At 45.3% G+C, this 71,744-nt stretch overlaps 2 protein-coding genes across 2 annotated transcripts; one reads left to right on the forward strand and one right to left on the reverse strand.

Annotated features, from left to right (window-relative positions):
* The first annotated feature begins 31,316 nt into the window (after positions 1-31,316).
* On the forward strand, positions 31,317-33,388 carry COMTD1 (catechol-O-methyltransferase domain containing 1). Its single transcript, XM_004383196.2, has 7 exons — positions 31,317-31,449; positions 31,638-31,765; positions 32,016-32,121; positions 32,212-32,330; positions 32,407-32,461; positions 32,789-32,922; positions 33,142-33,388. Exons 1-7 carry the CDS (start codon positions 31,317-31,319, stop codon positions 33,292-33,294), a joined length of 828 nt encoding a protein of 275 aa, XP_004383253.2. The 3' UTR covers positions 33,295-33,388.
* Positions 33,389-36,288: 2,900 nt separating this feature from the next.
* Positions 36,289-48,656, reverse strand: VDAC2 (voltage dependent anion channel 2). The gene is made up of 10 exons (XM_004383197.2): positions 48,527-48,656; positions 48,271-48,319; positions 47,173-47,241; positions 46,382-46,431; positions 43,041-43,193; positions 42,890-42,942; positions 42,200-42,427; positions 41,111-41,261; positions 38,434-38,491; positions 36,289-36,851 (listed from the first exon to the last, which is right to left on the reverse strand). The coding sequence occupies exons 2-10, from the start codon at positions 48,299-48,301 to the stop codon at positions 36,760-36,762; spliced, it is 885 nt and encodes a 294-aa protein (XP_004383254.1). The 5' UTR covers positions 48,302-48,319; positions 48,527-48,656; the 3' UTR covers positions 36,289-36,759.
* Between the last annotated feature and the right edge of the window lie 23,088 nt (positions 48,657-71,744).

The raw sequence follows: 71,744 nt of genomic DNA on the forward strand, positions 1-71,744 counted from the left end.
CAGAAGGGGCCTTGCCGCAGAATTAGTGGTGACAGCAGAAACATGCTGCTAGGAATGCAGCTAAGAGAGCTGAACAAAGCTGCTACGCGGTTATGAGCTGGGTCAGTTAGCACTGGGGGGACCAAAGGCAGAGAAGCCTGCACAGCTCAGAGAGGGTGTGCAGGGCCAAGAGGCCTGTCCTGCAGGGGCTGAAAGGAGGCTCGGACAGCTGAGTCGGGGCATGCAGGACCAAGAGGCCGGTCCTGAGGAGGCCAAGAAGGGGCCTGTCCTGAGAGGACTGAAAGGAGGCCCGCATGGTTAAGAGGGCGTGTGCACAGCTGAGAGGAGATTTGTCCTGAGGGGGCTGAGAGGGGGCATGTAGGGCCAAGAGGTCTTTCCTGAGAGGGTTGAAAGGAGGCCCGCATGGTTGAGAGAGCATGTGCATGGCTGAGAGGAGGCCTGACTTAATGGGGCCAAAAGGAAGCCTGTCCTGAGGGGGCTGAGAAGAGGCGTGCACGGCAGAGAAGGGCCTACTTGCTTACATGGCTGAGACAAGCTGAGAGAGCTGCTCTGCACTGAAGAAGGGAGGGTAGGGATGTGCTTTTCACTTCAGGGGAGCCACCCAGATTTTGCCTACATGCTTCCTGATCCTAATCCTGAGTTGTAGCCTGTTGACCCTGATCCTGAGTTGTACCATTACTTCCTTAATAAACCACTTAACTGTAAGTACGATCTGTGAGTTCTGTGTGGCCATTGCAATGAATTACAGAACCCAGAAGAGAAGTAGAGAGTGCCATGGGAGGGACAGCTGGTGTCAGAATTGGTAAAAAGGTTGGAGAGTAGAGGTGTGTCTGACTCCACCTCATAGGAATCAGCTTTGGGCTGATCCTGGTCTCTAGACAAGTTCTGATGTTACTTCAACTGCAACACAGTTGTCCAAGATGGCTGCTCAGACTCCAGCCATCTTGTCCACGTTGTAAACAGCGGAAAGGAAGAAGGAAGGAAAAACGGCCAACCCTGTCCCGTATAAGGACATTTCCCAGAAGAACCACACAACATTTCTACTTACACCTCACAGTCCAGAACTTAGTCACATAGTCATACCTAGCTGCGGTAGAGTCTGAAATAATACAGTCTTTATTCTGGACAGCCATGTGCCCAGAAATTTGAATAACAACAACAAGGATTCTATTACCAAAGGCTAAGGATATTGGGGTGTGCACTGAAGTGTACAGTCTATTCCATCTCCATGCTTCACAACTCATGTAAATAGATACAGCAAGGGTCACAGGCCACCCATTCTATAAATAGTACTGCAGGAAGAGATCATATTTACCTCATAGGATTATGATGAGGAGTCTCGAAATTAGACTCCTGGTGTCTGGACCAGGGTGGTCAATAAAAGTCTCCCCCCACGGTCTGAAGATTTGGCCCCACTTGGCCTCAGTAGTGTATCTGAGAAGGAAGGGCTTGAAACTTGTGCTTCTGGGGAAAATCCCTGAGGTACAGGGAGATCTGAGCCGAGGACACGGCCTCCACCCAAGGCCAGAGTCCTGGTGGTGCCATGCCCAGCCTCAGAGCCAGAGAGGAGCTCAGATGGGGAAGTCAGCAGAGGAAGATGACCAGGCACCCAGGCAGGCAAGACGAGGGAGGAGGAGCCCTTCAAAATACAGACCTCAGGCAGCACTGTCAGCAGCGACCAAAATAGTGGGAGTGGAAATGATGATGATGATGATGACGCTCACAGAAGCAAACACTGACAGCGCTTAGAACACTCAGCCACACACTCAGCATTGCAAGCATCGTCTCGTTTAATCCTCACACCTGTGGCACATGTACTTGTTTCCCACCCAAAAGCTATTTCCCCTTCTTCTTCCCTGATAACAAGCCCTGGTTTTGTACCAGGAGATCCCTCAAAGTCTGGAAGTCGAGCCCAGTCCCTGATTAATGAGATACAAAGAGATGCTTATGAGGTGGTAGAAAAATTTGAAAACAAACAGTGGTGATGGTCACACACATGTGATGAACATACTGAATGTCACTGAAATGTACGTATCACAAATGTCGAAATGGCAAATGTTTTGTGATATATATTTTTACCACAATAAAAAAAAAGAGGCTTGTGTTGCTGAACCCTAAAAGGTGACTTTTGTCTGGCACGCTCAGACCTGCCAGTAATCTGGACAGCAGCCTTTGAGAAAGAGAAAGTAATTTCATTGCAATGTGCAGAGCAAAGAGCCAGGAGGAAGTTCCTCAGAGCCGACTCCCCGAACTATGGGGAAGCAGAGCTTATCTGTGATTTGGGAAGCAAGATGGCGGCCTCACAGATGTACTAGGGAGGGAAAATTCTAGAAGGAATAGTTAGGGCGGCTAGGAAACAGGAGGTGACGGGGTTCTTGTCTGACCTCTCGCTTCGGAATGGGGTGCAGGTGATGATTTTCCTTCTGATTCGTTCCACCTGTTGCTGCATCGTCTGTTGAAGTCAATTAATAGCCACAGCTGGCCCTTCTGCGCATGCAGGGCGGGCCATATCTGGCAGTCTTTTCTGACTGATGGCAGGTTACGCTAGTGGAGGGGGCCTGACCCCTGATAAGAAATACCCTGCCCTGGTCTGACCCATTTCCTGCCCTCGAGAGTGATTTTCTGAATGGAGGGTTGGAGCCACAGCAGTTGTTTTGCAGCCATGAGGCTGAAAGAAATGACTTCCCAGAGGCCAGGAGGGTTGAGCCAGCAGTTGGATTAGTGTCAACAGCTGCCTCCCTTCAGATTATGTGAGAAAAAGTATGCCTCCAACTGTTACTTGCAGATAAGTGATATACCCTACTGGCCCCAGACTATCTGGAGGGACAGGTACTTCCTTAAAAATATAATGAAAATCATGGGTATCTCTCAGAAAAATGTACATGCACATATCACACACTACAATTCACATAGTTTTGTGGGGTCTATAGACATCTTCAAGGAGTCCTGGTGGCACAATGGTTAAAGCGCTTGGCTGCTAACTGAAATGTTGATGGTTTAAACCCACCCAGCAGCTCTGTGGGAGAAAGATCTGGTGATCTGCTCCTATAAAGATTACAACCTAGAAAACCCCAGTTTTACTCTGTCACATGGGGTTGCTAAGAGTCGAAATCAACTAGATGGCACCTAACAACAATAGACATCTTCAAGGACCCCTGGTGGCGCAATGATGAAGTGCTCAGCTGCTAATTTAAAGATCGGCAGTTGGAATCCACCAGTGGCTCTGTAAACCTGGCAATTTGCTCCTGTAAAGATTACAACCTAGAAAACCCCATGTGCAGTTCTACTCTGAAACACATGGGGTCACTGTGAGTTGGAATTGACTCTATGGCAACTTTTTTTATACGTATAGACATGTTCATCCTCTTTTATAGACCCTCGAAAGCAAGGTCAGCAAAGTACCTCCCTCAGCCCAAATCCTGCCTCCTGCCTCTCTTCTTTGTTTTCTTTAATGGATTTATTGAGATATAATTCACGTACAATTCACCTATTTAAAGTGTAAAATTCAGTAGCTTTTAGTATATTCACAGAGCTGTGCAACCTTCCCCACAATCAATTTTAGAACATTTCATTACTCCAAAAAGAAACACCACACCCCTTCGCCTTCACCCCCAACCTCCCCAGCTCCCCCAGCCCTATGGATTTGCCCGTTCTGAACATTTCATATAAATAGAAACATGTGGTCTCTTGTGACTGGTTTCTTTCCATAATGTTTTCAAGCTTCATCCATGTTATAGCATGTCTTAGTCATTTAGTGCTGCTATAACAGAAATACCACAAGAGGATGGCTTTAACAAAGAGAAGTTTATTCTCTCACAGTCCAGTAGGCTACACATCCAAATTCAGTGTGTCAGCTCCAGGGGAAGGCTTTCTCTTCTCTGTCAGCTGTGGAGGAAGCTCCTTGTTATCAGTCTTCCCTTGATCTGGGAGCCTCTCAGCACAGGAACCTCAGGTGCAAAGGACGCGCTCTGCTCCTGACGCTGCCTTCTTGGTGGTACGAGGTTCCCATGTGCCTCTGCTCGCTTCCCTCTTTTATATCTCAAAAGAGATTGGCTTAAGACACTATCTAATCTTGTAGACCTCATCAGTATAACTGCTGCTAATCCACCTTATTACATCATAGTGATAGAGTTTACCACACATAAGGAAATCACATTAGATTACAGAACGGTACACAATCATACAATACTGGGAATCATGACCCAGCCACATCGACAGCCAAGTCGACACAATTCACTCCATGACAGCATGTATCAGTACTTCATTTATTTTTATTGCCAAATGATATTTCATTGGATGGGTACACCACATTTTACTTATCCAGTCATCAGTTGTAGGGCATTTGGGTTCTTTCCACTTGTCTTAGTTATCTAGTGCTGCTATAACAGAAATACCCCAGGTGGATGGCTTTAACAAACAGAAGTTTATTTTCTCACAGTTCAGTAGGCTAGAAGTCCAAATTCAGGGTGCCAGCTCCAGGGAAAGGCTTTCTTTCTCTGTTGGCTCTGGAGGAAGGTCCTTGTCATCAATCTTCCCCTGGTCTAGGGGCTTCTCAGCAAAGGGATCCTGGGTCCAAAGGACACACTCTGCTCCTGGCACTACTTTCTTGGTAGTATGAGGTCTCCCTTGTCTCTCTGCTCACTTCTCTTATGTCTCAAAAGAGATTGATTTAAGACACAACCTAACCTTGTAGATTGAGTCCTGCCTCATTAACATAACTGCCTCTAATCCTTCCTCATCGACATCATAGAGGTAGGATTTACAACACGTAGGAAAATCACATCAGATGACAAAATGATGGACAATCACACAATACTGGGAATCATGGCCTAGCCAAGTTGACATACATTTTTGAGGGACACAATTCAGTCTATGACACCACTTTTAGGGCATTATGAATAATGCTGCTATGAACATTAGCGTATAAGTTTTGAGTAGAGATATGTTTTCATTTCTAAATAAGGTTTTACCAAAAACAATCACACTCATTCATTTACGTACTGTCTATGGTGGCTTTCATGCTGCAAAAGTGTTGTTGTGTGCCATGGAGTCGATTCTGACTCATAGCAACCATAAAGGACAGAGCAGGTCTTTTCTCCCACAAAGTTGCTGGTGGGTTTGAACTGCTGACCTTTCAGTTAGCAGCCAAGCTCTTAACCATTGTGTCACCAGACTACAACAGTTGTTGCTGTTATTATGTACCATTGAGTCAGTTCTGATTTATAGTGACCCTATGTACAACAGAATGAAACACTGCCCGGTTCTGCACCATCTTCATCTATGTTTGAGCCCATCGTTGCAGCCACTCGTTGAGGGTCTTCCTCTTTTTTGCTGACCCTCTACTTTACCAAGCATGATTTCCTTCTCCAGGGACTGATCCCTTCTGATAACATGTCCCAAGTACATGGGATGAAGTCTCACCATCCTTGCTGTAAGTAGCATTCTGGCTGTACTTCTTCCAAGGCAGACTTGTTCGTTCTTCTGGCAGTCCATGGTATATTCAGTATTCTTCACCAATACCATAATTCAAAGGCATCAGTTCTTCTTTGGTCTTCCTTATTCATTGCCCAGCTTTTGTATGCACATGAGACAACTGGGAATACCATGGCTTGGGTCAGGCGCACCTCAAAGTGCCATCGTTGGGTTTTGCCATTTTAAAGAGGTCTTTTGCAGCAGATTTGCCCAATGCAATGAGCCTTTTGATTTCTTGACTGCTGCTTCCGTGGGTGTTGATTGTGGATCCAAGTAAAATGAAATCATTGACAACTTCAACATTTTCTCCATTTATCATGATGTTGCTTATTGGTCCAGTTGTAAGGATCTTTGTATTCTTTATGTTGAGGTGTAATCCATACTGAAGGCTGTAGTCTTTGATCATCATCAGTAAGTACTTCAAGTCCTCTTCACTTTTAGCAAGCAAAGTTGTGTCATCTGCATATCACAGGCTGTTAATGAGTCTTCTTACAACAGTAGAGCTGAGTAATTGCAACATGGATCACGGGGTCTGCAAAGCCTAAGATATTTATTATCTGTCCCTTTGCAGAAAGTTTGCCAAGCCCTGATCTATAGATCTGACTTTTTAAACAATGTATGTGCATTGTTTTGATAAAATAAAAAATGGAATTCTACATAATGCCCCTCCATAATGCAGGGTCTGGGGATGCCTGCCCAGGCTCAAGCGGTGGGCAGTCACATTTCTGGGCAATCCAAGAACCTGGTAGTTTTATAGGCACCACTGCCTGGGACACTGGGAGAGGAGCTGTTGGTGGGGTGGGGTTTACTCTGAGTATAGCAGAGAGACACTCAAGGATCATCAATCCAGCTCTAAGGAGGGGGAAAAGGAGGAGAGAAACCCATTAAAGGGAATACATCACCCTCCCCATCACTCCAGCCCCAACAAATCTAAATCAACTTGCCAAGCCTCGCATGCCTTCCATCAGCCTGTCCCAAGCAATATTTCTGGAATACTTTTCTTCCAAGGCAGAGTGCTCCAACAAGCACATGCCACTGGCATGAGCACACACGTGTGGGCAGGAGGCGCTAGCCAGGCACACTGATGTCATATGTTGGCACACAGTACGCTGTGCACAGGTACAGCATGGGCGAGCTGATGATATGCACACGTGTCAACATAGACCCATTCCAGAGTCACGTGTTCGTTCTGTTCTTCACTGCGACCCATGCTGAGCTCCTTCTTTGTGCAGCCTCGGGGATGGTGAAGACCCACAGACCGAGGAGAGGGAGGCACTGCTCCCAGGGAGCTCCCAGCATAGTGCAATCAGAGGACCAAACTCCATAGGGCAACTGCTCAGATGGAGATGTGGGCAGACGGAAGAATAGCCAGCTTTGTTCCTGGAACTCAAGGCAGGTTTTACCGAGGGGCTGACATCTGTCTAGGTCATGAAGGTGGAGGCGCAGAACGTGGGTGAGGGTATTCCCAGCAGAGGGAACAATATGACTGGAATGTAAGAGGTTGTGGAGAGAGAAGTGGGAGGCGATACAGCTGGACCTTTAAGCAGATGAGAAGGATCTGTGTGTGAGGCTGAGGAACCTGAACTTTATCTGAGGGCCACAGCATACCGTGGAACATTTTTAGGCAAAGGTATGACAACATTAGACCTGTGATTTAGAAAAGTCCCTTTAGAGACATTGCTCCATTGGCTTCCAACTCTAGTATATACATGGGAATAGAATTGCTGGGTCAGAAGATATGCAGATATTAAACTTTACCAGATAATGCCAAAATGTTTCCAGTTCACACTCACACCAGCAGTGGATAAGAGTTCCTGTGGCTCCACATTCTTGCGGATACTTGGTAATATTAGTAATTTTTGCCAATCTAGTAGGTATAAAAGAATTTGCATTCTTTTGTTACTAGTAAGGTTGAACTTCTTTTCATATTTTTAGTAGCTATTCATATTTCTTCTGTAAAATGCCTGTTTGTTGTTGTTTGCCGTCAAGTCGATTTCAACTCATAGCGACCCTATGGGACAAAGTAGAACTGCCCCATGGGGTTTCCAGGGAATGGCTGGTGGATTCAAACTGCTGACCTTTTGGTTAGCAGCTGAGCTCTTAACCAATGCGCCATCAGGGCTCCTGTTTATGACTGCCCTTTTTTTGTTTTGGGGTTATCTTTTTCTTGTTGATTTGTTTTTTCATTTCTAATATCGTTTTGTGCCTTCTCTCTTTATTCCTTGCTCAGTTTTGCCAAATGTTAGTTGATTTTAGTCAGTGAGTCACTGACTTCAATATAGTGTATCTGTGTTCTTTCTTTCATTAAGTTCTGCTCTTCCTTCTACCATATTTGAGTTTATTCTGATGTACAATTTCTAAATTCTTAAGTTGGATGCTTAATTCACTGATTATCAGCATTCATTCTTGCATCATTCTTGCTCATATATGCATTTAAGGCTATAACTACCACTCAGTACTGTTTTAGCTGTATCCCAAAGTTTTGATTTCTGGTCCCTTTGCTTTTGTTCGATTTTACATATTTTTAAATTAAAATATTTTTTGACTCATGAGTTATTTAGAAGTGTATTTTTAAATGCCCAACTGTATGGGGAGGGTGGTTTATTATCATTATTGATTTCTAAATTAATTTCATTGTGGTCTAAAAATGTGGTTTGTATAACGCTGATGACTTGGAAGTTATCATTTCTTCATGGCCTAATACGTGACCATTTTTTACAAATGTCCTTCAAAACAACATTATTCTTCAATTGTTGGGTACAATGTTCTATATAATTTTGTTGTTCATATCTTCTATATTCTTACTGATATTTTTGCCAGTTTGATTTATCAATCACTGGTAGATATATTTCTAAATAACCTACTTTGATATTGTTCTTCCCAAAAGGTAGGAACACACTTGGCATTTCTCAAGCTGAAAGAAGTGAAGAAAAAATTTAAGCCTCGAGTTGCAATAGTGAAGGATTCTGTGGACAAAATAATAAATGATGCGGAAAGCATCAAAAGAAGCTGGAAGGAATACACATGGTCACTGTACCAAAAATGTCAACATTCAATCATTTCAGGAGGTAGCATATAATCAAGAACCAATGGTACTGAAGGAAGAAGTCCAAGCTGCACTGAAGACATTGGCAAAAAAAAAAACTAGGCTCCAGGAATTCACAGAATAAGAATTGAGATGTTTCAACAAATGGATGCAACGCTGGAAGTGCTCACTCATCTATATCAAGAAATTTCGAAGACAGCTACCTGGCCAACCGACAGGAAGAGATCCATATTTATGCCTATTCCAAAGAAAGATGATTCAACCAAATGTGGAAATTGTTGAACAGTATTATTAATATCACATGCAAGTAAAATTTTGCTGAATATCATTCAAAAGCGCTTGCAGCAGTACATCAACAGAGAACTGCCGGAAATTCAAGCCAGATTCAGAAGAGGACATGGAATGAGGGATAGCATTGCTGATGTCAGATGGATCATGGCTGAAAGCAGAGACTACCAGAAAGATGGTTACCTGTGTTTTATTGACTATGCAAAGGCATTCAACTGTGTGCATCATAACAAATTATGGATAATACTGGGAAGAATGGGAACACTTAATTGTGCTCGTGAGGAACCTGTACATAGATCAAGAGGCAGTCGTTCCAACAGGACAAGAAGATAGTGACTGCGTGGTTTAAAATCAGGAAAGGTGTCCGTCGGGGTTATATCCTTTCACCATGCCTAGTCAATCTGTATGCTGAGCAAATAATCCGAGAAGCTGGACTATATGCAGCAGAGCGGGGCATCAGGTTTGGAGGAAGACTCATTAACAACCTACGATATGCAAATGATACAACCTTGTTTGCTGAAAGTGAAGAGGACTTGAAGCACTTACTGATGAAGATCAAAGACTACAGCCTTCAGTATGGATTACGCCTCAACATAAAGAAACAAAGATCCTTACAACTGGACCAATAAGCAACATTATGATAAATGGAGAAAATATTGAAGTTGTCAATGATTTCATTTTACTTGGATCCACAATCAACACCCATGGAAGCAGCAGTCAAGAAATCAAAAGGCTCATTGCATTGGGCAAATCTGCTGCAAAAGACCTCTTTAAAGTGTTAAAAATCAAAGATGTCTCTTTACGGATTAAGGTGTGCCTGATCCAAGCCATGACGTTTTCAATCGCCTCATATGCATACGAAAGCTGGGCAATGAATAAGGAAGACAAAAGAAGAATTGACGCCTTCGAATTGTGGTGTTGGTGAAGAATATTGAATATACCATGGGCTGCCAAAAGAACAAACAAGTCTGTCTGGAAGAAGTACAGCCAGAATGCTCCTTAGAAGCAAGGATGGAGAGACTGCGTCTCACATACTTTGGACACATTATCAGGAGGGATCAGTCCCTGGAGGAGGACATCATGCTTGGTAAAGTACAGGGTCAGTGAAAAGAGAAAGGCCCTCGACAAGACGGATTGACACAGTGGCTACAATAATGGGCTCAAACATAACAATGATTGTGAAGATGGCACAGGACCAGGCAGTGTTTCATTTTGTTGTACACGGGTTGCTATGAGTTGGAACCAACTCGTTGGCACCTAACAACAACTTTGACAGTGGCTTTGCCCCACTTTTCCCCATGGTTCTGGCAATTTTTGCTTTATACATTTCAAAGCTATATTATGAAGTATCCATAAATTTAGAACTATTATTTCCTCCTGGTGAATTGAAACTTTATATGTGATCCTCTAGAGCCCTGGTGGCGCAGTGGTTAAGAGCTTGGCTTCTAACTAAAAGGTCGGCAGTTCGAATCCACCAGCCACTCCTGTTCCTTAGAAACCCTATGGGGCAGTTCTCCTCTGTCATGTAGGGTTGCTATGAGTTGGAATCGACTCAATGGCAACAGGATTGGTTTTTGGTTTTATATCTCTAATGATACCTTTTTGCCTTAAAATCTATTTTATCTGTTATTTATATAACTATATGGGCTTCTTTTGGAGCCCTGGTGGCACAGTGGTTAAGAACTCGGCTGTTAACCAAATGTCAGCAGTTCGAATCCACCAGCCGCTCCATGGAAACCATCTGGGGCAGTTCTGCTCTGTCCTATAGGGTTGCTATGAGTCAGAATCGACTTGATGGCAATGGGTATTTTCTTCTGGTATTTTCCTGCTATTCTATGTACAATTTTTTTTGTCTGCCCTTGTGTTTTAAAATTATCTCACGTAAGCAACATTTGACTATCCTTTTTTAATCAAGACCGAAGGTCTATGCCTTTTAACTGTAGAGTTTAGTCTATTTATAATTTCAGAGATTATAAACATATTTGGCTCTATTTCTGTTATCTTATTTTGTGTTTTTTTCTTTGTTCTGTTTTCTAAGGACTTCTTTTCTTCTTTCATGTGTTCTTTTGGATTGACTGAGGGGTTTTTCACTCAGTCCATTTTTTTTCCCCACCTATAAGTTTGGAAGACAGGCATTTTATCTGTTTTTGTTTTGTTTTTTTATTGGTGACCCTTGACATTTTGAAACGATTACATAACTTAACAGAATCTTAAGTTGATAAATATCTTTACCCTTCTCCTGAACAATGCAAGGCACTTAGAATGCTTTAATTCCATTTATGAAAGGCTCAGTCTTTTGACTCTATCATTTGTTTAACTCCATGGAATAGACATTGTTAACACCGATTTGGACATTCAATGTTTATCTAGATTTATACGTTTTTACTATTTTCTCAATTCATCATTTCTTCTTGTATTTCAGACTTTCTTCTGAGGAGGCGGGTTATGGCGGAGGAGGGAGAGCTCAGGTATTTTGTGCCTTCTTGTCCTTCAGTCTAAGGCCATTCCTGCCCCTGCCTGCCCCACTAATCCAGGGTGTACCAGAGGAACCTCAGGAAGGGCTCCCCACACACAATAACTCCCAGTGTGTGGTAGCCCAGTTCTCAGAGTCTGGAGCAGCTGCTTTCTCTCTGCTAACCCCGCCTGTGGCTCCCCAATTATCTGCCTTCTGAAGGATCTTTTTAAATCTTCTCTCTTGCCCCACCCCACCTGATTCTGTTGGTTAAGGAGAAGGTGACAAATGCATTTCTGGTATTGTTGTTAGCCTGAGGGGGCCACTTCCCATGAAGGGAAAAATCCAGTTGTCTGATCACCTGGAGTTACCTAATCTGGGGCACTCAGGGGCAGACTGACACACATACAAACGCACACAGCTCCCTTTTCTCCATGAAGCCTCTGATCCCCAGGAGGCTGGACAATGTTTCCCCAAAGGTCCAGGGGGGTTGAGGCAGGAGTGCCTGTTCATTGAGCATCTGCTACAGCTCAGCACTAACCCCTCTATTCTTACAATTCTCCAGCAAGGTGGGCATGTTGGTCTACTCAGCCGCACAGTGAAGACACCGACCCTGGGGGAGAGGGCTAAGTACTGCTAGTCAGTGCCTGCACTGAGACTCAACCTCACGTTTGTGGAGCTCTAAAATCCTAGAGCCCTCTTGTCTTCTCCCTTCCACTCACCCTCCTCCTACTCTATCTTGGCCTCCCTCCTCCTCTCTCTCCCTCTACCTGTCTGTCTATTTTGGTGTCTCTGAGCTTTTTCTCTCTTTTGCTATCACCCCCGACAAGGATCAAGGGCTGCTTCCAGGTCAGCATCATCTCCAGGATGGGTTCGGCCTCCCTCTGTCTGTGGTCCCAAGGTCCACAGCTCCTCCTGCTCCTGACCCTGGAAAACCTTGTGCTTGCCCCTCCCCACCCCAGCGCTCCCTGGCTGGAGCCACTGCTTCAGGCTGCCTGAACCCCAGTCGGGGATTCAGACCCAAAGAGACTGGAATTTGGGGCTACTAGTTGAGGAGGGGAAAGAGAGAAGGGAGTCCCCATGTCTGATGATGTAAAACATATTAAAATGCACCCACATTCAATGCTAATATCTTCTTGTAATTTTTTTTAATTTTGTATATATTTATTGAATGAACGAGCTAATTAACGGATGAAACAGTGCTTTGTGGATGGCGATACAATAAGCTCCATATCATAACCAGTTGCCATCTAGTCAATCCTGATTCATGGCAACCCCACGTGTGTCACAGTAGAACTGTGCTTCATTGGGTTTTCAGTGGCTGATTTTTCAGAAGTAGATCACCAGGCCTTTCTTCTGAGGTGTCTCTGAGTGAATTTGAACTGCCAACCTTTCAGCTAGCAGCCAAGCACGTTAACTGTTTGACCACGCTTCCATACGACAGATGATCCAAAACAGAAAGTGCCTTTTCAAGCCCCTCCTGGGGAGGTCTCTCTGTAGTGAACAAACTTTTTAAGAAATATATAACTCCCCATTCCTCCCCCTCAGGGTCACCTTTTGTACCCCTATGTCATTCAGCTATTACCAAGGTCTGCCCAGGTTGTAGGGTGGTGCACAGCCTCCCGGGAGAGAAGCCTTTGGCTGAGGACACATCACCAATGAAGGGGCAGCTGTGAGCCATCAGCACCCGGCCCGCCAGCACCTGGAGCACAGGTGTACTAGCAGATAAGAAGGAGAAGAAGAAAGCCTCCTCCCCACCTGTGGCTCCTCTGGGATTCCCAGCCACAGAACACAGTGAGACAGAGCATAGGCCTGTCTCCTCTGTGACCTCAGTTTCCCTGTTCATAAAGTGGGCATGCTGGACCAAGGCATCATCAGGTTCTGCTCCAGCTCTGCCTTTCCAAGCTTCTGTGATTCTACTTCCACCATGCTCCCAAGTTCCAACCAGGCAGCCCCCTCCCCACAGATGCCCCACTTACCCGAGTACCTGAAGAACCACTGAGACTCAGCTGGGTCACCACTCAATCATGCCTGGACCCCATGGGTTGGGCAGAAACAACCATTTCTTGGAATGTATATATCTCCAGCCTGCCGAGCGGGCCTAGAGAGTCAGTATTTCTTGAAATGTAAGTACCAAGACCACACTGGGTTGTCAGTAAATTCATTATCCCATTACATAGCCTGAATTATTCAGTGCTCCTAAGGCCGCCTCAGGAACGTGCCCGCACAGTCGATGCCGGCATTAGTGGGATGGATGGAGTCAGGTCCAGGGCACCTGGTTGGTTCTGGGATGATGGATCTGGGCCCAGAGAGGCTGCCAGGCCTGGGGGGCATGAGGGAGGATGGGTTTGGTTGACAAGGCCTGGGCCCTGGGTGTTCCTGGGGCCTGGGAGGGGATTATGTACAGTCCCCCTCACCCCTCAGGAAATAGGGTAGAGTGTGTCTTTGGGGCCCCACCTGCTCCAAACAGCCCGAGGACAGAAGAGTCAGGCTCCACCTCTTCCTGGCTGTGGGACCTCCTGTGGGGCATTCATCTCTCTGAGCCTCGGTTTCTTCATCTGTGATTGTAGTGATGATGCTAAATGTTCCCAGTATCCATTCCCCTTCTTTTCTTTGATGCTAGAACTGACTTGTAGTTGGACACATCATCACTAAAATAAAGACGGTTTCTATGCTGGCGTATGTGAATAGATGCTGGTCAAAGGGATGCAAACAGAAGTATCCTGTGCAGTTTTCCAGGAGTGGCTTTAAAGGAAAGGAGTGAGTCCTGTTTTGTCCCTTCCTTTTTCCTGAAACTGGTGTGGGGGTGTGACAACTGGAGCTCATGCAGCCATTTTAGTCAATGAGGAGAAGTCATGTGATGAAGATGGCAGAGCAACAGGGTAGAAGCAGCCTGAATCCCTGTTGACCCTGGAGCCTTCTTACCATCCTGGACCACCTGCCTCCAGACTGCATCTATATAAATAGAAATCAACTTCTCTCTTGGTTAAACTTCTTTTCTTTTGGATTTTTCTGTCACTCACAGCCAAACCCAATCCTACATTGTTGGACAAGTCTGAGAGAGAAATGAGACATTACAAGAAAGGCAGCCACCTCAACAGTTGACATTTCCTCCAGGATAGTGCAGTGGTTGTCTTAGGCTGGGTTCTCTAGAGAAGCAAAACCAGTGGCGTGTATAAATATATACATAGAGAGATTTGTATCAAGGAAATGGCTCACTTGGTTATAGAGGCTGGAAAGTCCCAAGTCTATAGGTCAAGCTGAAGGCTTCTCCTGACTCACATAGCTGCAGAGGCTGGCAAACCCAAGATCAGCAGGTCAGACAGCAGACCTCTGGCTCACAGGCTGCAGAGGCTAACGAATCCCAAGATCAGCAGGTAAGATGGCAGGTAAGCTGCTAGCTAAAGTCCCAAGAACAAGAGGTCAGATGAACAGGGGCTAGCTGCAGGATCCAGAGTGAGCAAAAGCCAGCAAGTTTACCAGAGAAGCTATCTATATTGGATGCAGGCCACACCACCAAACAAACTCCCTTTCAGCTGACTGGCTGCTCATAACAGATCTCATCATGGAGGTGATACATTATATCAGATCTCATTATGGAAGTGATTACATCATTACATAGCTGCCAATGTATATCATAACTGCCAAATCACTGAGAATCATGGCCCAGCCAAGTTGACACATAACCTTAACCATCACAGTGATTAAGAGCTATAAGTCTTGAAACCTGGATTCAAGTCCCAACTCTACCACTTATCAGCTGTGCAACTTTTGGCAAGTTGCTTAACCTCTCTGAGCTTCAGCTCTCTCATCTGTAACGTGGGAATAAAAGTGGCACTTTCCTCCCTCATAGAGCTTACATGAAGATTAAGTGAGCTAATATACATGAAGTCACAAGATGAGGCTGGCACACAGTAAGAGCTATATAAATATTAGATACTATTATCCTGTTTTTACACATCTAGAGGGATTCCTTAGGTATCTCAGGGTCCTGTGCCCCACTAACACTTCCCAAAGTTTCCTCTTAGTTTGAGTTTGCCCTGCCCTGTACTCTTAGGGAAGTAATGTTGGGGGTGTTGTGAGCTTCAGCCATGATATGGACAGCTGTGCCTTGGGAAAGGACCCCAACATGAGCCAGTGTGGGCGGGGGCAGAGACTGGGGCTCCTGGGATGGAACCCACAAAAGTGATCATTCTCTGAGATTCAGATGAGATTCTCCCTCAGGAAGAGATGAAGAGAAATAAAGGCCCCTGACCAACTTTGTGACCCCAGGCAGGTATCTCCCCTCTGTGGGTCTCTGGGGAGCAGACTAAGTCAGAGGTCAGAGCTCATATGTTAACATCTGGTATCAAAAATGATTGAAATTAGTTGGGTTTGAGGCAGTAGGGAATGGTGGGGACTGTGGCAAGGGCACATGACCCATGTAAGGGGTAGCACCAGCCAATGGTTGCTATGCAGGGAAGTAGGCCCAGTGTGAACAAATCTGCTTTTTGAAAAGAAATGAAAACCGAAATCTTTGTGGAATCTTCTGATTGTTTAGTGTTGGCTCCATTAAAACAAACCAACAACAATGGTGAAACACTGAGCATTGCAAACAGAATATGTCCCCAGGCCAGCTCAGGGGCAACCAGTGTAAACAAGCGCCTGAGAGATCTCCTGTGGAATGGAGTTTTTTACTGCTTGAGTCCGAGGCTGTATTTCCTGGGCACTCTGGGGGAAATGGGCTGAGGAAAGGGGAAGGCAGGCAGAGCTGGGGAAGGGGGCTGGGTGGCTGTTCTTGCGAGTCAGGCAGGTGCTCTGGAAGGTGGGCCTAACTCAGCTCCCTCACCGCCTGGGAGCAGGAAGATGGTAGACAGGACCTGGTGAAGGGAGGCAGAGGATTGCTCTGCAACCCAGGCAATGCTCTGACTCCCTGAGCCTCAGGTTCTTCCTCTGAGAAATAGGTTGGGGAATCTTTTGCTTCTTCTTTGACACCCAGAGCTGGTGGGAGGCAACCCTGAGAAACCTGAGCCCCCTGGAAGCATCTCAGACTGCATTTGCAGAGGCTGCGGCGTCTTGCCAAGGCCTGGGTCTGGCCAGGCCTGGAGGTGGCTCCTACATTAGGCAGTGACCCTAAACCACCTGCCCCCACTGAGTCCTGCCCAATGTGGGGTCTCCACACCCAAGGCTTTGGAGACACCTTGGGGCCTGGGTGTAGATTGATCCCAACTTTTCACTCCCCTCCCACAATCGGATTGCACATCTGCACCCTTTGTCATGTGATTCTGCAGGGCTGCCCCATGGAGGGAAGACTACTCGGACTACCCAGGACTCTAGGTTCAGCCAAGTGACTTTCTCTGGCCAATGGACCGTCAGCAGACCCGATGCAGGCAGAGGCTTAAGATGTGCTTGTGAGATTTGGCCTCTTAGACCTGTTCTGTCCACTGAGAAAGGGCATAGCCCACTGATCTCAGAATGATCTGCGCCTATGGCCTGAAGCAGAACCACCCCAGCTGACCCACAAGCCACTGATATTTGAGGCTGTTACACAGCATTGTTGCAGCGGAAACCTAACTAATAGGCCTGAGAGTGTGTGCATTTCTCCACTTTGTCCTGCACTCACCTCACAGAATCTACCCCTCATCCAGTCATCCAATCTCCCAGAAGCCCCTGTGCCCTGGCCCTGAAACAAATAGAGACTCCCCCTAGGATGGGGAGACGCCCAGGCTTTGGGTCATAGAGAATTGGAGCCAACCCCATATCTTATGAGACCCTGGGCGAGTCACTTCCCCTCTGTGATCCTCTGTTTCCTCACCTGTAGAATGTGGGTAATCATGCCAACCTCACAGGGAGACTAGGAGGATTCGATGGGATGCCATGTGTCTGTAGCAAGGCAGGGGAAGAGTGCTGAGCGCTGACGTCTGGACTCCTCAGATGCGGGAGGGGTTGGGGTGCCTCCTGTAAGAAAACTCACTTCTGAGAAACGGAAGGACTCATCTTTGTTTTAATGTTGTCGTCTTTTACATATTGACATCTGTTTCCCTATTTTCAGTGTTTTAGCTTTGATTTACTTTTGTGACTTCCCTGTCTGGGTTGATATCTGGTTTCTCTGTCCTGTGTTCTAGTCTCGGGTTTTTATCTGTTGTTACTGACTTTCTAACCGGAGGACTTCCTTTAGTATTTCTTGTAATTTTGGTTTGGTTTCTGCAAATTCCCTAAACTTCTGTTTATCTGGAAATGCCCTAATTTTGCCAGCATATTTGAGAGACAGTTTTGCTGGATATATAATTCTTGGCTGGCAATTTTTTCCTTCAAGGCTTTATATATGTCATCCCATCGCCTTCTTGCCTGCACGGTTTCTGCTGAGTAGTCCAAGCTTATTCTTATTGACTCTCCTTTGTAGATGACTTTTCGTTTATCCCTAGCCACTCTTAAAATTATCTCTTTACCTTTGGTTTTGGCAAATTTGATTATAATATGTCTTGGTGACTTTGTTTTGGGATCTACCTTATGTGGGGTTCGATGAGCATCTTGGATAGATATCTTGTCATCTTTCACGATATCAGGAAAGTTTTCTGCCAACATATCTTCAACAATTCTCTCTGTATTTTCTGCTATCCCCCCTCCCCATTCTGGTACTCCAATCACTCGTAGGTTATTCCTCTTGATAGAATCCCACATAATTCTTAGGGTTTCTTCATTTTTTAAAGTGCTTTTATCTGATTTTTCCTCAAATAAGTTGGTGTCAAGTGCTTTATCTTCAATCTCACTAATTCTGACTTCCATTGCCTCAATTCTGCTGCTATGACTTTCTATTGAGCTGTCTAATTCTGAAATTTAATTGTTAATCTTCTGGATTTCTGATTGCTGGCTCTCTATGGATTCTTGTAGCCTGTTAAATTTGTCATTATGCTCTTCTCTAATCTTTTTAATTTCCTCCATTGTGTGTTCTGCATTTTGATTAATTTCCTTCCTAATCTCTTGAAGAGTTCTCTATATTAATCTTTTGTATTCTGCCTCTGGTAATTCCAAGAAATTTTCCTCCTCTGGAAAATTTCTTGATTCTCTATTTTGGGAGTTTGCTGAAGCCATCATGGACTGCCTCTTTATGTGATTTGATGTTGACTGTTGTCTCCGAGCCATCAGTAAGTTATATTTATTTATTTTATGTTTGCTTACTGTGTCCTAGCTTCTTATTTTGTTTTGATTTGCCCAAATAGGCTGCTCGTGTGAGCTAGTTTGATTATTGGCACCTTTGAAGCTCTAATGTCCTGTTACCAGGTGGTTAGATCTGTTACTAGGTACGTGAGCTCAGGAGTCCGCCCACTCCTCTTGTATGGATTCAGCTCAGGTGCCCAGGTAGATAGCCACCAAGTGTGTGGTGCAGGCTCTCACCTACAGTCCTAGACAGGCATGGATGATTGGTGTAGGCACAATCATCTGGCTGCAGCAGGGGGACACACTCTGAGCAAGGCAGGGGGCTGATGGCCTCCCCTGAGTGTCCAGGAGAAAGGCGTGTCCCTGTTCCATAGAGCGTGTAGCTGGGTGGGTTTTGCAGCCGGACTATGAGCAGCTAATGCTGTTGGCTGTAAGGACTGGGGGGCACCTCTTATTCTTGGGCCCCTATCGCAGGTGGCTAGGTGGCATGTGTGGAGCCACCAGTCCTCAGGCCCCTGATGTGTGTAGGTGAAGACCCTGCTTAATGGGCAGAGCAGAGTCAAATGTCACAAACCTGCCACTTCACAGCTGAAACAGTTGAAGTTAGAGTTCTGGTATATACCTTCTTGTACCGCAACAATGAGGGCCTACACTGTTGAAATGGGCCCACACAAGTCTATGCAGGGGTAAAGGCACTCAAAAGTCCGTGGATCCCTTATGCCTGTGTCTAGGCAAAGAAGCTGTGCCTACCGTGAGTTCCTGGCTTAGGGGAGCCAGCAGTTTATTTTTTCCCCTATTTGTTAATTTGTTCACGCTCCAAGGCTGGGAGAATGGCTCAGGGCATGTGACAGATCCTACTTCCGGCCCAGGGGAGTTGGCAATTGCTGAAGCCTGTTCAGGACCCAGTGTAGAGCAGGGAGTCAGGAGGTAAATGGGAGAGAGGTTTTTCCCTGAGGGGGGTGTTTTTGATCCGCGTGGTAGGCCAGACACAAATACTTATCTTTCCTTGATCAAGGGCTGCTTCTCACTGGTTCTGCATGGCCGAGTAGACTCTCAGTGGCTGGGTCTCTCCCTGTGCAGAATACGCCTCCTGAGCACTGATGCTTGCCTGCCTCACTGCTCACCCCCGAGCTGATCAGGCGTGAAGGGCTCAGGCTCTCTCCAGGTCAGGTCTGGCAACTCCTCACTGCTTCCAAACAGTCTCTCCCTCCCCCTGCCATGAAGTCTGGTTCCTTGACTTTGCCTTTGATGTTCAGGGCTCCTAGATTGTCATATATAATCGAATCACTTGTTTTTTCGGGTCTTTGTTGTAAGAGGGTCCACTGGAATTGTCTGACTACTCCGCCATCTTGGCCCTGCCTCTGGAAGGCCTCATCTTTGGAAAGCATGGTTCCAAGTTCGGTGTGGAATCTGTCACTCCAGTCTGAAGGAAAAACAAACAGGGCTGTCTCAGCCTAAACTCTAAACCACCCCAACAGGCAGAGGCCACAATGCTTTGAGGCCTGTAGCAGTTAGGAATGCTTTGAGCTTTAAGTAAAAGAATATACAGCTAATAACTGTTTAAACACAGGGGTTCCATTTTCTCACATAACAAGAAATCTGGAGGTAGGTGGCTGCTATTGTTCGTTCAATGACACAATAATGGCTTCAAGAACAACACTCCATCTTTCCTCTCTGCCCTCCTCAGTGTTTTGGATTTTTGTTCTTTGCCTTGTTGCCTCATGGCCACAAGATGGCTGCTATGGTGCCAAGCATTTCATCTTTACACAACCCCATTCAACAAAAGAAAAGACTAAGTGGGGAAAGGGGCTTTCTTATTATCAGGGAGGAAACCTCCCTTATACCTATAGAGAAATGAGCTACATGGCCACCACTAGCAACAAGGGAGGCTGAAAAAACAGATATCTTAAAAAGAGGAATGGAATGGTTGTGATAGCCAGCGGTCATCACAGTTCATTCCCCAAATTTGGGCATGTTGTTGCCTGAACAAAGTCAGGGTGTGTCTGCTAAGGTCCTTTTGCAAACAACAGAATCCACTCTGTTGGAAACAGATTCTAGGAAGACCAGAGAACCAGGCTTGGATGCTACACATCCACCAACAACATAGCTAGGAGCCCCACCCAATCACACCACAGGGCCATGCTAGTTAAAACACAATGACCACCATAGCTCACCTCTTGGTCGAGGCTCTGCCACAAACACCAGAAGAAACAGGCGCCTCCACCATCATACTTACTTGCCAGAGGGTCACTCTCCTTGCACGCAACTGCTAACTCACACTGTCCACTTCTTTTGTTAAACTTTACTGTGGTAAAATTTATATAACAAACCATTTGCCATTTTAACCATTTTTAAGTGTACAATTCAGTGACGTTAATATGTTCACCATGCTGTACAACTACCACCGTCATCCATTTTCAGAAGTTTTGCATCACCCTATACAGAAACTCGGTCCCTTCAGCATTAACGCCCATTCCCTCCTTCTCCAGCCCCTGGTAGCCACTAATAAGCATTTGTCTCTGTACATTTTCACATTCCCATTCTTACAATCAAGTCTTGTGCAGTGCACCTGATTGGTGGAACCTAGGTCATGTGCCTGCAAGGGAGTCTTAGAAATATGTTTGTGTTCATTTTGAGGTGGAAGGATTCACAATGTAGGCCAGTGTCTCAATGTGGAGAAATTAAGAACTGCAGGGAGACATTCTCAGAAGAGCCCTGTGAAGTCTTGACCACTTGAAGCCTCCCCAGGATTAGCCGAATGTCCAGCAGAAGCAGTGATACCAGCAGTGGCTGTGATTCAGGCAGCCCTGCCATCCCCAGCCAACAAAGGAGGAAAGAAACAGGTGGCCTCACGAAGCACACAGGTAAGTCATCCACCAGGGACTCCTAGAAACACCTGAGTGCCAGGCCCTGAATTGAGGCAGACAAATTGGAGCACAGGTAAATCGTTGGTACGCAGTGGATTCCTTCCAAAAGGATTAAATTAATTTCCAAAGGATACAAGGAGCTCTGGACTTGAGCCAGTGGTGGGTGACAAGTTTTTATGTGAAGCTTAGACAGATACAGGTTCAAATCCTGGCTCCGCCATTTATATGTCACCTGACATCTGGAAGCCTCTGCACACCTGGAAAATGGGATTAATACTGTCTACTTTAGAGGGTTGCTGAGAGGAACATTCCCATCACCCCACTCCCCTAGTGCAGTTAGGGGGAGTCATATCACTATGTTCTCAAGGAGGGGTGATGGGAACCAGGCAAGGGTATTTTGATCCAACCATTCTGTGAGGTTGGAGGTTGAGTCAGGCTAAATTGTGGCCCACATTATCTCCGCCCCGGTGTTATTCCTGTGGTTATGTTACCGTACACGGCAAAGATTACTAATCAGGTCACCTTAAAATATGGAGATGTTCCTGGATTATCTTGGGCCCAATGTAATCACACGCATCCTTAATGCAGAAGAAGAAGCCAGAGACATCTGAAGCATCAGAAGGGTTTGAGGTGCCATTGCTGGCCATGACGATGGAGCGGCCACATGAGAAGAAACTGAATTCTGCCAACAACCAGGGAGCTTAGAAGAGGACCCTGGGTCCCAGATGAGAACGGCAGCCTGGCGAGACCCCAAGCGGTGGATTCAGCCATGCATTTGCTGGGCTTCTGATCCACACAGAATAAGTGGGTGTAGTTTCAAGCCACTAAGTTTGTGGTACTTGGTTACACAGCAATAGAAAACTAACACAGAAGTATCATCCTCATTTCCTACTTGAGAAATCTGAGCTCCTACAGTGACAAAGTGAGTAGTGGAGCCGAAGTGTGAACCCAAGTCCTTCTGATCCCACAGCCCACGCTGCCAGTCACTCTCCCACTTGGTGTCTTCAGATGGGGAAACTGAGCCACTAGAGCTTGGGGCGTTGCCACTGCCAGCTCCCTAGTGTCTTAGGCTATGGGCCTCCCCATCCTCCCCAGCCCATCTGAGGAACCCCAGAAGCCCCTGCATCAGTCCACTCAGCCTGAAACACCCCTCAACCAGAAGCCCTCTGTGGGCAGGCCAGTGACCTCACTTAGATATAGTCAGACTGGGCAGCAAGCGCCTTTGTGGAGGAAGTAGGCCTGAAGAAGGCAGGCCCTGGAGAGAGGCCCAAAGGGGCCCCTGGTGGCCTATGGCTGCTGGAGAGAAAGACACTGAATGTGAGAAGGGGACTCGAGGGGCCCACAGGTAGGGAGAGGATTCCTGGGGCGGTGGTGGGGGAGGCGGTGATCAGCTGGCCTCGAGAAACTCTTCTTCCATGTTTGAACTTCTCTGATCTATACTCAGAATCAGAGGAAAGTGATGCCCCATGGGCCCAATCAGACCCCAGAATGTGTTTAGTTTGCCTCACAGAGTATTGTTTTGTGAGAGTGTATGTGTGCTTTTAAGTTTAACTGAAATGTTTAAAATTGTGAGATTTCACATTAAAAGCCAGATGTCCAACCTGTCCTGAAAAATCAGAAGCTCTGGCTGCCCTAGGCTCATCTTCCCACATGGCAGCCGTGGGCTGGAGCCTAGTGGCCGCTGCACCTTCCAGTGGGGCATGAGTCTGGAGAACCACAGTCCCCACTTCCCTCTATCACCCTCCCTCTACTTACCTCATCACTGTCTGACCCCTGAAGACATTCCAGTGCCAATCTCTAGAACACAATTTGATTCTATAACTGACTTATCCTTCAGTCCCTGCCCAGCCCTGGGGAGCCCTGGGGCAGGGGGGTGCTCAGCCTATGTGATATCAGCAAGGCTTGGGAGAAGTAGGAGTTGGGAGCATTAGACGTAAACTCAGGGGCCTCTTCAAGACCCATTTTTGTAGACAGCTGTTCCCAATGACACAGTTTGGCTAAGGACCTGTCAGGGATCAAACCCCTCACTTCATGGTGTGGGCACCAGGGCATGTACAGGCACCCATTTCCTCTGCTTATGAGCCTGTGGATTCCTTGGTGCTTAAAGGGGCATCTGCATTTGGCCAAAAGGGCAACTGAGAGACAGGTGGAAACGATCCTCCCTTGCCACCCCACCCCTTCCCATCCACGGGGCTCTTTGGGGAGACTCAGCTCCCCCCATCTACTACCAGGGCCACTGCTGAGAAGAATCAAAACCCCCTTGGGGCCATCTAAATTACATCTATTGGTCCCATCCCATCCAGAGCAAAGGAGAATGAAGAAAATCAAAGACATAAGGAAAATACTAGTTCAAAGGAACCACAGTCTCCATCAGTCTGAGCCCAGAAGAACTAGATGGTGCCCCGCTACCACCACCAATGGCTCTGACAGGGATCACAATAGAAGGTCCCAGACAGAGCAGGAGAAAATTGTAGAACAAAATTCAAATTCACAAAAAAAGAACAGGCTTGCTAGTCTGACAGAGACTGGAGGAACCCCTGAGACTATGGCCCCAGACACCCTGCTAACTCAGAACTGAAGCCACTCCTGAAGTCCACCTTTCAGCCAAAGATTAGACAGGCCTGTAAAACAAACAATAACACACGTGAGGAACATGTTTCTTAGTTCAATCAAGTATACGAGGACCAAATGGGCAATACCTGCCCAAAAGCAAAGACAGCAAGGCCAGAAGGGACAAGAAAACTGGATGAATGGACACAGGGAACCCGGGGTGGAAAGGGAAAGGGTGAGAGTGCTGACACATTGTGGGGATTGCAACCAATGTCACAAACAATTTGTGTATAAATTTTTGAATGAGAAAAACAAAACAAAACTTCGTCTTCAGCCCCTGGCCTTCTAGAGAAAGGCCTTGTAACAGACTCGGAGGCGACACCTGCTCCCTGAGCTGAGATGCTGGCGTGAAATGGAAGAGACAAGAAATGAGTAGCAAAAGGAGGAGGGAGGTGGAAAAATTAAATTTTGCGTGATCAGCAAGGTTTCAAACAATCGCTCGCCAACTGAAGTGGGTGCCACATCTATAAGTCATTCTGTTTTATAGACCATTAGGATCTCCAGAGAGAGCCTGCATGGAGACCACTGCTTTTTGTTGAAATTAAAATGTCAGAGAAAAAGAAATAGAACAAAACAGGGAATCTGCAATTAATTACCAGGCCATAAAAATTCAATAATCAGGAGGCAGAGCGGCCGCAGGCCCAGAGGTATCAGAGCCAGTATAGCAAGAATGGAATACATTAATCTTTTCAAATTAGTTTTTTAATCTGACAGGGATATATGGTGACATGCCTCCCCTCGCCAGTGCTCTCTCCACCTCCACCCGGCTCCGGTCTGAAGTCAGGCTAGTGGGGGGTGTCTGGTGTGAGCTGGGTGCCTGCCTGCAATGTGGACCCCCAGAGAGGGAGGAGAGGGCAGTCCTGCAGCCCCAGCAGAGCCCAGGGCCCCCCATGCCAGCTTGCCTCATGGATGGGCCCCACAGCAGTGCCAGGAAGGCAAGCCTCAAGGTCTGGTTCCCTGCTGGGTCCTCTGTCTAAGAGGAACTGTGTGTCCCCCTTTGGGCCAGTGGGGTCAGTGCTCCCACAGGAAAGCTGAGCAGGGTCTGGGCGGTAAGCATGGTGAGCTCTCTGAGCTTCAGTTTCTTCCTCTGTAAAACAAGAATAATATCGCTGCTTCACAGGGACCTGGATATATTGTGTCTGGTAACCGGTAAGTGCTCGATAAGGAGGTCCGAGTCCCAGTCAATGCAACTCATGCTCAGCTACCACCCATCTGTTAGTGGAGGCTTGCTTGTGTGTTGCTATGATGCTCAGCAGGTTTCAGCGGAGCTTCTAAGAAAGACTAGGAAGAAAGGCCTGGTAATCTACTGCCAAAAATCAGCCAATGAAAACCCCGTGGTATATACTCAAAAGACTTGAAAGCAGAGACTCAAATGGATACTTGTACACCAACATTAATTGCAGCACTATTCGTAACAGCCAAAAGGTGGAAACAACCTAAATGCCCATCAGCAGATGAGTGGATAAACAAAATGTGGTACATACATACAATGGAATACTACTCAGCCAGTAACAGAAATGAAGTCTTGATTGTTAGTTGTTAGGTGCCATTGAGTCGCTTCCAATTCATAGCGACTTTATGTACAACAGAATGAAATACTGCCCAGTCCTGCACCATCCTTACAATCATTGCTGTTTGATCTCATTGTTGCGGCCGCTGTGTCAATTCATCTTGTTGATGGTCTACCTCTTTTTTGCTGATCCTCTACTTTACCAGACATGGTATCTTTCTCCAGGGACTGGTCCCTCCTAGTAACATGTCCAAGTACGTAAGACGAAGTCTCACCATCCTTCCTTCTGAGGAGCATGCTGGCTCTACTTCTTCCAAGACAGATGTCTTAGGCTGGGTTCTCTAGAGAAGCAAAACTAATGAAGTATATATATAGAGACAGAGAGAGACATTTATCTCAAGGAAATGGCTCATGTGGTTGTGGAGGCTGGCAAGTCCCATAGTCTGTGGATCAAGCATCAGCTGGAGGCTTCTGACTCACGTGGTTGCAGGGGCTGAGGAACCCAGAATCAGCGAGTCAGATGGTAGGCTGCTGGCTCACAGAGCTGTGAAAGCTGGCAAATCCCAAAGTGGACAGATCAGACAACAAGCTGCTGGCTCAGGTCCCAAGAACCAGAGGTCAGATGATGAGAGCCGGAAACAGGATCCACAGCAAACAAGCTAGCTTTGCCAGCCATATATATGTTAAGTGCAGAACACACCTCCAAGGAAACTCCCCATAACAACTGATTGGCTGACCACATCATGGAAGTGATTATGTTACATTAATTATGGGAGGGTAATTTTATCATACTGAGAATTGTTGCCTAGCCAAGTTGACACATAACATTAACCATCACAACAGATTTGTTTGTTCTTCTGGCAGTCCATGGTCTATTCAATATTCTTTGCCAATACCATAATTTAAAGGCATCAATTCTTCTTTGGTCTTCCTTATTCATTGTCTAGCTTTCGCATGCATATGAGGCAATTGAAAATACCATGGCTTGGGTCAGGTGCACCTTAGTCCTCAAAGTGACATCTTTGCTTTTTAACGCTTTAAAGAGGCCTTCTGCAGCAGATTTGCCCAATGCAATACATCGTTGGATTTCTCGACTGCTGCTTCCATGGGTGCTGCTGATTGTGGATCCAAAAAAAACCAAAGAACCAAACCTGTTGCCACCAAGTCGATTCCGACTCATAGCGACCCTGAAGGACAGAGTAGAACTGCCCCATAAGGGTTCCAAGGAGCAGCTGGTGGATTCGAACTGTCAACCTTTTGGATAGCAGCTGAGCTCTTAACCACTGCACCACCACGGTGGATTCAAGCAAAATAAAATCCTTGACTACTTCAATCTTTTCTCTGTTTATCATGATGTTGCTTATTGGTCCAGTTGTGAGGATTTTTGTTTTCATTATGTTGAGTTGTAATCCATACTGAAGGCTGTGGTCTTTGATCTTCATCAGTAAGTGCTTCAAGTCCCCTTCACTTTCAGCAGACAAAGTTGTGTCATCTGCGTAATGCAGGTTGTTAATGAGTCTTCCTCCAATCCTGATGTCATGTTCTTCTTCATGTAGTCCAGCTTCTCGAATTATTTACTCAGCATACAGATTGAATAAGTATGGTGAAAGGATACAACCCTAACACACATCTTTCCTGACTTTAAACCACATAGTATACCCTTGTTCTGTTCAAATGACTGCCTCTTGGTCTATGTACAGGTTCTGCCTGAGTACAATTAAGTGTTCTGGAATTTATATTCTTCGCTATGTTATCCGTAATTTGTTATGACCCACACAGTTGAATGCCTTTACATAGTCAATAAAACACAGGTAAACATCTTTCTGGTATTCTCTGCTTTCAGCCAAGATTCATCTGACATCAGCAATGGTATTTCTCATTCCACGTCCTCTTCTGAATCCAGTTTGATTTTCTGGCAATTCCCTGTCAATGTACTGCTGCAAGCATTTTTGAATTAACTTCAGCAAAATTCTACTTGCGTGTAATATTAATGATATTGTTTGATAATGTCCGCTTTCTGTTGGATCACCTTTCTTTACAATAGGCAAGAATATGGATCTCTTCCAGTCAGTTGGCCAGGTCTTCCAAATTTCTTGGCAAAGACAAATGAGTGAGTCCAGCTTTGCATTCGTTCATTGAAACATCTCAGTTGGTATTACATCAATTCCTGGAGCCTTGTTTTTCGCCAATGCCTTCAGTGCAGCTTGGGCTTCTTCCTTCAATACCATCAGTTCTTGATCATATGCTACCTCCACACATGGTTGAACATTAACCAATTCTCTTTGGTACAGTGACTCTGTGTATTCCTTTTATCTTCTTTTGATGCTTTCTGTGTCATTCAATATTTTACCTATAATCCGTTACCACTGAGTCAATTCCAACTCATAGCAACCTTATAGGACAGAGTAGAACTGCCCCCATTGGGTTTCCAAGGAGCGGCTAGTGAATTTGAACTGCTGATCTTTTGGTTAGCAGCCGAGTTCTTAACCACTGTGCCACCAGGGGTCCATTTTTATAGAATCTTTCAATATTGCAACTTGCAGCTTGAATTTTGTCTTCAATTCTTGTAACTTGAGAAATGCCCCGAGTATGTTCTTCCCTTTTGGTTTTCTAACGCCAGGTCTTTGCACATTTCATTATAATACTTTACTTTGTCTTCTCCAGCTGCTCTTTGAAATCTTCTGTGCAGCTCTTTTACTTCATCATTTCTTCCATTTGCTTTAGCTACTTTACATTCAAGAGCAAGTTTCAGAGTCTTGATACATGCTACAATATGGATGGAACTTGAAGACATTATGCTAAGTGAAATAAGTCAATCAGAAAAGGACAAATAGTGTATGACTTCCCTCATATAAAAAGACAGAAACAGGCAAGTGTACAGAGACCAAAGTTTATTAGTGGTTACCTGGCGGGCGGGAGGGGGAAAGGGAGGATCATTGCTATGGAGGACTGAGTTTTGCTTTATGGTGAGAGAAAAATTGCATCAGTTAAGGGTAGGGCTGCACAGCTGATTAATGTACTTGCTGTCAATAAGTTGTCCACCTGTAAAAAGTTGAATTGGCAAAAGCTGTGTGACAGACATATTTACAACAATGACAAAAAGAAAAAAAGAGTAGCTGCTGAGGTTACTTATGTACAACCAAACACCTCATGGGATTCGGTTCCTTGGTATGGAGGTTTAGGATCATGATATCATGGAACATCCCAGTTAATAGGCCTAATAACATGTTTAGTGCTTCTGTTCTACCTCCCTGTTTGTTGCATAGTGCCTGGGGTCTTAAAAGATTGCAAGCAGCCATCCAAGGTACAACAATTGGTTTCTATTCACCTGGAGCAACAGAGGAAGAAGGAGAGAAAGGAATAGGAGGAGGATGGAAAGTGAGGCTAATTGCCTCCATGAACAACTACCTCCTCTCCCATGAGACCAGAAGAACTGGAAGGCGCCTGGCTACCATTATTGAACATTTTGATGAAACATTCCATAGAAGAATCCTGATCAAAAGGAGGAAAATGCACAACAGAATTTCAAATTCTCATGGACTCTAAATTGTCTGGAGCCATAGAGGCTGGATGAACCCCTGAAACTATTGCCCTGAGATACTCTCTAAACCTTAAATGCAAAGTATCCCCTGAAGTCTTAAAACCAAGCAATAGTTTATCTTAACTAGTAAAGAATGTCTGCCTTGAGCATTGTGCTCTTTTAAGATGTTTATATAGGATCAAACTGACAACAGCAACTCGAAAGATTAGATAGAAAACTTACGGGGCAGTGAGTTTATGTTAATAGAGGAGGAACAACTCAGAAAAGGAGGGTGAGAATGGTTGCACAACTCAAAGAATGTAATCAGTGTCACTGAATTGTACATGTAGAAACTGTTGAATTGGTGTGTGTTCTGCTGTGTATATTCTCAACAACAAAAATAAAATAAATTATAAAAAGAAAATCCTATGGATTAATACGGTCTGATCCGCAACCAATCATGGGGATGACACAGGACTGACCAGTGTTTTGTTCCATTGTGCATGGGATCACCGTGAGGGGGGATCCTGTTGCTGTCGAGTCGATTCCGACTTATAGCGACCCTATCGGACAGAGTGGAACTGCCTCATAGGGTTTCCAAGGAGCACCTGGTGGATTCGAACTGCTGACTTCTTGGTTAGCAGCCAAGCTCTTAACCACTACTCCACTAGGTTGATGAGGGAGAGGGGGGTCAACTCCAAGGCAGCTAACAACAACCATTACTAATTTTACTGTTGTAGGCTGGTACGCTGGCAACAAGGAGCATAGAAGCTTTTACAGAAAACTATTCAGAGAGCATTTATGTAGCACCTCCTGTGTACTCAGCCCTAGGGGAGGAGACAGCAGCAGCCTCAGTCCTTACCCTGGGGAATGGGGCTCACAGGTCAGAGAGACATTTACAGGGCAGCAGGCTGCAGAGGGTCAAAGGGTAAAGAGGAATGAGCTTCTCCTCAAGCAGAACCTGGACAAGCTGGAAAAGTGTCCGGGGGTCTACTGGAGCCCACCCAATACCCAGGCCCTCCCTGTCACAGGGGCCTGGAGGAAGCTGGCTGACTAGTCAAAGGGTCAGTCTCAGACCCTGCCTCTGGCTGAAGGCTGGGAGCCTGGCCCCAGACCTCAACCTCCCCCTATGGCCCATCCCCCCCCCCACCCCCCGCCCCAAGGCCCCAGGATTCCAGCAGCTGTGATCCGCCCAATGTCCAAGTTTCTCTCCAGCTCACTCTGGCTTTCAGCCTCAGCAAAGCCCTTCTCTCACTGACCCCCTAACAAGCCTACCTCTAGGCTTCACTCATGGAGCTCAAGGTCTGTCCAAGGTCATTACTAACTGGACTCCTTAGTCTGCAGAGCAGCAGCGGATGCCCTTCGGCCCTCTGGACTTTGAATCCTTTTTAATGTAACATTTATAGACCACTAAGTGCCAGGCCTGTCCTTCACCTGATCTTCTCATTTAATCCCCACAGAACCCTGGGAGGTCAGGACTATTATCAACCCCGTTTTACAGACGAGGGAATGGTGATGCTTGGGTTGCTCACCATTTCTGTGCATCCTGTTGTCTCCGAAGCCAGACTGTGAGCTTCACTAAGAATATAAATCGGGGCAGTGTCTTTGCCCTCCCCCAGGGTGTGGCACACAGTAGGTAATCAACGCTCACGAGACAGTGTCCCCAGCTCCACCAGGAGGCCTCTCCAACCCTCCCCAAGACGTCTTCACTACAACCTATGGTCAAAACAGCAGTTGCCATTTATTGAGCACCTACTGTGTGCCAGGCTCTGGGATCTGGTGCCATTTACAGTAGGGACTGTGGTCTCCATTTTACATAGAGGCAACTGAGGCTCAGAGAGACTGATGCACCCCAGATCCACACCCCTATCCGTCTGGCACCCAAGGGCAGGATTCTAACCGCCCCCTCAACCAGACCCGTCCCAGTACTCCTGAGTCCCACTTCTGGGCCGAGTCCCCCGACCAGGTCCTTCTCTCTTTCAACCTGATACCCTTGTGCACCTCCCCGCGGCGGCCTGATTCTCTCAGTGCCTCTCGGAGGCTCCTTTAATTGTTCTACTCGTTACTATCCTGACGCCTTCCCCCATCCACATTTGCCCCAGGGGCCTCAGAAGAAATGGTGGCGAGAAGAAGAAGCATAGTCTGGAGGAATACAAGATCAGTCTGCCATGATCCAGGCCCCTAGACCACGGGCGCCAGGCGGGAGAACCCAGACCCTCAATACAGGGCGGGCTTCCCGCCTTGGGCGCAGTTCCGCGAGCAGCCACCAGATGGCTCTCGGCTCGCTCGGGCGGGCCCTGCAGAGAGGGTGTACCGCCACGAGATGGCGACCGAGGCCGCGGCTCCGCTGGTCGTGCCCGGACAGGGCGGAGCCCCGCGGGTTGGCGGGTCCAACTCCGGTCCCCGAGGCCCCGATGCACGTGACCTGGCCGCTGCCGCCTCCTGCCCGCGCCATGACCCAGCCCGTGCCCCGGTTCTCTGTGCCCACTGCGCTGGCCCTGGGCTCGGCCGCACTGGGAGCTGCCTTCGCCACCGGCCTCTTCCTGGGTGAGCACGGCCGGGCCTGCGGGACCCCGGCCAGAGCTCCCGCGGGCGGGGCGGGGCGGAGCGGGCGCGGTGGGAGGGCGCAGGAACAGAGCACTCGAATTCGCCGGGCTGGTGGGGCTGAGGTTAACCCCTGGCGCTCCGGAGGCCCAGACCGTGACCTAGGACTGCCGTCTCCCTCTCCTCCGCAGGGAGGCGGTACCCCCCATGGCAGTCCCGGCCAGAGAAGCGCCTGCTGCCCCCAGAGGACAGCCCCCTTTGGCAGTACCTGTTGAGCCGCTCCATGCGGGAGCACCCGGCGTTGCGGAACCTGCGGCTGGTCAGCAGGGCCGGGGCGAGAACTGGGATTGACCTTGGGCCTGGCGGGCCCCACGTGGCCGGGCGACCTTGGGCTGGACTGTGGCCCTCTCTGGGCTTCCTGGTTTCCCGGGCTGGGCGCGGTGGGTGGTCACTGAGGACCTGTCCCCCTCACCGGCCACGCCCACAGCCGCGCCCCTGGGGGGCTTCAGAACCTGGGACGTGGGTGGGTGACTGGCTGGGCAGGTGCAACCCCCTCTTTCCACACACAGCTGACCCTGGAGCAACCGCAGGGGGATTCCATGATGACCTGTGAGCAGGCCCAGCTTCTGGCCAACCTGGCGCGGCTCATCAAGGCCAAGAAGGCGCTGGACCTAGGTAGGGGTGCATGTGATGGGAATTACTGGGGGACAGGGTCACTGGACCGCCCCCCACCCTGGTATGAGCCTGTCCATGCACCGTCCCCAGGCACTTTCACGGGCTACTCGGCACTGGCACTGGCCCTGGCGCTGCCCCCGGCGGGACGCGTGGTGACCTGCGAGGTGGACCCGGGTCCCCCGGAGCTGGGGCGGCCCTTGTGGAGGCAGGTGAGTATTCCACACACTTGATGCCCCCGTTGGGCTCCTGGAACCCTGCCTCATTGTGTGCCCCCTCCTTCTGCAGGCTGAGGAGGAGCACAAGATCGACCTTCAGTTGCAGCCCGCGCTGGAGACTCTGAGTGAGTCCTGGAGCTGGAAGGGCCTTGGCTCCATTTCCCAAGTGGGGACACTGAGGCGCGAGCTAGTGGCCAGGTCTGCGGGGGTGGGGGAGCAGGAGGGGAAGGGGGTTAAAGAGCTTGGGCGCTGACAGCCCCCTCTCGCCACCCGGCCTCATGGTATTCAGCCACGTCATAGTGGCAGGCCAGGCACCCTCGAGGTGGAAGTCCCTAGGGGCCGGCCCCAGCCTGGTGCCGTCCATCACAGCGCCTGGGCCGGCTGGCAGGGCGACTAGGGTCTGCGCTTCGGACTCAACCGCATCTGCCCCCCTCCCCTTCCACCTCTGAAAGATGAACTCCTGGCTGCGGGCGAAGCCGGCACCTTCGACGTAGCGGTGGTGGACGCGGACAAGGAAAACTGCGCTGCCTACTACGAGCGGTGCCTGCAGCTGCTGCGACCCGGAGGTGTTCTCGCCATCCCTAGTGTAAGGGAAGAGGCGGGGGAGAAAGGACCCTCTCCAGGCTGGATCCCCGTCGTTTCCCTTGGCCCCTCCCTACGCCCCTCCTCCTTGTCCCAAAGCCCACCCTGTACCTTCCTGTGAGTACCCAAGCCGGGGTTCCCAGGCTTTCTCGGATCCGGTCCTGAGGCCCCGCCTTCCACAGCCTGGTTGGCTCCACCCCTGTCTATGCCGGCCCCAACGCAGGTCCTGTGGCACGGAGAGGTGTTGCGGCCTCAGCAGAGGGACATGGTGGCCCAATGCGTGCGAAACCTGAACGAGCGTATCCTGCGGGACGCAAGAGTCCACATCAGTCTCCTGCCCCTGGGTGACGGCCTCACCTTGGCCTTCAAGATCTAGGGCTGGCCCCTAGAGAATGACCTCGAGGGAAAGGACTTGGGACACCGGCCATCCGCCCTGAATTTTAAACCAATAAAGTGGGGTCTGGGACACATTATCTCCCGAGCCTCCGTATATGGCACTGAAGTGGGGGAGAGAAGGCCTAATGCAGGCAGCTTCTTGAGCAAAAGGTGGCCTTGAGGTCACAGATGTTCATCCCTCCCGCCCACCCCCCATGTTGTTAGTTGCCGTCCAGTGGATTCTAACTCATGGCCACCCCATGTGTAAAGAGTAGAATTGCTCCATAGGGTTTCCAAGGCTGTGTCAGAAACAAATCGCCAGGCCTGCCTCCCGCTGTGCCTCTGGGTGGGTTAGAACTCCCAGCCTTTTGGCTAGTAGTTGAGGGTTTAACCATTTGTGCCACCGAGGGGCTTTGACAAGTTATAATTGGCCCAGCCACATCCAGTGGGCAGAGACCCCAGTTTCTCGAGTTTGCCTCCACTCCACGGGATCTGAGGGCTGGATGTAGGGTCTCCCTCCTACATCTCTCTATAAAGGGGGAGGTGAAGTTCCTGTTCAGTGCAGCTAGGACTGGCAGGGATGCCAGATCTGACAACAGGAAGAGGCCCTGTGGGGGATCAGGTATGTCGTGTACTGTAGGCTGTGCTGGTTCTGCTGGCAGTTTGCCCGAGTTTTCACAGAACTGTCATCTCAGCCTCACCTCTACAGTGGACATCACCTCTGAGAATCAGGCCACTTGACCTAGACTGGAGGACCTGACTTGAGTATGTTTTCTGCCCTCCTCCTGACATCCTGGAAGGAGAGGGGCTGGTTGAGATCACTGGCCAGGGAGGTGTGAAGCAGGTGCATATAGGTAGCAGACCATCAATATGGCCATTATTAGCAAGTTCCCCAGAGGATGATAACAGTCTTAGGCTTTCCAGCATCATTGTCCACGAGGGGAGGTGGAGAGGGAACCAGGCTTTATTGAGCACCTTCATACCAGGTGCTTTGTTTCTCATTTACATCTCCATGAGCACTACCATCCGAATATTTTAATCTGAATGTCACAGATGAAGGTCAGGTTCAGATACTGCATTCTTTCCACTAACTCAGGCAGAAATGGCATCAGCCTGAAATACAAGTAGGTTTTGCCACCCCTGGTTAGGTCTGAAAGGTCCCTCAGTGGCACAATGCTCGACTGCTAACAAAGGTTGGCACCTGGAAGACATGCCTAGCAGCACTGCATTAAAAAGGCCTGGCAATCTGCTTCCATAAAGATTACAGCCAAGAAAACCCTGTGGAGCAGTTCTACTCCATAACACATGGGGTTGCCACGAGTTAGAACCGACTTGACGGCAACGGACTTGGTTTTTGGTTAGACCTGGGTAGTGGAAGTGCACCTGGAGGCTACTGCAAGCAAGCCCAGGAGCAGCATGAGCCCACAACTGGTGACTTTCACGATCTCATAGCTCCTGGGATATGCCTTGGGTTATGGACAATCCTAAAGGCCCACCATCAATCCTCTCCCCCAAACTCATGAAAGGGTGTTAGGATACACATGGGTGAATTAGTTCCTCAACAAACTGGTAGCTCACTGTGCCACCTCTTAACAGAAAGCCGCACTTAGTCCCGAGTACTGGACCAGGTGAACTCCAGCCCTTCAGGTGTAAACCTCAGCATGAGGGAGGGCCACCCCATTATCTAAGGTACAGCAGGCCATCCAAAGGGCTTGCGTCTGTAGCCTCTGTGAGCAGGTGTCCTCCCTGCCTTGCACCAAAAGCAGTTCGTGAGAGCTGTCTTATCTCCCTCCAGGACCTCACGGGGGACAGCAGAAAATATACTCAACACTGAGGTCCTCAGATCTAGGTCAAATGGCCTGGTCCACAGAGGTGATGTCCACTGGCCAGGGCTTCCACACTTTTCTGTACCTGAGTACAAGAGTTGCTTTCACACCTAGCTTGCAGAATCTGTTTCTCTATTTTCTTCGTTACCTTGCAACAGATTGATTTAAATTGGTTCAAATTCCAAAATACTCCCCCTAAGTCATGTGTGTCTGTGGCGGGCCTTAAGGAGAACCAATCTTCTGATTCATGTGGGCCATTCCATCCAGTTCCTTAGGACAAACACCATGGGACAAGGAGGGGCATTTATGCCTCTGGTCCACCTGTGTGGAGGGCTTGCGTGGGGTCTAATCAATCTCTCATCGCATTATTCTCCACCTGGAAATTCTGAGCATCTATCTTTTCTTAGGTGATGATTCCCAAAGTTTACTGGACTCTTGTATTGTTCTCTCTCAAACATCAAACTGTACTGAGGGTCTAGCAGTATGGATTTGTTGAATAATTCCCTCCCCCTTCTCAAACCTCTGATCATACCTTCCAAACTGTGTTCTCCCATCAAAAAACTTTTCTACTTTTCCACCCAAAAATCACTTATCATTAATTCCTATCATTTGTGCCCAAGTCTTCACTCCAGATGAAGGCCAATGGCCAAAGAGCCTGAACGGGGTGCCTCTGGTCTCCTACCTAGGCCAAGCTTTTCAGTCCAGTGTCTGCCTGGAAGGAAATGAGTAATGACCTCTCACTGGTGCCCATACACTCCCCTCTCAGTCCCGCTGGTTACTGACACTGACTACACCTTATGTCAATTCCCTCCATCTAGTCCCGTCTCACCCAACCTGGGCCTAGGACATCTCCCCACTTATCAACAGCAGCAGCACCACGCCTTTATTTTCCTTTCTCGATTTACTCTCCAAGCCTTTCTAGAGTTAACAATGATAAAATGTAATTTTGCATGAACTTACAAATTGAAGAATTATATAAAGGCATGTATCCTTTTATTTTATTAAGAGTCTAAAAAAGCTTATGGAATTACTTGGGGAACGCAGACTGACTCTGTGGCACATTATAGGTAAAGAGCAAAATGCTCACAAGAAAAAAATACTCACTAGATACCAGGGAGACTGGACCCTACCTGGCAAATTTATAATTCTGCAAATACGTGGAGTCATAATTATGTATACTTGTTTTATTCATAATTTGTAATGTTTCGGGATACCAAAAGTATTTCTAATGATGGTTGAATTTAACAAAAATTTTTGACCTCATCTTAAAACATCCACTGATCCATCTCATTCAATGGCAATATCAAATGTTAAAAGGAACATAAAAACAAACATGCACACAATTGCACAGTTTTCATAAAGGTCTATTTCATTATTGGTGGGTTGCGCATTTAACAGTTAAATACATTTAAATAATGTATAGGTGACTGCACGTCTGCAGCACTAGTAACTGTATAGATAACCAATTCAACTAGAAACCAGCTAACAAGTAACTGTCTAAATACTTAAAATACAGCTCTTGTTTAGATCATCCTTTGTTCTGATCACCTTCTTGGGGGAAAAAAAGCCTGCTGGTCACAATGGAAATATATTAAGGCCAAATCTTCTGATATCCATTCCCAGAGGTCTCTTCAGCTGGATTAAGCCTCCAACTCCAGGGCAAGCCCAAGTTTGTGGCCTCCAGCATTAATGCTCTTCCCGTCTACCAGAGCAGACAGTGTAAGCTTCACACCTGTAACAAAAACAGACAACATCATGTGACCCAAACACTTTAGGAGAATCTGCAGTCTTCTCTAATAATCACCCCAGAACGTGCCTGTCGCTTTTCCTCAGCCTGTCGACTGATCTACTAGTGCCAGTCCCCAGAGAGCACCTGGAAATATCTGGGATACCAGACAGAATGCCAAATGCCAGGAGAATCCACAACTCAGTTGGAAAGGCACCATATCCTAGGTAACGTACCAAGTCACAGCATAAATATGTTAGTGATAAACTCAAAATGCTCTAGAAAATATAAGAACATTCAATATATTGTATCCAGACTAAAATAGACATAATCAAATGCCATGTGTGAATCGTGATTGGCTATGAAAAACTACAATAGAGACATTTTGGGAAAATCTGAATATAAACTACACATTAAAGCAAACCCACTGCTGTTGAGTCAAGGCTGACTCATAGAGACCCTAATAGAACAGAGCAGAAATGCTCCATAGGGTTTCCAAGGTTGTAATCTTTAGGGAAGCAGACTGCCACATCTTTCTCCTATGGAATGGCTAGGGGGTTCGAACCACAGACCATTTTGGTTAGCAGCTGAGCACTTAACCACTGCACGACCAGGGCTCTGCACTAGGTATTATTAATGTTAATTTTCTTAGATGTGACAATGGTATGGTGGTTATACAGAAGAATGTCTTAGGATGTGCATGCTAGCTAGGGCTGATGTGTTGACATGTCTACAAAACATGTATTTAAATAATTTTTAAAAAGTAAAAAAATGAATAAAGCCTATGTGTATAGACACAGAAATAAAACAAATTGTGGCAAAATGTTAAATGACTAGCAAGTGTAGGGGAAAGGAGCATGGGTGATCACTGTACTATTCTTTCACCTTTTCTTTACGTTTCGAAATAGTCAAAATAAAAAGTTTGGGGGTGGGGGGAGGATCCCTATTTGGAGAAGAGAAAAGTCCCAATCGCTTTTAAACCTTGCTGTTCAAAGGGTGGTTGGTCCAAGAAAGAGCAACAGTGGCATCCACCACCTGGGAGCTTGTTAGAAATGCAAAACTCAGCACCAGACCTAGTGGGTCAGAATCTGCACTTCAACAAGACTCCCCAGGTAAGTCACGTGCACAATGAAGTTGAAGTACTGCTCCAGAAAAGAGGAAAGACAATAGAGACAGATAACAAAAAGCAATGAGTAAACTCTGGAGAAATAAAAACTACCACTAGACACTTCAAGTAAGAGTGAGGAAACTGAATAAGGAGTGGATATTAAACAGTATTATGGAATTACTGTTCACTTTCTTAGGTGTGATAGCAACACTGTGATTATGCAGGAGAACATCCTTATTCTTAGGAGATGAAGGCTGAAGCATTGAGAGGGAGTGTCATGACAGCTGCCACTTACTTCCAAATGGCCCACCTCCCCCAAAAAAAAACAGGAAAGGAAAAATAACATGGCAAAAAGGAAATGGGTGTTGACTGTATTTTTTTCAACTCTTCTGTATGCTTAAAAGGTTCACAAAATAAGCTGAGAAAATAAAAATAATTTTTAAAGCACTAGCAACACAAATCTTATTTAAGTGTACTCACCAGGCCTCAGAGTCTGCGTATAGCCCACTCCAATTAAACTAGAATTGTTGACTTTTGCCTAAAATAAAATGCAAAAACAACTGTTATGAAAAATTTTTTAATGGAGAGACAAATCCCCTGCACATTTCCCCTACGGTGAAATTACGAAGTGTTCAGCTTTCTTATTCATATGTGAGATAATAAAATTTAATATTGTGTATTAAGCCAAACAAAAACCAGGTACCATTCAGTTCTTACCCATTCAACTCAAAATCAAATTGTTAGTAGGACACAATACTCTAGATAGCCACAGACCCCAAACTGTCCACACAGCACCAGAACCTCAGCACTCCCATAAAAACCATCCTTGCTGAATCCAGTCTAGCACAACAAACCCAAACCAAAATATGGCTGACAGGAAGTCCAACAGGCTCACTAGCTAAGTGACAGGCACACTCCAGGCTCAACGTGTGAGCTGTCAAGTTTAAATTTGTGAGTTAGACACACACCGCACTACTTTTAGAGTTCTTCCTAAAGAATCAAAACCATGAATGTTAATCTCCAAATGACAAGGGCTTCCTCCAAAGAGGAACTAAAAATCCTTTACCTCACATTCTTATACCTCTCAGTGCCACTGAGTCCTGATTGTAGCAAGACTGTCCTTGGGAGAAGATTTCAATGGGGTATCCTTTACCAGTTCAGGCCCCTGCTTTCCTCGTACAGTCCTAATATTATAAGACTTAGTCATAGACCTTTAAGTGCTGAAAGGAACTCTGAAGAGCAAGATACGATAAAGAGAAACTCCTTCTAGCTCTGTTCTCTACCACCACTAACATCAGTAAGCCACAGCAGAGACTTACGGCTGTAAATGGGGGCCTCTACAAAGGGGCCTAGGTGGCCTAATCAGACAGCTTTACTGGGTCACCTCTTAAATGCCTCGGCCTCAGCATTTTGAGCGCCATGGTTAAAAATGTACAGATTTGGAAATGATTTGATCTCTATACTCTTTTGTAATGTGTAATAATCAAACAAACAGTCCAATCCAGATAAAGAAATCATATAACTGTACAGGAAAATCATAAATAGCACATGTATTGATTTGGCACTAAAACCAAGGCTTCATGAGTCACTGATGACCACATGACTCTTCTAAGGAAGAAATGCCCCAATAGTGGTCATCTTGTACCCAACAAATTAAGAACCTTAGATACTTGGATACAAATTCCAATTATTTTAGAGTAGGACTCAACCATGAAACTATGAGGCTTTTAGGGGATTAACAGATGCTTCTGGGTGCTGGTGGATTGGGGCAACATCAGCACTAATGAGGTAGGAAATGCTAGATATGTTTTCAAACTAATCTCCAGGAGTCAATGACACACAGGTCCCAAGCTGCCTTCCCATTTTAGACTATGAACTGCTAGGAGCTAAGAGTGCAGTCTTCTGCTAGCATTAAACCTGTGATGGTGGCACAGACATATACTTGAAAAGAAGAGCAATTTAGTGATCAGAGAACAGTGTGCTTAGAGAATAGTGTGCTGAGTGAATCCTGGGATTTTTATTGCTTCAGTGCTGTTAGACACAAAGAAGGAAAAAGTAAATGAATCACTGCCTTGCCAATGGGAAAATCTTCCGGGTGCATCTAGTTCTGATTAAAACTATGCTAAGATAAAACAAGAATGTGGCTAAAACTTAACTGCCTAAATTATCAAAATATATTGTCCTCTGGAATGAAGATTACTTTATGTAACAGAAGTAACTACGGATGGTTTAACTTTCTTTCATTCCCAGTACAGGCAGTCCCTGACCTATAAGCAACTGACACACAGACAGCTACCGATCTGCCTGAAACTGGAGCCAGCCCCTCCTCTACAGGCTGACACTGCACCCCCTCCAGCCCTAACCCACTATGACTAGAGGAAGAAATAACACAAAGAGCATAAGGACAGGACTAGGGTGTGCCCAAGATGGGGGCTTCTGGGATCAAAACAAATTTGGAAATGTGATTTCTATATTCTTATAATGTGTAAACATCGAAACAGCCCAGTCCAGAGAAAGAAATGTATAACTATATAGCCAAGTCATAAATGGCACATGGATTCACCTAGTACTAAAGCCAAGTCTTCATGAGCCACCAATGACCGGGGAGTTTTCCTAGACGCAGGACTCTCAGTGCTAAAATGAGGGCAGCCCTGGGCAAAGCAGGATGAGCTGGTCACCCTAGACAGGACTGAAATAAAAAAACATGGCACCAGTCCTGGCTCCCTCCCGAGTAGTGGGGTAAGTCCTTGCCCTCTGTCAGCTTCAGTTTCTTCATTTGCAAAATGACATGCCCCACTGAGCTCTCTGATCAAATCTAAAGATATTTTGTAAACCACAACACAGAAAGAACTGCCCAGGACCCAAAACACTTGTTTCCCCTGGGCTTAGACAAGCTGGGGCCCAGGTTATCAGCAATTGGGCAGTTTTTGAGGTTAAACAAGCTCTTGCGGCCTGGCCTGCCAAGTCAAACCTCTAATAGAAAAAGCAGCATTCTCAAACCTCTAATAGAAAAAGAAGCATTCCAAACTCTAATCCCAATCCCTCTGTAAACAGGGAACTGTTTGAATCACAGCTCAAATTTTCAACACAAATCAATATACCCGAAGATTAATTCCAACAACCAAATGCCCCATTCTAAGCCCAAAGCAGTACTCACAGAAATGGAAGCAGTGGGATCCAACTGATACTTAGCGGCAATGCCAAAACGAGTGCAGTTGGTACCTGATGTCCAAGCCAGGTTTACTGAAGTGTCAAGATCTTCACATACTTTCTGATAAATTGACCCTCCAAATTCTGTCCCATCATTGCTGTAAGATATTTTAAATTAGTAAATGTGGACTAGACAATGTAATCAATTCTAAGGCATTAGGCTGATATTGCACATGTGCACTGAAATAAAAACCACTAATCACGTGGGTCTTTAGTGTTCCCCTGAAAGCTTGGAAGTTGTTCCCTCCATACATATATACAGAAAAGTGAAACATCGAAACATTAACAAAGATTACATAGCAGGTGGTAGGATTACAGGAAATTTTCGTCGTCTTTGTACTTTTCTGTATTTACCATGTGTTATTTTTGTAAAGAGAAAAACAATTTTTAGAGGTCCTTTATTTTACGTATGTATGTACGTACAAAAGGATCCCTGGCGGCACAGTGGTTAAGCGCTCAGCTGCTAACTGAAAGGTCTGTGGTTCAAACCACCAGCCACTCCACAGGAGAAAGATGGGGTGGTCTACCTCTGTAAAGATTTACAGCCTTGTAAACTCTATGGGGCAGTTCTACTCTGTCCTGTAGAGTCACTATGAGTTGGAACCGACTTGACAGCAGTGGGTTTGGTTTTTTTGGGGTGTGTGGGTGTGGGTGTGTGTGTGTGTGTGTTTATTATGTATATACATCTTTCTTTTTGGGTTAGGTAAGAATATATTTTGGGAAATCCTATCAAATATCAGCACCCCAAACATCACAGATAATTAAGTCAAATAAATGCAGAGGTAGCATTTGGCAACATCTTGGCCTCTTCTAAAAATCCAAAAACACATCAAGCCTCACATGAAGTGAACATTTGCTCTCTTAGCACCAAAAGTCAGAATAGCATTTTTTTACTAAACACTTTCCAAGGGTACACTAGAAATGTTTTGATGTTAAGAGAAATCCTTTGGGTTGTAACTAGATTAGTAAGAGATAATGAGACATCAAATACTATCCTGAGGTCCTATATCACAAAATCCTATGAAGGAATACTTACACATTAGTGTGTAGCTGGAAGTCCCCAGTCCTGTAGCCCACTGCAAAGTTATTCCTTGTCAGCTTTGATTTGGCACTGTCAAAGGTCATCTGGTAACCAGCAAGCCAGCCCTCATAACCAAAGACAGCTGAACCATGGATTGCAGGTCCAGCAAAATCAAAGTCAACATCACAGCCAAGGTTTATACACTCCCTCTTATAGGAAGACTTGATTTTACCACTTTTCTTTCTGGAAAAGAACAAAATGCCTTAAAACTGATGTCAGTGGGAAAGATTTACATGCACAACTTCTGCATAGCAGGCACAAAACAGATGTAAATGAATACAGTACAACTGGGAGGAAAAGCAGCAGCAGCACAATCACAGGGGAAAAACAGCTCAATGAACTAAAAGACAAGGGAACGTGGGGTAACTGAACTGCTACCATCATAGGACGGCTGCTTTGCAGAACGGACAATCAGTCACAAAAAAAGTCCCTTAGAAATAGGTTCATTACTCAGGTTAGTGCCACAATGAAGAGACCAATATTTGAAAGCAAGCCAACAATATCAACCGTAGTACTCCGAAGGTGGAAACAGAGACTTGCCACCAGAAGGCAGCTGAATAAGCTACTGAATAATAAATGTGCATCTTTCCTAAACATACGGACACAAATGCTTTAAATGTAAAGCACAAAAATGTACCCGCTTACCCTGTGTTTGGTGAGAAGGTGGTATCAAATGTCAGTTTCAAACCTTGACAAATCTATTTTGTAAGAAAAAGATTTGTTTTCAGCTTTCTTTCCTTTTTGATATACAACAATGAAACAATTTAAAAACGAATGCACCTTTTCACAGTGTTACCTGGTCTTCGATTGCGATTTCTGTTCCCAGAGTGTTATCAGTGTTCCATTTTTCTGTGAAAGTCAGACCATACTCACACCATTTATATTTGGTCTCCAAGGTCCCAGTAACTTTACCAGTGTCTGTATTAGATGAACCAGATGTTGAGAATTCCTAACAAGACAATAATTAACTTCATGAAATTTCTCCTAAGCCTAGAAGAATCCACTGCCTAACTTAAAAACAACCAACCACCCCCATGAAATATTTGGTCGTTTCACTAATCTCCTTTTCCTGTTTCCTAAATATTCCTCCGCCTGCTACTGCTACTCTCCAAGCATATATGAGAAAGTAACAAATTAGCCTTCAAGGAACTGACTGCCATCTACGGACAGCTGACATTTCCATCCAATCAATCATGTTAACCTGTAGCTAACTGCCAAATGAACAAACTGCACACCTTTTCTAATCCCTAACAATATCAATTGCTACTACCTGTAAAGGAAACATCCGCTAAGGCAATTTCATTTGGCATTCAAAAATCAATGGGAAAGAAAAAAGATGTTCTGGCATAGAGTCCAATCTACCTGATAATGAATAAAACACTAAATAAGTCACTATGGTTAATCACAGATACCACCATTCAAAATCAGAATCTGTAACTGATACTGTATTATGAAAAATTACCTGAAAATTCTTAAAGAGAAAGCACCACACAGTAATAACCTAGGCCATGAACAAGATTTTTTTTAAAAATTGTTGGTAATCCTAATACTCTGCTTTTGAGATAAAATAGTCTTTATCAGCTTTCGTTTCATACAAAAAGTTGCGGGAGGGATTTACATATTTACTCTATACCTGGGTTTTATCAAGCATAACATAAAACTATATTATATATAATAGATATCAGTAGGAAAAAATTTCATACAGGGATATGAAGCACTTTACATAACCTTATGTTTGTAGCAAATATAAATGATCTGCAATCCCTAATTGCGTACTAACTAAAAGCACGGGATGACAAGGGGAGGGCTTATCTGAAATTTGAAGTTTGCTTATAATAATCCAAAAATCTAATAATCTTGTCTTACAGAGTTCAGTATAGAGGCACGCAACTGAAATCTTCCAAGGTAAGTACTCAAAACCCTTCTGAAGAGTTCTGATTCAGTTTGTCTGCTAACAATGGCTATGCTCTGGCCACTGGAAAGCCAAGTCTAAAGAAAACAGCTAATTTGAAATAGTAAATACAGGCGGGAACTTCGACCATGAATTGTCATACCTACAAGGTGAGGAAAAATAAACTATCAATAGGGAAAAAACCAATTTGCTTAGAAAATAGAGCATCTGTAGAACTGCTGCTCTGCAGTTAAACAGATTCAAATCCTTAGGTCCTATATATAACCTCCTGAAATTAGATGATTTCATTAATAGGAATTTCAAGTCAATGCTGGGCACTCAGTACACATATTAAAAGGCACTGGGTTATGTTAGGAAACCCTGGTGGCGTAGTGGTTAAGTGCTACGGCTGCTAACAAAAAGGTCAGCAGTTCAAATCCACCAGGTGTTTCTTGGAAACGCTATGGGGCAGTTCTACCCTGTTCTATAGGGTCACTATGAGTCAGAATCAACTCATCGGCACAGGTTTACAGGGTTATGTTAGGAAAGAATACTGGACATAAAATTAGGAGTCCAACTGTGATTCTGTCATTTACTACATGAATGACACTGAGGAAGACAGTTAACTTTTCTGAGTCTCGATTTCTTGAGCTGCAATTATGAAGCCTACCACTCGTAGATTAAATTGGACTACACCAAAGGAAAGGCATCATTAAAACAATATATAGGGAGCATGTTCTTCTATTAGACACTCTGAATGGCAAAGGTCTATGAGCAGCTATTTTAAATCCTGAGTGACACTGATTAATGACTCTTGAGGCCCCACCCACTGCCATCCATCAGCCCACAGACCAACAGTCAGCCTATGCACATGCCAAGGAACTCTCAAAACACAAAGCCAAGAAGATCATACTGTGGGACCAGAACTGAGCCAGTGGACACCACTGGTTGAGCTTACATTCTTCCCTCTATCACCAGACATTCTGATTTCCAACATACATTCTGGAGGATGTAGACATCTCTGCAGTTCAGGTGAGAACAGACGCCGGAATCAATGGGACTTACTCGGGAGCAGGTACATATAATAGGTCAGCACCAGGCTTGTTGAATTAAACAAATTAAATGGACACAAAAACATACTACATCTAACCCAGCTCATCCTATACATTCCTCATTATCTTAAACCTACTTCCATAAAACTTACCCTAACTACCCCTGCCCACATAAGCCTTTCCTTCCAAACAATCTAGTATGTGACATGCTTCTGATTGTTCCCTAGAAAGCAAGCTTTTTAAACACAAGAATTGTCTTCTTGTTTTTTTTTTCAAGGACTTTTGTGTTCCAACAAATACTCAGCAAACGTTTATAAGGAACCTCAACATATTAAGAGTGGGTACACAAAAAAACAAATAGCAAATCACTGCTCTGTAACCTATTATCTTAAGTCAGTCATCCAGGCTTTCTTTCAAACCAAAGAAACCTAATGGCAGATATGACCAATATAAAATCCCAGTCACCCAACAAGTCTAGGTATTAAGAAACTACAACATAACGAATTTAGTTAATACCAATTACATACACTAAAGAAGTTAACGACTACAGCAGGCATTTGTAAAAATAACCAATCATATTCTATATGCACAAACCCTACCCACCCACCCCATCCAAAATAATCACAAAACAAAAATTTTTAAGTAGAAAAAATTTCACAAAATTAAATTTTACTTCACCCTCTTTGTAGAAGTTTCTTAGAAAGGTTCAAGAAACCCAAATACCAAAATATTAATCTCTTAAAATATTCAAAACAGAATTACTTACATTAACAAATACATGAGAAATTTTCCCCATGGAGGACTGTTAGAATATGGCCATTTTATAAATGATTAGTACACTTGAGAAGTTACTGAAACTGTTAAGCCCAGAATTCTAACAGGCTTGAGAAAAGAGGGTTATAAAAAAGTGTGTAACAGGTTCTCTGCCTTCTAGCTTGTAATCTTACTAAGTAAACAAGAGTCTCACATGACTAGTGTCTTTCCTGGGTTCCTTATGCATACATAGTAAGTAATATGCGGCAAAAGACCACATGAAAGTCAAAACTCCTACACGCCAAAATAAATCATGCTACATTTAGCCCCCTTCAAACAAAATTAACTATTTCTTCCTCTTGAAGGTAAAACTAAGACTACTTTATAGGTTGAAAAATTACATAAAGGCACAGCAGAACTTATGAGATCTCTAATACTCACCACTCCACTGCATGACTTTGTTTTTACATCCAGTTTCACCAACCCAAAACCTTCAACAAGTAGAGAATAAAAGATAACAAAATGATTCTTTTGTATAAAAGACGCAAACCAACAGTTGAGTATACACATATAGAAAAAAGATTCCACATATTCAGAAAGAAATAAAAATGTACGTATATACAAAATACATAAATGGAAACACTGAGGATCTGTGCTCTATAAACTGAGTTGTAAAGGGCAGATCATCTATGCAGCTTTGCCTTGTGTTTTGGTGTACAGTTGGCAACAACAACAAAGTGCTTTCAAACCATTTTTAAACCTAAATATCAGATCAGAAAATCAGTTCAAGTGAAATCTCAGAATAGTTAATAGTTTATTATAATATAGACATTTAGGACATTTACTCCAAAGGAATATCTCCAATAATCTGAAGAGGGGCCAAGGATTATGTAGAACAAAATTTTCAAGAAGAAAAACCCAAGTTCACTTGAAAAGCCCCTTAACTTTTTGAAGGGTAATACGTAACTCTAGTCAACCAACGCTTAAGTTATAACTGGAGAAAATAAAAGCAAATTTTTTCCCTTTAAAAGAATTCTTGAACTACAGTTTGAAAAAATGTGGAAAGCTGAGATAGAGGAGGATGGAGATAGTTACACTAATTTAACAGAAATCTAGAGTGTCTCTAACAGAAGAATACAACAAGATATTTAGTATGGTGAGATTATTAATTTAATTTCCCTAGGTGATCCAAACATACATTTTCACTTTTTTTTTTTTTTTAAAGTTCTTACCAAATCCTTTGTTGAAAATATCTCTGGCAGCTTTGCCAAGGTCAGCATATGATGGAGGAATGCACATTGCTGGTAGGAAGAAATATTCCAGTGTTAATGTTCTTGTTCCCTTACCTTCTGTTCAAGAACATGACGAACTGGTGATCTTTAAATTTAAGCAGTTCAACTAGTTGGAATTGTGTTTTGGATGCCACCAGGAGCTACTGTACTCTAAAGATCCAGAAAACATATTACTATCAAAAGCTTATTTCTAAAATGGACAACCACAGTAAGTGGCTATAGGAAGCTGGGAAATTCTCTCCAAAATAGAAAAACAAACTTTCTATGCCTAAATTTACAGTGCCTATAGCCTCACTTCCAAGGACTGGACTAGTACAATCAAACAGAAATGCATCTACCAAAAATCACTGGGATGGGATAATTTAACCAAATGAGATTAAAACCAAAACTAGGCCCTCTCTCGAAATATCCCTTAATATTCTTACTGAGGTCAAAACCAACATTCTGGAGTGGGAAAAAAAGGGAACTTAACGAGAGGCACTTAAATACTAGAGTTTACAAAAAACATGGCCATCTATGTTTCACTCAAGTGTCTACATCAACTATCAAATGGCACTTTAAACACAATGATGACACTCAAGTACTCAGCTAATGCAGTGCGGCTTAAGGGAAAGCAATCAGAGCTCCTCACGCCGCTCATTCATTCTACAAAGCACGTCCACGCCCTTAAGAGCACAAGTAATGACCTTGCGCTCTCATGAGAGGGACTACTACTTCCTCTAGAAAACGGATCGATTCCTTCAAAGGCAGAATCTAACGATTTATAATGTTATGCTTTTGAATTCGTCAAACACACATCCAAAAACTGAAGGTGAATGCAGGCACAGCCCAACTCCCCGGGCCCCTCCATCCAGAAATCCAGTAGCCCAGCCGCTTCTCCGCAGAACCAGAGTAGTCAGACAGTGCACTGGCTACCAAAAAGGGCTGCATTTCCAAGTCCTTGGAGAGATGGGAAAGGGGTTTGCAGTATTTTGTGAGATACGCTCCGACTCCCCGGACACCCCCGACCCATGCGGCAGAGATCAGTGCTCTACTTACGCCGCACGCAGCTCTGCCCGGAGGTCGCCATGGCGAGGCCGCGGGTGATCTGCGGGAGGGACAAGAAGTGCGGTCAGCTGGGGTTAGAAGTGGGTCAAGGGGTCAGGAGGGGGGGTCCCAGACAAGAGGAGCAAGGAGCCGCAGGACAGCGCGGCCATCTTAGGGAGCCAAGGCCGACCCCGAGTCCGCCTCAGTCCTCCTGCTTGTCCGCCGTGGCCTAGGCCCCCGGGTCGGTCTAAGGCAGGTGTGTCGGTACCTGATGTTCTCCTGAAGGGGCCGCCGCGCCGCTCGGTTCGCAGCTGAGGCCGCTAGACTTGCTTAAAGTCGGGCTGCAGCTGCCGTGGCTGGAGGGCGAAGTGAAGGAGACACCGTTCCGCCCGCCGCAACCCTGTCCTACCCCCACCAGGACCCCGCCGCTGCCCCCGGGGCTGTCTACTGCGCCTGTCCCCGCCGCGCCGCCCGCCGCCCACTCCAACCTGCTCCGCAGCGTCCTCGTGGACCGAGGGTACCCCCGCCCCCCGGGTAGGATGCCTCTGTCCGTCTGCGGGGGCTGGGAAGACAGACGCTGCCGGGCCTCCGGTCAGGCAGCGACAAGGGCAGCCCCAGAGGCGAGGGGGCGGGGAACGGCGGAAGTCGCGCGGCGGGGACCGCGCCGGTGGGGGGAGGGGGCGGAGGTCCCGCGTAGGCTCCTCACGGGCGGGGCGGGGTGGGGCTCAGGCGTGTCTCCGGGCGGGGTCCGGCGCGATGGGATGGGGCGGTGCACCCCCAGGGGTCACGTACATCACGCAAACTCCCTCTCTCGGTGGTACACGTATGCAACCGAAACTCTCCCCCGTGTAGGGCGCCAGGAGAATCAGTGAGCGTTACCCCCGTCTACCCTGAGGAAGTGCAGGGTGCACTTCTGAAAGACCATCTCTCTCTCTAGGCCCAGGGAGAAACGAGCGAGGCACAGGGCCGCTACCTCCAGCGCTTCGCGCCTCCCTTCCTTAAACCGCCTCGCACACGGGTGTAATCGCCATTCTGAACTGGACTGCGCTTTAGAAGCTCTCTTGGCTGCCCCTCCCTGAGCAAAGTTAAGCACGTCTAAAGGTGCTCCGCGTTAGGGTTTCTCTTTTGCCGACTCCTCCCTACTCAGGAATGGGGCTGCTTCACACAAGCACCGAACTGTAGCTGTCTTGGAGAGACAGTCCTGCTCAGGGCCCAGCCTCCTCTGGATGAGACCAAAAACCAAAACAAACCCTGTTGTCAATGGAGTCGGCTCACGGCCACCCCATGTGTTACAGAGTAGAACTGCTCCACAGAGTTTTCTTGGCTGTTACCTTTGCATAAGCAGATTGGCCTGTCTTCCACTGGGTGGATTCCAGCCGCCAACCTTTAGGTTAGTAGTCAAGCACAAACGTTCGTGTAATCTAGGGACCTTCTGGATGAGACAGGCCTGGAGAAACTTAAGGAATCGTGCTGATCAGGCATTAGGATATTGCACTCAAGTTCTCAAGGTGTGCAGGAAGAGTGGGGGAACCAAGGCAACAAGAAAAAATGAGCAATCTAATGAGACAGAAATGGGCAATTTGGGCTCTGGAATCAATAGCCTACCTCATAATTTAGCCCCTTTGTATCTCAGCTTCTTCATCAATAAAACGATGTTTAAATGAAATGAAGGGATCTTCTATAATGGCCATTCAGCCAGAGACTATGAGCAAAGCTTATTTTCCCCCTATGTCCTCTGGTTCTGAAAGGCACCTCTACTCAAATGCTGTCAAGATTCCCCCCTCCTCCTAAACAAAAAAAGGATACTAGATGGGCTGCTGAAATCCAAAACCCAGATCAAAGCTGCAGCCTGATGGATTTCCCTCCCCCAAGCAAACGCAGCCATCAGTCTTGCCATCCTTCGAGGCTTAAAATGAGCCATCCCAGAGGCAGACAGAGGGGACCTTACCACCACTGGGAAGAGATGGGAGCAGAACACATCCTTTGGACCCAGGATCCCTGCTCTGGGAACCTCCTGGACCCAGGAGACGAGGGAGCTGTGACACGGAAGACAGCAAGAGATGGTGACACAGCAGTATCAAGAGGGAGAAGCAGCAGCAGCAGAGGCCTCAGAATCAGAAGACCAGTAGGAAATGGTACGGTGGTCTTCCCAGCCCACAGGGCAAAAGAGCTGAGCGCCTTTAGGCTGAGGCTTCCTGGTGGAGTGAGGTGCCCCCAGGCACTTATCAGTGGAGCTGAAGAGTTTTGTAACACTTGCCCCAGCAGAGCAGAGGCCAGGCTGAGGAGCTGAGGGCCAGAGAGAGGCCTCCCTGTGGGCACGGCTAAGAGGCTGTCCCGATCAAAGAACTGTATCCTGAGTATTTCCTGAACTGAATTGTAACCTGTTACTGCCCTAATAAACCCCATAATCGTGACTATGGTCTGTGAGTTATGTGTAGCCATTGCAACAAATTATCGAACCCACTCTAGCTGTGGGAGGAATGGATGGTGTCAGAATTGGTAAAAAGAGAGGAGGTATTTCTGACTTCCTCCTCATAGGAATCAGCCTTGGGCTGTTGATCTTGATTCTCCTTCCCCCCTGTGAAGTTAGAGGAGGTCAGATGCTTCAGCCATGCCATTTTTATACCCAGAAAACTTCACTCTGTCACAAAACACAGCCTGAGGCTTCACCCTCTGCAAACGCAAGAAATTCACATAGTATCTAATAATCAGGAGAAAGAGATCTGCAGCTGAACAGGGAACCATGACAACTTATTCCAAGGTTAGATTCAGTAAATATATCTGAGTGCTTACTTCCAAGGCTCTGTACATCAAAGACAAAGACCTTCAATGAAATGGATTGACAGAGTGGCTGCAACAGTGGGCTCAAACATAGCCATGATTGTGAGGATGGGGCAGGACCAGGCAGTGTTTTGTTCTGTTATACATAGGGTCGCTGTGCATCAGAACCTACTCGATGGCACCTAACAACAACGACGTACATCAAAGCAGTATTAGCAGCAGCCACCACTTACACAGCAACTACCTTGTATCACTCACAGGGGAAGCAAAGTCCAATGAGACACACTTCCTACCCTCAAGGCACTTACAGTCAAATGTGTGTAGGAGTGTCAAGAACTGTGAAGGGTCTGACATTTCACCCTACTTCCTATGAGTTGGAATTCATTTGATGGCAATGGGTTTGGTTTTTCTGGTGCAAGCTAACCAGCTACCCTCCCATTGTTTCTTAGGGGCTGGCAGAAGATAATGACACTTGTGAGTCAGAGACAAAGGACTTTATTACTCAACGGCACAGTAGGCAGCATAAGTGTCATGTTCATATCAGCTCGCTTTGCCCACAGGAGTGATGCAGAACAGCCCAGGTAGATTCTGCACATACCATGAGTTTGTATCACAGCTGAGGAAACCTGAACTTAGAAGAGCCCCTTTTCTTACAAGAAGCTGCTAGCAAACATGCCCAACCTTTGCCCCAGTGGGAGACTGCTCAGAAAACAAAATCTGCCATCTGTCCCAGAGGAAGAACTACCCCTGTCTCCCAAGTCTGCTTGCTATGCAGATATCTTCAAAAAGATAGCCTGAGGCAAAAGTTGTCAAGAGATGTGTAGAAATGCCATGGAGAATTGTCCCCCAACAAGGGATGGAAAATGGGAAAGAGAAGTTTAGGAGCTGCAAGTATAATGGTAAGTTGTAAGCTCAGAGAACTGTGGGCATAGTCAGAGAAGACACTTGCACTAAATTTTGACTTATCAAAACTAAAAAGCTAGAATGTAACCAATGTCACTGAACAATCTGTGCAGAAATTGTTGAATGGGAACCTAAACTGCTATGTAAACCTTCACCAAAAACACAATAAAGTGTTTAAACAAACAAAAACTAAAAAGCTGACAAGGAGTAGATAGGAAGGCAAAATTCTAGAAAGAGACATGTGCAGAGCCTTAGAGGGGCTTGTGGCAAGAATTGTTTGAGAAGCACAAATAATTAAGTAAAGCTGGAATAATCTGGGGGAAATGTGAGAGATTAGACTGAAGAAATTGGCTGGAGCCCAGTTCTGAGGGTTGTGAAAGCAGTGAGTGAGGAGTCGAGGGTGGCTGAAGCACCATTTCTAACTTGAACAACTGGGAAGAAAAAGGTTCCGTTTACTATGGAAGGACTACAGAAAAAGGGGCAGGTTCAGGGGGAAGACGAGGAGTCGATTTCAGGTAAATTGAGTATGAGGAGCCAGAGGCCACATCTCACTGGAGTTTCTCTGGTATGCAGTTATGAATCCTAGGAGGAAGGTCTGGTAGAAGGAATTGGCATGAAAAGTTTAGTTAAATTATGAGAAACCACAGGTGTAATTAAGGTCAATGAGAGATGGGATAGGAAAAAAGACAGTAGAAGCCTAAGGACAAAGCCATGGACACCTTGGTGTTTCAGGGGCGAGCAGCAGAGGAGGAACTCGTGAAGAAAACACTAGGATGCTGAAAGAAAACTCAGGAGGGAGTACTTTCAAGCCAAAGGAGGAGAGTATTGGGTGGAGGACAGAGTTCTCAGCAGTGTCACATACTGAGAAGTCAAATGAGGTAAAGACAGAATTTTAGTCATCTATTACTATGTAAAACATTGCCTTGAAATTTAATAGCTTTAAACAGGGAACATTTATATCCGACTGTGAGGTCGGAAATCAGGAAATGACTAGCTGGCTCAGGGCCTCTTACGAGGTTGCAGTCAAAATGTTGGCTGGTACTGCAGTCATGTAAAGGGTTGACTGGGGCTGAAGGGTCCACTTCCAAGATGGCTCCCTCATATGGCTGCTGGCAAAAGGCCTCAGTTCCCTGCCTCAGTGAGCCTCTCCATAGGGCTGCTTGAGCGTCCTCACACCATGGGAGCTGACTTCCCCCAGAGCAGGTATTTCAAGAGAGACAGAGACTGAAGCTACAGTGTCTTATATGATCTAGCCTCTGGAATCACACACTGTCACTTTTTTTTTTTTTTTTTTTTTGCTTTCATTTTCTTTTTTCATTGCTCTTTAGGTGAAAGATTACAGAGCAAATTAGTTTCTCATTAAATAATACACAAATTGTTTCATGACATTGGTCACCAACCCCACAATGTGTCAACACTCTCCCCTTCTCCACCCCAGGTTTCCTGTTTCCATTTGTCCAGTTTTCCTGTCCCTTCTTGCCTTCTCGTCTTTGCTTTTGGGCTGGTGTGCCCATTTGGTCTCATGTACATGATTGAACTACGAAGCACATTGCTCATGTGTGTTATTGTTTGCCCAGTGACCTGTCTAATCTCTGGCTGAAGGGTGAACCTGGGGAGTGACATCAGTACTGAGTTAAAAGGATGTCCGGTGGCCATACTCTTGGGGTTCCTCCAGTCTCTCTCTCTCTCTTTTTTATTTTTTTGTGAATTTGAATTTTGTTCTACATTTTTCTCCTGCTCTGTCCAGGACCCTCTATTATGATCCTTGTCAGAGCAGTTGGTGGTGGACACACTGTCACTTCTGCCTTTTTCTATTTGTTAGGAGTGAGTTACTAAGACCAGACCATATGCAAGGGAAGGGCAATTAGACTCCACCTTTTAAAACAAGTATAGAGAATTTATGGATATATTTTAAATCACCACAGACCACCTTTTGGCCACATTATTTACATTCTTTCTTCATGTAAAATACACTCATCCTCTCCCAAAACTTCCCTAAAGCCTCCAGCCTTTTTAGTATTAGCATGAGGTTCCTTGGTATAGTTCCTTAAGTACAGCTCCTCAAGTATAATCCCTCTAGATCTGAAGACCTGTGAACTACAGACACAATATCTGCCCCACACACAATGGTGGGATAGGCACAGGATAACCGCTAAAGATACCTCTGTTCATAAAGGGGAAAACGAAAGGCACAGAGGTCCATAGCAGTTCTGAAATCCAGCCAGACTTTTGAGGTTCTTTTATTAGGATTCAGTACTATTTCTGTCCATGCCAGAATGAGAACACATGGGGAGCCAGCCCTAGACACACACCCCTGTCTCTTCCTGCCCCTGGCTCTATCCCACACTGAGGGGTCACATGTGCACACCACAGTACCCCAGCCCACCCATCCAAGATCCATCCCCTCTTACATACACACACACCTTGGCCACCTCATGGGCTTAGGGGTGTGTCATCGGCAGTATAACCCATCCTTAGGATGAAGGACCCTGGGAGGAAATCCATACAGGCCCCAGAAGCAGGCTTAGGGCTAGTTCAATGGAATTCTGAGGTCCCGTATCCAGAGTTAAGTCTAGATAGGGAAGGCATGAGCATGGGCTCTAGGTGGACATGTTGCCTTGGCCCTGCAGACTCCTCAACCCATAGAAATGGGCACTGTCAGAGAAAAGTCAGAGTGGGGCCCTTCAAAGTATAGGGTCCAGATTGGGGGTTCCTCCTGCCTAAGTCTAAGGACAATACCAGGACCAGGGACTGGGAATTTTCATACGATTGAAACAAACATGTATTATGATGACAGAAAGAGAGAGTGGGAAGGAGGGATGAAGTGTGTGGGGCGGGGGAGGACTGTAAGTAAGTTGTGGTTATGATTAGAATGTGGGATGTTGAGATGTAATGTTTAGCAGTAGAGAGATGGTCTACATCTTTATTCATTGGGGAAATGCAAATTCAAACCACAATAAGATACAACTTCATACCCACTAAGATGGCTATAATCAAAATAATGGACAATAACAAGGGTTGGGGAGGATGTGGAGAAATTGGAACCCTTGTGCATTGCTAGGGGATGTAAAATGGAAAAGTTGTGAAAAAGTCTGGCAGTTCCTCAAAAAGTTAAAGAATTACCATATGATCCAACAATTCCACTCTTTGGTATATACCCAAAAGAGCTGAAAAAAGGTACTCATACAAATACTTGTATACCACATGTTAATACTAGCACTATTCACTATAGCCAAAAGGTGGAAACAACGCAAATGTCCATCAACAGATGAATGGATAAAAAAATGTGGCATATCTATACAGTAGAATATTATTCAGCTCCATTAAAAAGGAATGAAATACAGATACATGCTACAACGTGGATGAATCTTGAAAACAGTATGCTAAGTGAAAGAAGCCAAACACAAAAGGCCATATATTGTATGATTCCATTTACTTAAAATATCCAGAATAGGTAAATCCACAGAAACAGAAAAGAGATGGGTGGTTGCCTGGAGCTGGGGGGAAGCGGGATGGGAGTAATTGCTTAATGGGTCAGATGTTTCCTTTTGGGGTGATTAAAATGTTTCAAAACTAGATAGAGGTGGTGTTTGCACAACATTTTGAATGTACTAAATGCCACTGGTTAATTTTATGTTAAAATTATTTAAAATGGTTAATTTTATGTTATATGAATTTCACCTCAATAAAAAATTTCTGAAAAAGAAAGATTTAGCCGTGGAGCATTCTGGGTAGGGACTAGCCATGGGAAGTGAAAGTGAAGGTTACTGGAGTTGAGGTGGTCAAGGACTACAAGTGAGGCTAGGATGTTGAATGGGTTGCTGGCAGGGATACTAAAGTCAACAGGATGTTGCTAAAATAAGAGGCAGAGCGGATAACTCTGAGTCAGGTGCCAAAGTCCTCAGGGAACAGGGGGGAGTAACCAGGAAGCTGGTCATAAAAGATGCCAACAAGTAGAAAACAGTAGAGTTGATGGTGCGAACCTCAAAGAAGGGGATCTCATAGGAGGGTACAGGAGTGAAGAAAGTGGCTGCCTTTCCCATCTCCAGCTCCAGCCCTAGAGTGCTGTAGGGATTGGGAGGATGAGCAGTCTTCCTGTGAGACAGATACCATATATAAAAAGTCCAAGCCTAGAGAGGTTAAGTAACTGGCCTGGGATACACGGCTAGTTCTATAGGTGGTAGAGACGAATTTAAACCCAGCTCTGTTTGACTCTAGAGTGCATGCTCTTAACCACCACTCACAGTGACTTTCCAGTGCCAAAGCCTTACCTGTTGAGAGTGACTAATAAATATTTATGGAACACTGAAAGAGTCTACTGTTGGGATCATCGCTGTCATGGCTGGCATCCTTTAACAGAGACAGTTGTAACTGATAGGACAGGAGTCTTCAAAAATCACTTTCACCTTTTAAATTTGTGGTGAAGACATGAGTCTCCACAATGCAGGTAAAAGGGGGAGAGAGGGTCTGGTTTCTCCACAGACATGTCACTGGGTCACCGCTGAGAGTATCTCATGACCCACATCCCACGGTTGCCTGCATCTGCTGTGTGGCTGCCCTGTTTCTCTGGGGCTGGTGTGGGAGGCAGTGGAAGGAGGATGAGGGAGAGTTCTGAGGCCGGGGAAAGTCACAAGGGCAGCTTGGCTGGCAGCCTGGACATTCAGTGCAGAGGGAAGTTGATGAGGAAGCCAGAGGGACAATGCGCCATTGTTTCTGGCTGTGGGAGGCTGGCCAATTTCATACTGGGTGACCCACCATCCCTCCCACCAATTTGACAGCTGTACGGTCGCTATGTGTAGGAATTGACTCAGCATCGAGTTTTTTTTAGAGCTTTTGGTTGGAAGTGAAGGAATTGGATTTCAAATTATTCACATTGTCTATCTGGAGACCAGAAGAAATCGCAGGGCTGGTTATGGCTGTAAGGACTGATCTGCAATTGACTTTGAGGGCCACCTTCTCGCTCCGTTTCCCTTACAAACCACTGCCAGATTAAGACAACACTGAGTAGTTAACTCCTTATTTTAGAAACCCCCCATAAAGTAATCCATACATCAAGTTAAATAAAGTCCTCCACCATATGGCCCAAACCTAACTTTCTAAGCCAGTACAGAGTTTTGCTGAACGCTAATTACACACGATATTAATAGAATTTACATACAGAGAAAGAGTTCTGTGATCGAATAAATTTGGATTAAACCAAGATTAACCTATTTCTTTAAGCAGAATTTCTCAGAGTCTTTAAAACACTATTGTACATGATGAGTCTCTGAAAGGGGAATGCAACATATTCCCAGTTTTTTCAAGGACCATCTTGAGAGACTAGTGTTCCATAGAAAGTATGCAATCTTAAATATTCCCAACATGTTCACCCCTGAGATTTTACCAATTCGAGGCCTATCGTGGTAGCCACAAAAATGAGCTGCTCACAAGGGAGAATGAAGAGAACAGGATACAAGGAAAAGATTAGTCCAGAGGACTAATGGACAACAGCTACCAAGGCCTCCACCAGACTGAGTCCAGTACAGCTAGATGGTGCCTGGCTACCACCACTGATTGCTCTGCCTGGGATCACAACAGAGGGTTCTGGACAGAGCTGGAGAAGGATGTAGAACAAAATTCTAACACACACACACAAAAGACCAGATTTACTGGCCTGAAGGAGACTGGAGAAACCCCCAGAGCATGGCCCCCAGACACCCTTTTTGCTCAGTGGTGAAGTCACTTCAGAGGTTCACAGTTCAGCTGGGGATTGGACAGCCCCATAAAACAAAATGGGACTAACGAGGCACAGCAGTCCAGGGACAAGGACTAGAAGGCAGAAGGGGACAGGAAAGCTGGTGATAGGAACCCAAGGTTGAGTAAGGACAGTGTTGACGTGTAGTGGGGTTGCTAACCATTGTCACAGGGCAACTGTTTAATGAGAAACTATTTTGTTCTGTAAACCTTCATCTAAAGTGAGAATAGCAGCACAACTGGAAGAACGTAATCGATGTCACTGAATTGTACACGTAGAAATTTTTGAAATGGTGTATCTTTGGCTATGTATATTTTCACCAAAAAAAAAAGTTGAGAAGGGAGAGGGTTGACATGTCGTGGGGTTGTTAACCAATGTCATAAAACAATATGTGTACTGACTGTTTAATGAGAAATATTTGTTCTGTAAACCTTCACCTAAAGTACAATAAAAAAAAAATCCTTCTTTAACAACAACAAAAAAACAGATGGAAGAAAACTAAAAACTAAAAAAAATGAGCTGCTCAGATCTGCGGCTAGGAAGAGCAGAAACTGCTTCAGCTGCTACCCCTCTGGATCTACCACTGAAGCCACACCTCCCATGGGCTGCTTCCAGCCAATGACCGAGCATGCAGGTCCATCCCTGGAAAATGAGGGACTCCTCTAGCAGGAGACTTTGGCCGGGCTGAAACTTTCTTAGAACTGCACTGCCATCTGAAAATCTTCCTATCCAATCTTCCTTCCTTCCCTGTTGCAACCTGAAGCTTCTCTTGCTCTTTCTTCTTTGTCCTTCACAGGCATTTCCCTCAATAAATCTCTTGCACATCTAATCCCATCTTGACATCTGCTTCTCAGAGGACTTAAACTAGCACACCTATCTCAAATGTGTTTATAAAGCCTTTCCAGATCCAGCTCCTCCTTGGAGCCCTACATGACTTTTATGGCACCTGCACTGAGAGGCCTCCCAGGGCAATAGCGAGAAGCTCATGGACTCTGGAAGACAGAGAAATCTAGATTCAAATCCCAAGTCTGTCACTTTCTAGCAGTATAACCTTAAGAACGTCCCTTAACAAGCTGTAAAATGGGAAAGGGAGTAACGCCACTATGTTGCAAGGCTTTTGGAAGGATTAAATGAAATACTACGTTTAAAGCACCGGGCATATAGCAGGTGCTCAATAAAGGGAGCAATTATGATTATTTACAGTCACTTGTTAAAAAGCAAAGATATCACTTTAAGGACTAAGGTGCGCCTGACCCAAGCGGCAGTGTTTTCAATTGCCTTATATGCATGTGAAAGCTGTGCAATGAATAAGGAAGACAGAAGAAGAATTGACACCTTTGAATTATGGTGTTGGTGAAGAATATTGAATATCCTGTGGACTGCCAGAAGAATGAACCAATCTGTCTTGGAAGAAGTACAGCCAGAATGCTCCTTATAAGCAAGGATGGCAAGACTTTGTCTCACATACTTTGGACATGTTATCAGGAGGGACCAGTCACTGAAGAAGGACATTATGCTTGGGTACAGTAGAGGGTCAGTGAAAGACAGGAGACCTCAGCAGAGATGGATTGACACAGTGGCTGCAACAATGGGCTCAAACACAGCAAGGCTTGCGAGGACGGTGCAGGACCGGGCAGTGTTACGTTCTGTTGTATACAGGTTCACTATGAGTCAGAATTGACTCCACGGCACCTAACAACAACAACACAGTCACTTGTGGTTTTTTTCTACTTGACCCCTATATAAACTCTTCAGGATGAACAGCGTGATCTTCATCTTCTTTAACTCCCCTGAATGGCTGAGTATATAGGCCTTATTCATAGCGAGCTAACAAATAGCTGTTGAGTGAATAAAATGGTCATTTGCAGAAGGAAGGGGGCATCTCAGCGAAGAGGGGCAGAGCCCATCAACAGAAGCAGCCAATGGTACAGGGACTGCAAATATATAATAGATAGATAAAATATACACACACACATATAAATATCTAAGAGAACCATGATTTCAGAAATAACTGCCTAGAAGAGGGCATGGAAGACCAAAGGTGTGGTCCCAGACCCCTTGGCAGAGGTTGGCACTTTTTAAACCCTGTACATACAACCTGGAGGGGCTATTTTAGCATAGAAACCCTCAGACCTAAGCTCAGAGCAACAAGGAAAAAATGGCAGAAAACCCAAGGAAGGGAACTGCAAAGGCTGGTGAGAGACAATGTATCAATGAAAGGACACAATTAAAACATCCAGAACCAGGGCTTGCCTAGTTAGGAGTGGCACCTTGTTTAGTTCAGGGTATCAGGCCATGTTGGTTTTTGGATGGAGTCTGACTTGGTAGGGGAAGCCACAGCCCATAGGTGGTGGTCCCCAATGTAACCTGTTGTGGTCTTTGCAGGAGGCAGCTACTGAAATTCCCAGGTATTCTGTCTATAGGCCCAGTTGGGGCTCAGCCTCTGGGGAGGCTCAGGAAAGGACATCACCCTGTCCCAGGATCCCAGCATTGCTCTCTGAGGGGAAGTCATTTTCCTTCACACTCACCCCTGGGATAGGAAGCCCATCTGCTTCCAGCTCTTTTCAAAGCCTCATTAGTTCCTTGAAACCCCAGCTCCATGAAATTTTCCCAAAGAATAGAAAAGTCACAGCTGGAAGAAATGCCTAAGGCCCCGTTTGGGGGGCATAGGCCAGCACTAATGGCCTCTTTGTCCCCACAACAGGAAAGTGTATTCATGAGGAGTAACAAGGCCTCCTCCCCAAGGTTTACCCTCTTCTGCTCTAACAGGCTGGCCCTACATGACCAGTCTGCATTCTTCTCCACTTAAGGCCCTTATACTAAGTCACAGGAAAGCGCTTTGTGTGTATACGTGTGTATAAAAGTAGGGTTTTGTTTTGTTTTGGAGCAGAGGAAGGCTGGGAGGTGCCTGTTAAGAGTCAGGGCTGCTGCCACAGCTCCCCTCCAAGGAGAAAAGTCACCAAGCTCATGGGGTTCAAATCTAGAGGCAAAGTATACCAGAGACATCTCCATTTCCTCCAAAACAACATCAGTTTCTCTGAATTTCCAGCAATTTTATGAGACAAGGTACAAAGACACACCATTTGAATGAATCACTTGACTCACTGCAGTGCCAAGAACTGCAAGTACAGTTAATTCAGATTAACTAGACCCAGCTGACAAGAGTTGGTTTGACTAAATCGTAAAGTATATTAAAAGAAATTCAGTTTTATTACCTTTAGAAATCTAGTGGAACAATGCTAATAAATTGCTCCTCAGTATAGGTCTTTAGGGAAATCTGCTTTAATGAACAGATGAGAATATTTCTAATTCAGCCCATCAATTGTTTACATGGAAAGGCTTGTCAGGTGCTTAAGGTTACTTGAAATGCTTGCTCTTGTTTATACTACAGTATTCTAGTTTAACAAACCCTGTGTTTATAAATGGTATAAAATAAACTACCCAAATTGTCATGCCTTCTAAATTTGCATAGTCGTAATCAATGCCTCAGTGGTCCTCTGAGCATGAAATCAAGAGTCACTGTATTATTCATCATTTAAAAGGAACAGCCCAGCTTTTGCATGGACTATTCTTCCAGCCATGGAGCTCTGGTGGCACAATGGTTAAGAGCTCAGCTGCTAACCAAAAGGTTGGTGGTTCAAACCCACCAGCTGCTCCGCAGGGAAAAAGACCTGGCAATCTGCTCCCTTAAAGATTCCAGCTTTGGAAACCCTATGGGCAGTTCTACTCTGTCCGACAGGGTTGCTATGAATCGGAATCGACTTGAGGACACACAGCAACAACATTCTTCCAGCCCGGGGGGGCCATCCCGGTCCTTTCAGGTTCTGCGACACACAATCCCTCCTCCCTCCCTTCTACAAATGTTTATTAAGTAGTTACTATGTATTACACACTGTGGTGGCAACTGAATTAATAATCAACAATCTCACAGTCTAGAAAGGAAAACTAACATCAACAAGAATTTCAAAGTGCTGTAGGTACAAAGATAGCTGTATGAACAGAGGACAGTGAGATTACAAGGGAGTCAGGTCATCCTGGGAGCATCAGGAAAGCCTCAGAATTAAAAGAATTCTTAAAAATGGAGGATGTGCTCGTCTGGCAGACAAGGAGGGGAAGGGTAGCACATGAAAGGCATGATACAGCATGTCATGTTCAGCAAACTACAAACAGCATGGCAGGAATAGAGATTACAACGGATGGGACATTGGGAGAGGAGGTAGCAGGAAGAGAGGTGTACTGGGTTGAAAAGGGTTCCCCAAAAAGTCATGCTCTTCCTGAGCCTCAGAATGTGACTTTATTTGGAAACAGAGTTGTTGCAGATGTAATTGGTTAAGATGAGGTCACAATGAGTAGGGTAGGCCCTTAATCCAGTGTGACTGGTGTCGTTATAAAAGGAGGAGAAAAGACACAGAGGTAGAGACCTGCAGGGAGAACGCCCGTGAGGCAGAGACTGGAGTGATGGGTCTAAAAGCTAAAGGATGCCAAGGATTGCAGCAAACTGGAAGCTAAGGGAAAGGCACGGAACACACTCTCCCTTAGAGTCCTTGGAGAGAGCACAGCCCTGCTGACACCTTCATTTCAGACTCTAGGCTCTAGACTGTGAGAAAATAAATTTCTGTTGTTTTAAGCCATCCAGTTGGTGGTATTTTGTTATGGTAGCCCTAGGAAACTAATACATATTTTGGTACTGGAAGTAGGGTTCTGCTATAACAAATACCTAAAAATGTGGAAGGTGCTTTCGAACTGGGTAATGGGTACAGCCTGGAAGAATTTTGAAGTGCATGACAGAAAAAGCCTAGATTGCCTTGAAGAGATTACTAGAGATATAAATGTTAAGGTGCTTCTGGTGAGGTCTCACACAAAAATGAGGAACAAGTTATTGGGCACTAGAGGAAAGATGATCCTTGGTATAAAATGGCAGAGAACTTGGCTAAATTATTTCTACTGTTGGAAGGAAAGTAGAATGTATAAGCCATGAACTTGATATTTAGCTGAGATTTCCAAGTAAAGTATGAAAGGCGTAGCCTGGTTTCTCCTTGCTGTTTATAGTAAAATGTGAGAGGAAAAGATAAATTATAGAAGGAACTAAGCAAAAAAAAGGACCTAGCACTTGATGATTTGGAAAATTCTCAGCTTATCCAAATGGCATGCTAAGGAGACAGGGCCAAAACTGTGGCTGGACAACCTTTAAAAAGATTAGGTGTGACTCATGGATCCAATCAACCATCTCAGTAACTTTCACTGCCAGCTTGAACTGAAAGGGACAGAGACTGGACAAGATGAAGGAAGACTGTCAGACTTCTGGGATTCTACAGGCAGGGAATAGGCTAATAGAGCTACTCAGCTGCAAACAAGACGAGAATGACTCTGAGGGTGTCTCAGAGGCCAGTGGGACTGCTGCTAACACAGGCCCAGGGGTGGCCTAGGGGGTGGAGCCATTACCTCCTTAGTTCCAGAGGGCTGGGCGACTGACTCTGAGGGCCCAGAGGGATGAGAGGGTGGGGCTGGCACCAAAGGCCAAGAAGACAGAGAGAGCATCAAGCCTTGAAAACTAGTGGAATTTGCCTGCTGGGTTGCAAACTTGCTTTGGACTGGTAATCCCTTTACTCCTCTCATTTTCTCCCTTTTGGAATAGGAATGTCTGTTCTATGCCTGTCTCACCATTGTATTTTGAAAACAGACAATTTGTTTTCTAGTTTCACAGATCTGTGGTTGGAGATGAATTTTATTCCAGGATGGACCACACCCAAAATCTCACCCGTACTTGATTTAGATATTTAGATGAGATTTTGAACTTGGAGTTGATGCTGGAATGGGTTAAGACTTTTTGGGATGTTGAGGTGGGTAAAAGTATTTTGCACATGAGACAGACAAGAATTTTGGGGGGCTAGAGGGCTGTACTGGCTTGAATACTGTCCCCCCAAATTCATATCCTTCCCAGAACCTCAAAATGTGACCTTATTTGTAAGTAGGGTAATTGCAGATATACTGGAGTAGAATGGACCCTTAGTCCAACATGCCTGGTGTGCTTTTCAGAAGAGACACAGAGACAGAGACACACAGGAAGAATGCAATGTGATGATGGAGGTAGCAGCTGGAGTGAAGGTCTATAAGCCAAAGAAAGGCATGGAAGAGATTCACCCCTAGAGTCTTTGGAGAGAGCACGGCCCTGCCAATACCTTTCAGTCTTCCAGCTTCCAGAACTGTAAAAGAATAAATTTGTGTTGTTTTAAGCCACCCGGTTTGTGGTCTTTTATTTCAGCAGCCCTAGGACACTAATACAAGTGGTTGCCTAGAGATACTAGGCCGGAGAAGTCAGTTGAGGCCAGATAGCGCTTCCTTCATAAAATTACAAGCATGAAATGATAGATATTTAGCATCCAGATCAGGGGGGATCATGGTTGACTGTCCTCAGTACTGGGCCCATATCACATTGGAGTATCATATTCAGGGCCGTGGTGACAAACTAGGGGGCATCAGTGAAGCGGGAGGGTAAGTCTGGTCCCTCTTACTCCATCCTGGCCACAGGCAGAACTCTAAATTTGTGAACTCTTAATTGAAAAATTTAAAAAGCATATGTGTTGATCCATTTGATTCCAGGCAAAGCCAACTGAAAATGCACCAGTGACTCACCAGCGAGACTGTATTTAATATACAGCAGCCTCACAGCCAAAGAGCAGCCTTGTGAACACAGACTACAGGGCAGTGTGAAACTGAATACTGGCCAAGAAGGCTGGGAAAACACACCATGACATCTTAAAGAAGTAGAGAAGCGCTGTTAGAAATAATAGGTTCATCAGTTACCTACTAACCATACCAAAACTTGGTAGCTTAAAGCAACAAGAGTTTTATTATATCCATCATTCAGTACATTAACTGGACAGTTCTTCTCCTGGTCTCCCTTGGGCTTGCTCATGCAGCTACATTCAGCTGGTAGTCAGCTGGGGACTGGGCTCAGCTAAGCCTCTCTCTCCTTTCAAGATTTTTCATCCCAGGCTTCTTTATGGCCCGGCAGTTTCAGGCCAGCATCCCAAGAGGGTAAAACTGGAAGCTGCAAGGCCTCTAAATATAGTCTAGCCTCATAAGTCATATATCATCACTTCAGCCAAATTTTAGTGGTCAAAGAAACCCAGAGAGACAGCCCTTACATGGGGTGGGGGGATAGACTTCGTCTCTTGATGGAAGTAGAAGTGAACTCACATTGCAAAGGAGTATGGAATCTACCACAGAGGACACGGTGCCCACTGCAAAAACACGTGTATGTAGGGTGATTGCAGAAGGACTGAAAAACAAAGAAAGCTTCTTCCAGGCTCTGAACCATGCAGAGCACAGATCACTGGAAAAACTGAGGGGCAGGGTAGCCATTCAAACATCCACAGGCTCAACCAAAGTATTCAATGACTGCAGTTCAGAGGAGACCAATCTAGCAGAAAAGGCTAGGCAGGGCAAATGTAAGAACCAACGAGAAAGCCCTATATCAAAAGAGGGCACATTGCTTGTCCACACATCTTGACTCTCCAATATAAGCCGCTTTTAGAGAGGTGTGGTTCAGATATGGTAATTCACCAAGTAATAGTATAACTCTATACTGCAGTAATACCATTTAAAAATATATCTGGTACCTATTAACTGTCTTCCTTCAAGTACCTCGTGAAGTGAGTGGAACAGGGGCTCTTGTTTCTCTTTCAGAGATAAAGAAACTAGGGCCTGGAGGGACTTTCCTACAGTCACACAGCAGGGTGGCATGAGTCAGGCTTCTCCGTCTCTGTTCCATGCCAGGGCACTGTCCTTGTCCCTGTGGCCTCCCTACCCACCTCCCTGCTGCAGAAGTGGTTAAGCAGTCATTCCCTGTGGGGTGTGATGTGTTCAGTTCTTAATTCATCAGCACAAGGCTCTGTATGAAAAATGGAAACCAGTGTCTTCCATGCCACTCTGAGGGCAGAGCGATTGCCCAGGAAAGAGCAGCTTATCAGGGCTTTGAGAAGGCTACATTAACAAAAGCCCTCCTCAACCTGCAGGCTAAGTGTAAGTAACTCCATTATTAAATACCGTTGGTGGGTTAGTAGTCAAAGGGCGAATATAACTTTGCATTTTCAAAGTACTTTCACAATACGAACTCAGTGGCTCCTTATAATGTGGTAATAACAATAACACAGTGTGCAAGGTACTGTTCTACATCCTTTGCATGTATTAACTCATTAATCCTCATAATAACCGTGTGAGTGTATGTACTATTACCACCTCTATTTTACAAATGAGAAAACTGAGGGACAGAGAGGTTAAGTAACTTCCCAAGGTCACACAGTAAGCAGAGGAGCCAGGATTTGAATCGAAGCACTTGGTTTCAGAGTCCATGTCCTTAAACCATTATGCTATACTGCCCTCCAAATCCAATTATATCAAGTGAGGAAACTGGGACAAAGTGAATGGTTAACTTGCCTGAACTCACACAGTCCCACTACATCATGACTAGGGGACAGAACCCAGGTCTTCCCTCTGTAAGTCGAGCCCTATTACATTGTGACACCTGAGGTTATCAGCTATTTTTATTTTAAATGGTTTTCCTAACAGGAAGGATTTTAGGGGGTAAGGGGTGAAGCCTGAAGTGGGAGGTCAAAGGCAGTACCAACTTGGAAGCTACTCTAAAACATGCCCCCTACAGCTTGGGAAATAAAAATGTAATGCATTTTAGACATGCTGATATTTGCCTTGAGAAGATAATGGCTACTTTTAAGTTTAGAAGCAGAGGAAGGAAGAAGCTGTGAAAACAGGAACTGCTTAGTGAACTGACACCAGAAGCTAGTCCCCAGGAACAGTAGATTGACAAAGGGAGGGCCAAGGGAGGTCATGCTTCTGGTGCCAATCTATGAAGCACCCAGCACAAACACATTACATTGCCCCCAGATGCCATTTATCTTCATTCCACTATTGCCCATTAAAGGGCAAGCTTCATTTGCAGCCTGGGTAAGAAGTCCAAGCTATTGCTCTTTCCCTTGGAGTCCTCCAAGTGAACGCACCTACCACTTCCCACTGACCTATCAAATACGTTGAGGGCTACCTCCACCTCTGCCAAGCCCCAGTCCACCCCAAGGCTTAGCACAAGAGTCCCCTCAGATACTACAACTGAGATATTTGAACCATTCAGGAACTCCTGTCTCAGAATGGCAGAATTGTGCTAAAAGCTGGGCTATTTTCACTCCTGGCTGGAGCCTAACCTCTCCACTGTGAGAAGGTAGGGGGTTCTACCCTGTAGCTCTAGCCAATGAGAACAGACTATTTCATCCAGGGTAGGTCTCTCTTATCTCAGGGTCAATGCTCTTATCATCATTTCGGATGTTTTTCCCCTAAGTGTCCTCAGTGGACTTTGCTAGGATTCAGAATACTGTCAATTGCTTTGTGAACTGGTATGTTATCTACTCCTGAGTATCATGGCAGAATGGGGTTGGTAGATCTAGTCTGATCACCAGAGAAACAAGAGTTTCAAGATGGAATGGGCGGGGGGGGGGGGGAGGGAGAGAATAAAGCTGTCCCTATTCACAGATGACGTAATTGTCTACGACTACCTAAACAAATCCTAAGGAATCTACAAAAGAACTCCTAGAACTCACACAAAAGTTTGGCAATGTCACAGCATAAAAGGTCAACACCCCCAAATCAGTCATATTTCTATACCCTAGTAATGTACAGTTGAAACCCAAAATTAAAAGATGGAATTGGGGGAATAAACAAGCTAAGCAAGATGTTAGCAGTAATCATTTGTATAAAACCAAAACAAAAAAAACCCTTGCCGTCGAGTTAATTCTGACTCATAGCAACCCTATAGAACAGAGTAGAACTGCTCCATACGGTTTCCAAGGAGCCGCTGGTGGATTTGAATTGCTAACCTTTTGGTTAGCAGCCCAACGCTTTCTTAATATAGAGCTTTACTTTTTTTTTTGGTCTCACATAGATAATTCTTTTTTATTTCTTTGTACCTTAGATGAAGTTTTGCAGAACAAAAGTTTCTCATCAAACAGTACACATATTGCCCTATGTAGAGCTTTACTATTTTAAAAGTACTTTCACAACCACCCGAACAAGACAGAGGAGGGAACTCCTTTCCAAAATGCCCTTAGGGAAGGGTGCCTCAGAAGAGGGTGTGCTGAAAAGGCTGTTCAGGTGATTCTGATCATGTCTGGGTAGAGAACCAATCTGACTGGGAACATCATCACCTGGAGCCTGTTAGAAATGAACATGCCTTTCACCTACCAAATCAAACTCAGGAAGTGAGGTCCAGAATTGTTTTAACAAGCCAGGAGATTCTGACGCACACTACACTTAGTTCAAAACATCAGGTTCCATAGTTCATTCTGTGCCTAAGTGACAAAGGCACACAGGCTGCTGGAGGCTTTTTTGTAGCACCCTCTGCTGGTACCCACCTGCAAAGGCCGACCTCAAAACTAAAAACAAGGCTGTCATAACTCGTGTGCCAGCCTGTGAATTTTTGTGTTCAACTGAATACAAAGAAAACTCCTGCTTCCTATTATACCCACTGCTGCCTTCTCCCATGCTGTATTCCCCTTCAGCTCTTCTGTAGCTTTCATTTCCTTGTGCATCCTTTAATTCCTTCACGCTCCTATTAAAGGAACGGAAAGCGTTTGATGAAACCCTCAGATAAAACTGGCTCCGAGGCTAGGCAGTTGCCCCACACAGGAGCTGGGTGGACAAGGCCTTCTCTGCCTTAGCCTAAGGGCAGTGTCAGTCTGGTTACAATGGAGATCAGGTGCTACACAAAATCAAAATCCCCCAGTGGCTTCTTATGACACTTGAAGCAAAATCTAGTCTTTACCAGAATGTTCAAAGGCCTATATGTATGACTGGTGTGCTGGCTAGGTCATTTCCAACCTCGTTCACCCTTAGGCCCAGCCGGACTCTATTGTTTGTAGGACATGCCAAGCTCCAGAGGTCAGTGCACTTGCTATTCCCCCTATCCCTGGATAACCACATGGCCTCCTCTCTCACGTTATCAGGGCTTTGCTCAAATGTCACCTCTGCAGGCCTTCCTTTAGTGCTGTATTAGATAGCAAGCACTTCCTGTCATTCTTTATCCTCTTACCTCTTTTTTTTGTCGTAAGATTTTTGGGCTATTTGACAAGTCAATGCCTGCCAGCCAAAGATCACCAGGAACACACCTTAGTCAAACAGGTTTAGTTCAACTTCTTGCAGCAAGAAAGATTTAACGCCGTGGAGAACAGCGGGGTAGTCTCAATAAGAGGTTGTTAGGAGGGGCTTGTACAGGATTTGGGCTTGTATTAGGTGATCTTAAGGAGGATTCAAGGAAGTGGGGGGAGGGGTGTCTATTCTGGATTGGGTGCTTTCAGAAAGCAAGAGCAACTATTTTAATGTTTATGAAGGAGGCAAGCAATAGACACTGATGTTAATTGGGAGTGGGATGTATGGTTATTTTTGTGGTTGTAGTGTCCTTATGCCTGTTCAAGCATGATAATGGAGTACAGATGGTCCGTCACAGTCATGGAGATCCTCATCTGATGTTGATATTCTCTAAAATTCTTTATGTTCAGTAGGCGAACACCAATGTCTAGTGGGTAGCAACTAGGCCAGCTACCAGTTGACAGCTGTCAGAGATGCTTTTTTCTTTCTCATATATCTGTTTATTGTCTGCCTCACTCAGTAGAAAGTAAGCTTTCTGAGGGCAGGGACCTTGTCTGTTTCACCACCGAATTACCAGTGCTTACACAGTGCCTGGCATACAACAGGTGCTTAGTAAATATTTATTTAATAAATATTCTTTCAAAACATCTTCTGTGCCTCAGAGCCTACACATCTACAATAGAGCCCCACATCCAGAGCAAGTAAATTTGGGTCCCTAGAATGTCTCATAGATGATGGCAGGGCCAATAGCTGGTGGGCAGGCAGGTATTAACAGTTACCTCTACAGTACTTTAAAACAGAGAGAGCAATGAAGTTCTCCTGACTCTCCCTTGGACTAGACAGGACTTAGCCTCCTACAGGTGATCAGCCAAGACAATAATCAGAAAACCAACTATTTTCCAGTGAGAAGAGATGGCCAAATTAAAGACTATGCTATAAATAAAATTGAGCAAACACTCCTCAGTCTGTTAAACCATCTTCTTTCTCCCACTCAACAACTTATAGCCATATGGGCTTTAAACAAAATATATGACACAGAGATCACTGCCTGTTAAGTCTGCAGTTTAATCCTCTAGAAAGATTAACGATAAAGTCGTCACTATTCCACCATTCCCTTATTTTATTACTATTTTTAAAATACATATGCAGCTTGCTTATGTAGAAAGGGAATTAGGATACCATTTTTAACCTATCAGATTGGCAAAAATAAGAAAGTTTGGTAATGCACTGTTTTGGCAATGGTGTGGATTAACAAACTCCTACATTGCTAATGGAAGAGTAAATTGGTACAACCTCTGTGAGGGTCAATCTGAATGTATCTAACAAAATTTCAGATGTATGAAGTCTTTGTCTCAACAATTTCACTTTCAGAAATTTATTCTACAGATAAACTGGCACACATGTGGAGTGACATGTTATTTACTGCGGCATTGTTTGAGTAGTAAATGATCTAAATACCCATCATTCAGGCGCAGGGTAAATAAATTATGGCACACATCCAATGGCATATTATGCCATTAACAAGAACAAAGCAGATCTCATTCTTTATGTACTTATATGGAGAGAACGCTACTATATCATGTGAGGAAGAGAAAAGCAACTCCTAACATCCGGAAGTGGCCTGGTACTATCAGCTAGACTTGATGCTGGTGTAAGCTGGTCTGGCATTCACAGGTAGGTGATACTGTTCTCCTGTAGAACATAAAAAATTTCAGAGATCTGTGACCATGAAGGATAAAGACAAAAACATGAACATTGTCTAAACAATGAAAACGACCAAACTAATATGAGTGACTGCTGCTTCTTTACCAATTAGAGCTTTAGGCTCAGTTCATTCCTCCTGCTTTATAGTTAAGAAGATTCATTAAGATAATCATAGAATTGCTCCCGTGTCCTGCAAGCATCCAATTCAGAGCAAAGCCCTGCTTCCTTAAGACCTTTCCCAAAACCATCTAACATAAGCCCAAATCCTATGCCATGGCAGGTGTTCAATAAACCCAAAGTGTTCAACTACCAGTGTACTCCTGGTGGTGTTTGGCTGGAAGGCAATGGCACATGTTAAGTGAAATAAGCAAGGTGCAAAACCATCGGTATATGCTACGATTTGTGTAAAATAATAAAAAAATTAATATGTATATATTTGTTTGTATATGCATAGAACACCTCTGGAAAAACACACAAGAAACAAGTTAAAAATGGTTGCCTCCTAGAAGGGGAACTAAAGGCTGAAGGACAAGGATGGGAGAAAAATAAGGCTTTTCAGTACATACAGTTTGGTACCATGCTCATGAATTATTTATTTACAATTAGTAATTTCTTTGTAAAGTTAGTAAGAATCACAGGTGCCAGTGTGGAATCAATACTAAAGAAAACTCAGAATCTTGCTGATCAAATTTCTGCAGGTGAGATGGCAACTATGTTGAAGTCCTTCAGATTGCATCACTACTGCCAAAATGCCCTCCAGACAGACCTCCAAAATCAGTCCTTGTGGAAAAATAGGTTCGAAATTCATGTACTTTGACCTCTTCTTGATGAAGACTCCTGATTAGTCTGTATCAAAAAAACCATTAGATACGTACATTCTCTTCAGAGTGGGATCCAGGGCTCTTAGGCTGAAATATGAACAGATCAGGGTGGTTTTGGATTTCTGGCTCTCGCAGGAAGTCCATGAGCTGAGAACACATATTAATTAGCATTTAAATACTATTCTATTCCAGCAGATGCCTTGAAGTTATCATTTGGTCTTCTTCTTCAAAGTTATATCTGAGGGAGATAAGTGAGCTCTCTAAAGCACCCTCTGACTCCAGCAGCTTCCTCCTGAATTCTCTGCCAGAGCCAGCTCAGATTCTACTTCACGCCTGGCAACCCGGCACTCTTAACAGGTGGGCTAGGTGCATGGTCACAGAGAAACAATTTT

This window comes from Trichechus manatus, unplaced genomic scaffold, assembly GCF_000243295.1.
Source record: "Trichechus manatus latirostris isolate Lorelei unplaced genomic scaffold, TriManLat1.0 scaffold00106, whole genome shotgun sequence".
Classification (NCBI taxonomy): Eukaryota; Metazoa; Chordata; class Mammalia; order Sirenia; family Trichechidae; genus Trichechus; species Trichechus manatus.

Bases quoted from the DNA above. Each gene is read 5' to 3' on its own strand.
- COMTD1 (XM_004383196.2), top strand. From the start codon at position 31,317: ATGCACGTGACCTGGCCGCTGCCGCCTCCTGCCCGCGCCATGACCCAG. The intron at 32,331-32,406 runs GTGAGTATTCCA...CTCCTTCTGCAG, and splicing joins GGCGGCCCTTGTGGAGGCAG to GCTGAGGAGGAGCACAAGAT. The intron at 32,462-32,788 runs GTGAGTCCTGGA...CACCTCTGAAAG, and splicing joins GCCCGCGCTGGAGACTCTGA to ATGAACTCCTGGCTGCGGGC.
- VDAC2 (XM_004383197.2), bottom strand. From the start codon at position 48,301: ATGGCGACCTCCGGGCAGAGCTGCGTGCGGC. The intron at 43,194-46,381 runs GTGAGTATTAGA...TTGTCTTGTTAG, and splicing joins CAAAGTCATGCAGTGGAGTG to GAATTCTCAACATCTGGTTC. The intron at 38,492-41,110 runs GTGAGTACTGCT...ATTTTATTTTAG, and splicing joins ATCCCACTGCTTCCATTTCT to GCAAAAGTCAACAATTCTAG.